At 56.3% G+C, this 67,894-nt stretch overlaps 3 protein-coding genes across 4 annotated transcripts; all 3 read left to right on the forward strand.

Moving 5' to 3' along the window:
• The first annotated feature begins 11,059 nt into the window (after window positions 1-11,059).
• On the forward strand, window positions 11,060-28,807 carry VEZF1 (vascular endothelial zinc finger 1). Its single transcript, XM_058037447.1, has 7 exons — window positions 11,060-11,132; window positions 16,428-17,125; window positions 17,837-17,900; window positions 18,881-19,064; window positions 20,482-20,703; window positions 22,786-22,830; window positions 23,182-28,807. The coding sequence occupies exons 1-7, from the start codon at window positions 11,100-11,102 to the stop codon at window positions 23,607-23,609; spliced, it is 1,674 nt and encodes a 557-aa protein (XP_057893430.1). The 5' UTR covers window positions 11,060-11,099; the 3' UTR covers window positions 23,610-28,807.
• Window positions 28,808-42,208: 13,401 nt separating this feature from the next.
• On the forward strand, window positions 42,209-48,442 carry CUEDC1 (CUE domain containing 1). Its single transcript, XM_058037514.1, has 10 exons — window positions 42,209-42,522; window positions 43,023-43,150; window positions 44,096-44,219; window positions 45,239-45,407; window positions 45,939-46,022; window positions 46,880-46,969; window positions 47,394-47,487; window positions 47,623-47,681; window positions 47,960-48,030; window positions 48,219-48,442. The coding sequence occupies exons 1-9, from the start codon at window positions 42,232-42,234 to the stop codon at window positions 48,025-48,027; spliced, it is 1,107 nt and encodes a 368-aa protein (XP_057893497.1). The 5' UTR covers window positions 42,209-42,231; the 3' UTR covers window positions 48,028-48,030; window positions 48,219-48,442.
• Window positions 48,443-53,522: 5,080 nt separating this feature from the next.
• Window positions 53,523-55,792, forward strand: MRPS23 (mitochondrial ribosomal protein S23). Of its 2 annotated transcripts, XM_058037661.1 has the most exons (5): window positions 53,524-53,632; window positions 53,718-53,882; window positions 54,637-54,714; window positions 54,821-54,944; window positions 55,439-55,792. In XM_058037661.1, the coding sequence occupies exons 1-5, from the start codon at window positions 53,580-53,582 to the stop codon at window positions 55,553-55,555; spliced, it is 537 nt and encodes a 178-aa protein (XP_057893644.1). In that variant the 5' UTR covers window positions 53,524-53,579; the 3' UTR covers window positions 55,556-55,792. The 2 variants fall into 2 exon arrangements, with proteins under 2 accessions (XP_057893645.1, XP_057893644.1); XM_058037662.1 differs by lacking the exon at window positions 54,637-54,714 and having other exon boundaries at window positions 53,523-53,632; window positions 54,770-54,944.
• Window positions 55,793-67,894: the final 12,102 nt, after the last annotated feature.

A 67,894-nucleotide genomic window follows, 5' to 3' on the forward strand; every position in this document is an offset into this window, starting at 1 on the left:
AAAGATGACGTAGGTTTCAATTGGCCATTGCTTTTTTTCTTTGACAAATAAAATTTTTACAAAAACACGCCCCGTGTCATCGTTGGTCGCAGCGTCGCCCTCGCGTTGGGACCCGGACAAAAGCCTTTTGTGTGGAACAGAGCTGGAGTGTTGCACAGGAAACATCCATGTTTGAGCTTCTCCTCAATAAAGGATCAGTTCCCTGGGAAATGGGTGGAATCCAGCGCTGGGGAGGGGAAAAGAATGAATTAGCCCTGTTTAAAGGAGGGAGTGTTGATAGGAGATCTCAGGGGGAAAATGGGAGATTTATGGGCTTGTCCTGGGGCTGAATGGGGCAGAACTGGTCTGTGTGACCATTCCTGCTGTGGGTGGAGGGAGGGAGCAGGAGTTGGGCAGGGCCCATTGCACCCCTGGGGCCAGGCCGGCCCTTCCTTCCCCCTGCGGCTCCCTGGGATGCCCAGCGCAGGCTGTGTCCCCGGGAAGGGGGGCTGTGGCTGCCAGAGCACTGTGTGAGGGTGTGGGAGCAGGGCAGGGGGGGCTCCATGGCAGCAAAGGTGCAGTTCAGCCCAAAAACCCCAAACTCCGCTGGCAATGGGTCCGTTCCTGCTGGTGAAGGAAAGTGAAAGTGTTTTATAGGGTACTGGTGTGCTCAGGGTGCTTCACAAAGCAAAACCTGACGAGTTTGGTGTGCCAGGACTGGAGCTTGGAGAGGATCCCTCTCTAAGGACCCACGGGCAGGAGGATTGAAGGGCCCTGGCCCTGCTGAGGGATCACTTTGGGATACAGCTGTTAGCTCTGAGCCAGGGAGTGCAGGCAGAGCTGCTGCCTCTAGGCAGGGTCACCAGGAACTCATCAATGTGTGGAGCACTGATTTCAGGGCAATTCAGCCAACTGGGACACTGAATTCACTGTGCAAAGTGTGTGCAGGAGCTGCAGGAAGGCTGGAACTCGGAATTCCCTGTGCAAGGTGTATGCTGGAGCTGCAGGGAGGCTGTAATTTGTCAAGCCTGCTTCTGGTGGCTGCAGGATGTGCCCCAAGTCTCACCTGTGTGTGGATCAACTACTGGAGCAGGAGCTACGTGAGGATTTTTTGCTCCTGGGATTATCTCGGTGGTTTGGATCACCCCGTGGATGCTCCAGGAGGGCACTGACACCCAGGAGGAGGAGATGCCTGCACAGTGTTCTCCACTTTGGGATCTGTGGAGTGTCACTTTCCCAGAAAGCTGCTGCCTGGAGTCTCTCAGCTGGTGGGGACCACACCTCTGCCAGAAGGCTGCAATCCTCCCGTGGAGAGGAGAGGATCCTTTCCATCTCACCTGGAGAAGGGGAGGGAACAGAGCCCTCCTGGGCTGTCCCTCGTTCTGGCTTTCCCCCTCCAAAGGGGAGCTGGGGTCGCTGCAGGAGGAGCTGCTGGTCTGTTCCTGCCCCAGCATCACCCACTCGCTTTGTTGTGTGTCCCAGCTGTGGTGTCTGTGAGATCCTGTAATGAACCTGCTCCCAGTGTGGAGCTCTCATGTATTCCCTTTTTTCCCCATAAATTGTTTCCATCACCGTGCTGGAGCAGGGAAACCACAGGGTGAGGCAAGGCTTTCCCCAAGTGCCCTGTGTTTTAATTTCAGATTCTGATCCAGCGTGTTCCACCGTCCTCGGGGGGAGCATCATGTTCTCTGATTGACATAAAATACAGGAATTAAATTAATATCTCAGAAATGTGCTATGAACCAGGTTTGACAGCAGCAGGAGAAGTTAACTGGAGGAGGCTGTGCCTCCTGACACACTCTCAGTTTTTAATTATGCCACGTTATGAGTTCATTAACATTGTGACAGGCATGATGAGGAGTCGGTGAGTTTTGGGAGCAACACTCGTGCCTGGCACTACCCGGGGAGCCTGGTGCCATCTCCTTTGCCCTTCAGCTCCTCCAAGGGTGAAAGTGAACCTGGTAAGTGCCCGTTTGGCTTCCCCCGTGGGGAACCTGCTTCCTGGGAGCCGTGCACCGGCCTGGCTGGGGGACAAAGCTGGTTTTAATATCCTTGTGCATTATTGGGAGGAACAGGCTGTTCCACCAGCACCTCTTCCAGGAAGGTGTTTGCTTGGATTTCAACAGATGCCAACCAAGGCAAGGTGTCTTCTTTCATCAGTGTGTTCTTCCTGAAACTAAATATTTTGAGAGGCCATTCTCTCTGAGGAAGGTAGAAATGGGTAGGGAGATGGAATTGGAGGGGACAGCCAAGCGCGGCCCCTCTCCTGAGCCAGAGCAGGCGAGTTCCCAGCGAGCAGGGAGCGTTCCCTGCCCCGTCAGCCTGGCTGAGCTGCGGGAATCTGTCCCGACGCTCCCGCTCGGTCCCGATAGTGCCGCTTTGTTGGTACAACTGAGGCCGATTGTGCCCCGGGCCGGCGGCCCCTCCGTGCCCCGCAGCTGCCGGCGCCCGGCCCCGTCGGTTCCGATACTGCCTCCTTTGTGCGGGCTGCGATATCCCTCCCGGAGATGCTGTGCTCCTCCCCGAGACCGAGGGAATCTCCGCTCCTCATCGCACAGCGTCCCGAGAGCCCCGTGCTTAAACAGCCGGCGCTGCCTCCGAAATAGAAACGCTTAGAAAACTTGTGGTTGCTCCCAGAAACCACAGCTTGGGGTTTTTTTTTTCTGTTGTTTGTTTGGGGTTTTTTTCTAACAGAAACTTCTGCTTTAGAACAGGAGATCCTTTCATTGATCTGTGTGTGTTGGTTGTGCCGTGAGGTTTCTTGCTCCTGATAACAGCAGAGGTTTTAGCTGTGCAGCAAAATTAGAGTGATTTCTAGACTGGCTTAGAGCAGCCCCGGCTTTGGTGGGTCCCCCATGCCGAGTGCAGAGCAATCCTGGCTGCACCTGCTCGGGAGGAGCCGTTTCAAACAGAGAGCTGAATTATTGGGAAAACTGAAGATTCCAGGCAGTTCCCTGTGTAATAAGCGTTCCCTGAAATCCCTCTCTGAAGGTGAGGCAGTGATGTACCCACCTGCACTGCCTGGTGTCTGCAGTGCTTTGTGCTGCCCTGGCAGAGCTGTGGGATGGGATGGGATGGGATGGGATGGGCACAAAGCCTGGCAAAGCTTCAGGATGAAATGGGCATGGAGCAGAGCAGAGCTGCAGGATGGGATGGGCACAGAGCCTGGCAGGGCTGCAGGATAGGACGGGCACGGAGCCTGGAGGAGCTGCAGGATAGGACGGGCACAGAGCCTGGCAGAGCTGCAGGATGGGATGGGCACAGATCCTTGCAGAGCTGCAGGATGGGATGGGCACAGATCCTTGCAGAGCTGCAGGATGGGATGGGCACAGAGCCTGGCAGAGTCATGGGACAGCACGGGCACGGAGCCCAGCAGAGCTGCAGGATGGGATGGGCATGGAGCAAGGCAGAGCTGCGGGATGGGCACAGAGCCTGGCAGAGCTGTGGGACACGATGGGATGGGTACAGAGCCTGGCAGAGCTGCGGGAGGGTCCGGGAGCCTGGGAGAGCCGCAGGACAGGCACAGAGCCCAGCAGTGCCGTGGGACGGGCACGGAGCCTGGCAGAGCTGCGGGACAGGACGGGCACGGAGCCTGGCAGTGCCGTGGGATGGGCACGGAGCGGGGCAGAGCCGCAGGATCAGGGGCTGCCGCCTCTCCCGGCGCTCCCTCGCCCTGCCCTGGGGGCTCAGGGGGTCCCTCACCTCTGCGGCCCCTCCCGGCTGCCTGCATGTGCCGCTCGCAGAGCCATTAACATAATTTTATACCCTAATTTGTGTAATCATTACAGAGCGGAGCAGGGCATTGTTCACACGAGTAATTACCTCTATATTCTAATAGCTCTAATTCATCCCTTCAGTGAGTTTCGTGTTTCAGTGACTCAGCCGCGATTCACGCTCCGGGTCCCGTGTTTTCTGAAGAAATGCCCGTTTCTCGCGTGGCTCGGTGCCCTCTGCGCCGCTGCTGACGGGACAGATCCCGAGGAGCTCGGGATGCCGACCCGGGCGGGTGTGCCAGCCTGGACCCGGGGCTCTGGGCTCCTGCATCCCGCGGGGCGTTCCGCTGGCCGGGATGCTGCGGGGAGCGGCTGCCAGCGGAAATTTCAACACGGAAAACTTGGCAGTTTGCTGAGCTCCGGGTGTTTTCCCTCTGACAAAAGGCAGGGCTGTATTTTTGTCGTGATTTTTGGTACGAGATGAGGCGCGGGGATAGAATCCCGCCGCGCAGGCTCTGGCTGCATCGATTCTCCATCCTCACACGTGCGTGTCTGTACAGTACACAGGCAGGAGGGAAGGCATGGGGAGCGTCATTTTCTGCCTGATTTGCAGGATGACACAGGATATTTTCCCGAAGGCACCGAAATTAATTTGAGGCAGAGCTGCCTGCTACCACCAAAGGTTTTGTTTCCCCCTGGAAACACGGAGCAAAGTTGGTTCCTTGGCCAGCGAGAGCAGGGATGCTCTGCCCGAGGCTCCCGCCAGCGCCGCATGCTCGTCCCTGTGGGATCAGCTGAGCGATGCAGATGAATGCACAGACATTGATTGTTTTGGAGACAATCCATAACTGCCAAATGAGATTAAACACCACCCAGGTCCCAGCAAAAAATAAAAGTAAATAGCAAAGAATAAAGAAAATGGGGCACGGCATTGGCAAATGGTCCTGGGGGAGCATCTAGGCGAGCATTAATCCCTGCCATCCCCGTCCCCGGAGGATTTGGGGGCTCTCTGCCGCTGTTAATCGCAGCAGCCCTGCAGGGAAGGTAATGCAGCATTATCCGTGCGCTCCAGCTGTGGCCGGGGAGGAGGCAGCAGCCGGCTCGGCCGAGCTTTGCCGTGTGCCAGTGAAAGATCAGGGATTAGCGTTAGGATTTCCTCGCTGCCCGCCCGGGCTGCTCTAATTCAGGGCTGGTGTTTTTCCCTAAATCACTGACCTCGTGTGCCTGCTGTGTGCCCGGGAGGAGCCGGGGCAGATGGTGGCCAGGGGAGCGGGGCAGGAGCGGATGTTTCCCTGCAGTCCCTGGCCCCGCAGGAATTATTACTAAAAATGGTCACTGGTGATTAACCGGAGCAGTGCGCTGCTGCTGAGGGATTGGTGCGGGCTCTGGCTCGGCGAGTTTTCAAATCAAACTGGGAGCAGCTTTCCTGGAGAGCGGCGGAGTTCAGCAGGTTCAAAGGCAGAGCGCTGAGGGCAGCCCGGGCAGGGGTGACCGGGGGTCGCTGGCACCTGCCAGGGGGCTCTGAAATGTCCCATGTGAGACAGAAAGAGCTGCGATCTCCTCGTGTCTGTGCACGCCCTGTAAACCACAAGGACACACGGGAGCTGTGGCTGCCCCATCCACCCCTGGAAGCGTTCAAGGACGGGGCTTGGAGCAGCCTGGTCTAGTGGAAGGTGTCCCATGGTTTTCAATATCCCTTCCAGCCCAAACCATTCCACGATCCTGGGCTTTCACATCAAGTGTGGGCAATCCCAGCATGTGACACCAGTGCCCAGCGCCGTGTGCGGCTGTCCCGGGGTGTCCCCAGAGTGGCAGCGGTGCCAGGGATGGGCACGGGCAGCGCCAGGGATGGGCCACCCCAGCAGCATCCCCGGGGCCCGTGTGACAGCCGAGGGGCGGCTCTGCCCTCCGCGGGGCGCACATGACAGCGCCGGTTTTATGGCCAAAAAAAGAAAGTTGTGACGGAGATGACCAAAATAACAACAAAAAGCCGCTGGGCGCGGGGCAGCCGCGGCGCTCAAGGTGCCGAGCGGAGATTAGCGCGGGCACGGCTGAGCACAAGGAGGTGGCGAGAGATAAGGGGATAAGGGCACTTCCCGGCGGGGCCGAGCGCAGCCCGGGGTCGCTGTCCCTGCTCCGGGCGCGGCGTGTGCGGGGCGCGGGGAGCCCGCAGAGCCCGCAGAGCCCGCAGAGCCCGCAGAGCCCGCAGAGCCCGCGGAGCCCCGCAGAGCCCGCAGAGCCCGCAGAGCCCGCAGAGCCCGCAGAGCCCCGCACGCTGCCGTGGGCGGATTCCCGGGTGGCAGCGATCCCCGGGAGGCAGGAAGGGTTCCCCGTGGCAGCCGGGCTGAGGGGACGGGGCTGCAGGAGGGGCGGCAGGGAAGGCAGAGCTGGGGAGAGCCGCGAGGAAGGGAGGGATCAGCGCGGGGCAGCGTGCCGTGGGAATGCTTCCACCAGGGAATGCCTGAGGCGTGGGGTAACCGCGGGGCTTTTCCTGCCTGGCGCTGGGCAGCCCTGGCATGGGGACAGCGGTGGGAGCTCTGGCATGGGGAGCCGGGGGTGTCTCCCTGCTGCCACAGCAGCGTGCGGCCCTGGCGCCACAAACCTGGCACCACACACCCCCGGGCATCGCCCGGCCTCCCTCCTCCTCCTCCTCCTCCTCGCACATCCCCGCAGCAGCGCGCCTCGGGGCCGGGGGCTGCAGCCAGGAAAGCGGAGCAGAGAGCAGGGACCGGGCCGTCCATCCCTGCCGAGCCCCGGGACAGCGCTCCTTCCCCCGGAGCAGCTCCTCGCTGCCTCCCCGCCGATCGCCGCGCTGCCCTCGGTGTTCCGGCCGAGCTGGCCGCTGATTCCCCGCATCCTCTTTCCCTCTTTTGGAAACTGAAGCGATCTCTCACAGGCGCTAATTACGAGCGGGCTCCGGCAGCGGCAGCGCTCCCGCCGAGCCCGGGGCCGGCTGGGGATGGGCCTGGCACGGCCCGGGCAGGACAGGGCATCGCTGCCACCCTGCAGGGCGGGATGGGCACCGGCTGTGGGCAGCCATCCGCCCGGAACTTCCCCTTTTCCTTTTACTTTTCTTTTTCCATTCATTTTCCCATTCCCTTTCTGTTCCCATTTCCATTTTCCTCTGCCTAGGGAATGGCTTGTTGTCCCTGCAGCACCTTCCACCCTGGTTTTGCTGCGGGTCAGGGATGCTGGTCCAGCAGGAGCAGTGGGAGACCGTGGGATGCTCTCCTGAGGATGCTGGACCAGCAGGAGCAGTGGGGGGCCGTGGGATGCTCTGGGTCAGGGATGCTGGACCAGCAGGAGCAGTGGGAGACCGTGGGACGCTCTCCTGAGGATGCTGGACCACCCCACGGTTCCTCCCGGCAGGCACACTCTGCTTCCAGCCCTGATTCCCAGAGATGTGTTTCACTGTCTCTGTTTAGCGTCCCCGATCACTTTGAGAGGGAAGGCTGCGAAGAGAGAAGCCAGAGAAGACAGAGCTCGGGAAGCAGCTGAAGGGAAATCGCCTGCGGGGAGCACATTCTCAGCACCATCAGCGCAGCTTATTTACACTCTCGAGGGCTCTCCAGCCCCACAGAGCTGCGAAATTCAAAGCCCGCTGTGGCACTGAGAGCACGAACAGAGAGGGGTTCCCGCAAAGCTGAAATATTTGGCCACAGTTTCCATTGCAAGTGGTGCAAGCACACGCTGGCCCAGCAGAACCGGAGCAGGGCTGTCAGCAGGAGGTGACAGAGGGACTCGTGGGGCTGGCACTGGGCACAGTGACAGAGGATCCGTGGGGCTGGCACCGGGCACAGTGACAGGGGATCTGTGGGGCTGGCACCGGGCACAGTGACAGAGGGACCCGTGGGGCTGGCACTGGGCACAGTGACGGGGGATCCGTGGGGCTGGCACTGGGCACAGTGACAGAGGGACTCGTGGGGCTGGCACTGGGCACAGTGACAGAGGGACTCGTGGGGCTGGCACTGGGCACAGTGACGGATCCGTGGGGCTGGCACTGGGCACAGTGACGGATCCGTGGGGCTGGCACTGGGCACAGTGACAGGGGATCCGTGGGGCTGGCACTGGGCACAGTGACAGAGGGATCCGTGGGGCTGGCACTGGGCACAGTGACGGATCCGTGGGGCTGGCACTGGGCACAGTGACAGGGGATCCGTGGTGCTGGCACCGGGCACAGTGACAGGGGATCCGTGGGGCTGGCACTGGGCACAGTGACAGGGGATCCGTGGGGCTGGCACTGGGCACAGTGACGGATCTGTGGGGCTGGCACTGGGCACAGTGACAGGGGACCCGTGGGGCTGGCACTGGGCACAGTGACAGGGGATCCGTGGGGCTGGAGGCAGGAGACATTCCCATCCTTCCCAACAGTGCGGGAAGCGCCGAGGGAGCAGGAGGGAAGGTCTGGGTTTGAAAGGCAGAGAAGCACAGCCTCGGGAGGGTGGTAAATGGGCCACGGGCTCCCGGTGCCCTAGAAATTCCCCGTGCCTGCACAGCGGGGTGGCTGCTGATGCTATCGCTGTCCCAGCTCCATGACTAAGGGAGCTGCAAGGTATAAATTAAATAACACAACGCTTCACGCCGCCTGTTATGTGGGTTTGTCCCGAGCAGCGCCGCTTTAATTAAGATGGAGAGTTTACAAATCTAACCTTTGTTTATTCTGCTTTGGGGCATATATAATGTAAATATGTGTTTTCAAACACTGTGGCTTTTGAGACTTCCAGTTATAATTCTGGGTAAAGGAAAGTTCGTCAGGTTTGGCACGGGCTTGCCCTTCCTAAACGGAGCTGCTGCGAGTGCATCCCCCGGGGGCTCTCCCAGCTCGCAGCCCCGAGAGGCAGAGCAGGCAGAGGAGGAAAAGGAGGGCGCTGCCCGCAGGGAAGTGGGCTCAGCTCCGCTTCCCTCTCGTCTGACTTCGCTGCGAGTCCCGCAGGTTTTGTTCCCGTGTCCCCTCTCGGCGCCCGAGCTGTGCAAACAAGAGCAGAGTTTAGGCGGCTACGTGCTGGTCGGGATTTCTCCGATGAGTCAGTGATACGCTTGGGTAGTTTTCTTAGCCTTTAATTGAAGTGAGTGTGAGCCCTTAACAAAGAGCTCTCCCAAGTCTTCCTTAATAAGCGTTAACAAAAATAACCGAGCGGCCAGGAGGAAAACAGCCAGGGGCGGCAGCGGTGTCCCCTGCCCCGAACGAGGGATCCTGGGGAAATGCTGGGGCAGCACTGGGCTCACGGCAGGGCAGGACAGGGCACGGGATGTACTGAGGGTGATCCAGCTGATCCCGCATCACAGCTGGGAAAAACATCTGGGATGAGCACAGCCAGCCGGGCTGGTGGGGTGCTGCACTGGCAAACACCTTTGGCTCCTTTTTTTCTCCAAAAAAAACCACCAAAACACTCAAAAAAACTGTGCAGGGCTGCGCAGTTAGGATCTTCTGCAGAGCAAGGGCAATATTTTACAATTTCCAGTGATGTGCATCAGCACAGAACTCTACTGTGGAGCAGACAGGGGATCAAACCCGAGCAGGCTCCAGGCTCCCTGAGGCAGACCGACCCTTGGAGCTGCAGGTGCTCCCAGGCAGGCTGGGCCGCTCCGGGCAGCCGAGCCCACACGTAGTCACAAACTTCCCTCTGGGCTCACACGGCTGAGAAACTCCTTTTTGTTTCAAATGCAAACACATTTTGACATAACCACTTGACTCTGGCGCTGGAGTTTCAAGGAAAAAAAAGCCGGAGAGGCGTGAAAGAACCACAGGCATCTCTCGGAACAGAACAAGGACTGTTTTGCAATGCCCTGGGAAGGTGCAGAACCGTGCTGCAGGAGCCAGGTGCCCTGCCCAGCACTGAGCCAACACAGCCAGGGCTGAGCCAGGGACCCTGATGTGTGTGTCCCTGCTCTGTCCCCATTGTCCCTCCTCCCTGCTGCACCGAGCTGCTGCTTCAGGACCGGCCTCTGCATTATCCGCAACAGGAGACAAGGGAAACCGCCCGGGTGTCCCACACGGGAGGAAGTCCCAGGGGCCAAATTTAGCCCTGCGCGCTGCAGCCAGGGCGCCTCGGCCGCTCCTTCGCGCCGAGGCCTCGGATGCTCAGCAGGGATCCAGGCCTGAGCAAAGAGGATTGACCAGAGCTGCGGGAAAATAAATAATAAAGTGCTGTAAGCCTGCCCTCATCTCCCCAGCGGCAGGGAAGGCGAAGGGAGGTCAGGATTAAAACCCCCCTCCTGTGACAGTGTTAAACCTGCCACACTCAGGTGTGGGAGAAATGCTGGGTGTCCCTCAGGTGGCACCTGAGGCAGGGCACAGATGGGCCCCGCATCCTTCCCTGTCCTGGCAGCGCCAGGGAGGTGCAGGGAGCCGTCCCTGGGCCCCGTCCTGCCGCCTGTCAGGGACGTGCTTGGTGTATGTAAACGCGTAATTAACGGTACGTATGTATTTAATTGCTCGTGGCTACGATTTGCATGCATGTGCTGCGCCGACGATGCCTCAGGTACGGGCGCATCCACTCCGCTGGCCCGGGGGAGGCGGCGGGGCTGCGCAGGGTCACGGCAGCGCCCGGGCCCCTCACGGCCCGCCCGGCCCGGGGGAACGGCCGGGGCCGCGGAAAGGGCCCGGCCCGGCCCTCCTGGAGCCCGGCCAGGCGGGGTGCGAGGCAGGGCCGGCCGGGGAGGCGGCGGCAGCCCCGGAGGGCTGAGGGCCAGCCCGGGTGGGCTGAGGACGATCCCGGCTGTGCCGAGGTGGCGGCGGCGCCGGGCGACCCCCGGGGCGGCCCCGAGTTCACACCCCCCCTCCGCCCCCGGCGCTGCCGCCCGCCCGCACCCGCGGGCGAAGCCGCCCCCCGCCGCCCCCGCGGCTCCCTCCCTCCCTGCCGGCGCGGCGGGCGGGGGCGGCGGGCGGGCGGGCGGGGAGGGGAGAAGGGGCGGGCGGGCGGCTCGGCGGCCCCGGGGCCGAGCCGGGGCGGGCGGCGGCGGCGGCCCCGGACACCTCGGCCGCTCCTCCATCTTCTCTCGCCACAGCTCGGCTTCCCCAGCCCGGGACCGGCCCATTGCCAGCCCCGCGGGGGGGGCGGCCGGCCCGCCGCGCCGCCCCGGCCCCGCCGCCCGCGCCGCCGCCTCGCCGCGCCGCCCCGGGCCCGCCGCCCGCCCCGCGGCGAGGGGAGCGGCGGGGGCGGCGCCGCGGCCGCCCGGGCCATCGCCGCCCCGCCGGGACGCCGCGCCGCCGCCTCCCCCCTCTGGGCCGCAGTGGTGCAGCCCGAGGTTAGCGGAAGCGGCCGCTCGGCGCTGCCATGTTGAGCCGCCGCCGCCGCCGCCGCTTTGTTGTCGGCTCCATGTAGCTGCGGCCCGGGGGAGGGAGCGACGGGGGGACCGCCCGCCGCAGCCGCCGCCGCCGCCGCCCGGGGCCGCGCCGCCCCCGCCATGGAGGCCAACTGGACCGCGTTCCTCTTTCAGGTGAGGCCCCGCGGCGGCGGCGCTGCCCGCGCCCCCCCTCTCTCCCTCCCTCCCTCACGGCCGCGGCCCCGCCGGTCCCCGCCGGGCCGGGCTGTCACTCAGCGCGGCCGCCCGGCCCCCGCCCGCCCCCGGCCCGGCCCGGCCCGGCCCGACCCGGCCCGCCGGGCAGCGCCTCACCGGCCCCGCGGCTCCGCTTCTCCCTCCTTCCCTCCTGCACTTTCTCCCTCCGCCGCCGCCCCGCAGCGCGCTCCCTTCCCGCTTTCATTACAAACCACCGATATTCGTATTTGTATTTTATTTTTATTTTTTCCTCCGCAAAACATGAGATCGCGCTTTATTTTTTTTTTTTTTTTGGTGTTTGCTTGTTTTTCTCTCCCCCCTCGTCTAAAGAGACAAACAACAACAGAAAAAAAAAAAAAGCCACGAACAAAAAAAAAAAAACAACCCCAAGCTTCCACCGGGCTCCAACAAAACCCCGATGGAACAAACGCCGTGTCTGGGAGAATAAATTAATCCCTCTTTAAACAGCCTGACTCAGGGCCGGCTGACGAGGGAGCTTGTTTTCTTTTAAAATAGGACGCGAGCGGGCCGGATTTCTGTAAAAACTGGCGAAATCTAACGGGAATGGGGAGGAATAGGGACGGTGGAGCGTGCAACCCCTCCCTTTGCCAACTGAGTCACAATTTTCCCCCTTTCTGTCGGTGAAAGACTGACTTAAAAACACCGCTGTTTATGTAATTCCGGAGAAAATCCAATGTACCAGAAAAAAAAAATTCTGAAAAAAAGAAATCTTTGCCTGGCTTTTGTGAGCCTCGCGAGCCCTTTCTCACCAGATTGTTTTTTCTCCCGGATTTTTTTTTTTTTTTTTTTTTTTTTTTTGCGCTGGAAAACATAAAATGTGTGATTGCAGCAGCAGCAGCGGAGGGAAAAAAAAAAAAAAAAAAAGCGCCCAGCACATCACCTTTCTCAAGGTAAAATAATCCTCTTTGCACGTTCCCGGTGGCGGCCGCTCGCTTCCTCACTGTCCTCCTCGGAATTAAACCCAGACCCAACCCGTGACACGAGTTTGAAAACCTGAGTTGAATGAATAAATCCGCCAAGAGCGAGCACCATTCCTTTAGGGAGGAAAAATTCGTCCCTTGCAAGTAGCGAGGGATGAGTCACTCGCCCGGGTTCTGTGCCTCGGAAAACACGCCGGGAATGTTCCGGGGAGCCGGTACCGGGAGCCGGGCGCTGCGTTTGCCGCCTTTTCCTGGGGGATGCGGGCGATGCCATCGGCTTTGGCTGAGGTCTGGTGAATTATTTCTCACTCTAGTGGGCAGTTGTGATTCGCACGTAGGAAACTTCACGCTAAGAAGTTAATCTCCTTAGTTTAGGGCCATCTCCCTCCGAGCCGGGGCTGCTTTAGTGCCTTGCTGCCTCCCCAGCTGAGCGTTTTCCAGGGGAAATTTTTCCTGGGCTGGCAGGACTGTATTGCAGCAGGCTGAGAAATGCCAAGTAATGCTTCAAGTACGTGTCCAGCTCCTCGCTGCTCGTCCGTGCTTTTCTGAAGGTGCTGAGTTTTGAAGCAGTGATGTCACACGCTGATTTAGGAGTCAGCTTTGCTGCTTTTAATTAAGGAGTCAGCAGTTCGCTTTCCGAACGTGCGGCTCGGAAGCATCTTCATAAAACTGTGACGTGGAAATTTTCCTCCGATTTTTTTTTTTCTCTCTAAATAATAAAGCTTTCAGAGCTCCTAACAAATGCTGGATATTGTTTCTTGAGTGGTTTTGTTAGAATCGATGATTTGGGGTGCGAGCGTGCCGATGCACCCAGCAGAAAGCAGCACTGAGGTAGTCCTGATGTGACTTTCATTTTTCTTCTTCCCATTCTCACAGCAGCACGTCAGCCCCGATCCAGCTGATTAGTTAAAACTAGTTAAAAAGCGTGGATTTAAAAGCCTGTCCCCAGTGTCAGTTAAATAACAAATGGAAGTGACTGAATATTCACACTTGTTCTTCCTGGGGGGAGTGTTAAACCAAGTGTGCGTTCCAGCTGGGACAGGATTCCTAAGGGACAGCTTAGTACGTGGAATATAAAGTTGTAATTTTTAGCCAAATGTTTTCAGAGGAGGTTTCAATGTCTTAATTTTAGTCCTGTGGCAGTGGGCTGTGGGACTGTAAACCGTTCCTTCCAAATAAAGTTGTTTGATTGTTTTTAGGTGGCATGTTGATGAATTGTATCCCTTTCTAAAGAAACAATCGTGCTACTGAATAAGCAGTTCTTGTTTGGATCTTCTTAGTCCCAAAATGCATAGTTGGAAAGCCGCTTTTAGGATGTGCTCGGGAAGTGAAAGTTGTATCTGTTAATGTGAGGAGGACTCATCCATCAGATGGAGTGTTCAAGATATGACTCATGCTAATTTGTTGCTCTCACATTAAGGCTGAAGCACAAAAATATTTTAGCCTCTGGCATTGGAAGTTCACAATGCCACATCCTACACTCTGGGTCACGAATTGCAGGGTTTTTTTGTTTACTGCCCCCCCAGGAGAGAAGGAATTAGTGACAGAACAAGGGGATTTTGCAGGAGAGCCTGTCCCAGGCCATCAAAATATCTCCAAAATGTTGACTTGACGTTAATGCTGGGTGAAGTAAAGCCGTGGTCGGAGCCTGCATAACTGCGCCTGCCAGAGGCGTGCAGCAGGTGCTGGCTTCCCTTCTCCAACAGGGAGTTAAAAAAAAATGCTGCCTGATCCTTTTTTAAAAGGCTTTAACAGCCCTTGGAAGTGAGGAGCACAGCTCGGGGCAGAGGGGCTGTGAGGAGCACGCTGCTGCAAATAATGCTGGCTCCCTCAGAACCAAGATAAGCACACTTATATAAGCAGCAGCTCCACAGCCTGTCGCTCGATGAATATACATTGTTTTATGTCCACTGTCTCCATCAGATCTGTAGGAATAAGTGCATCATTACCTTGAAGTGCTGACGATTCTTTGAGGCTTAAAAATATCCATAAACTGCCTAAGTTTGAACCTTGTCCAAAGGATTTGGGCTCTCCATTATCCGATCTGCTAGCTCTGCCTTTGAAATTGTATCTCTGGAGCTGTCATTGGGTGCTCTGCAGTGTCTTCTGGTGCAGTTTAACAACATTGTTTAATGCCGATTTCAAGTTGTAAAACATTTCAGAATTTTTTAAAGTTAAAATTGTGTTGAAGTGCACAACTTGCTCCGTATTGTGCTGTCTGTGTGTATCGTGCAAACTCTTATTTTTGTGCAATGTAGAAGTGTCAAAACCTTTTTAAAAACATGGAAAATAAAAGGTTGAAAATGCACATTGTCACTGAAGTCAGGGAAAAGTTTAATGGAGCTGCTGGGGCTTGTGCCGTGCCCTGATTTAGCAGCGTCGCCTCCAGGAGAGTTCTGGCTGCAGCTCTTCAGCAGTCGCTCCCTGGAATAAACCAGCCCCTGGGGCTGTTGTTTGGGGTGGCTGCTGCGGCCAGGCAGGTGTGCTGATATCCAGCCTACCTGTTGCATCCTGAGCTTTGGCACAGAGGGATCTAAAAAGCAGATACAGACGGACAGCCTGGCCAGCTCCTCATGCTTCCCACAGGTTTTGTCTCCTGTCAGCGTCCTGTCAGGAGTCCAGGCTTTCTCCTGTGAACTGTTATCCTGTCAGATAGGCTTGGAGTGTTTGGGAGCTTGTATTCCTTCCCATGTGGGTTAGTGTTGGTATCCACCCATGGCTTTTATCCAAAGATCAGCAGCATCACACTCCCAAAAAGTGAGACTGGAGTGATGCAGGAGCTGCCCACAGCAAGGGAGAGATGCTCTGGGGGGGCTGCAGTCCCTGCTGCGATCCAGGCAGGCAAAGCACCCAGGATACAACTAGGAAAACAGCCCAAAGTGAGCTTCTAGAAATACTGGCTTGTCCAGAGGACGTGTTGAAATGGATTCCCATGGGAAGAGCATTAGCCTGAGAGTGCTTCCCAGCACCGTCCACCCCAACAGATGTAAAAGTAGACAGGTCAGGGTCGTGCACTGGCACAGTGTTTCATTCAGCTCTCACAGCTTTGAGTCATGTTACTCTGTGAGGAAAGCCGTAGGAAAGGATCCTAGAGGGCTGCAGTACTGATCTGATGGGAAGGCAAGTTTCCCCAAACTCAGCTTCAGGCCTGGCACGCTGCGTTACTAACGAGCCTGATTTAAAACTGGTCTGATGAGACCGAGGCACATCTTGAATACAGATGCACTTAAACTGGCTTAAGGTGCTGGAGTGATTTATTTTAATGCTCCATTAGGCTGAATTGGTCTGTGTGGTTTCTAAACCACATTAAAATTGTATCTGCCAGGGTTTTGTCCCAGTCTGACTGGATGAGTTTTAATAATAGTGTTTCTGCCTTAGAATAACCACGCGTGGTGCAGCGCAGCCCGTGGCAGGCAGGCTGCAGCTCAGCTGAGCGCTGCTGCCTGCGGGCCCCCCTTCCCTGCCCTGGAGCTGCTGCCACACATTCTGTGGTTCAAAGTTAGTTGGTATTGGCTGCTTTCAGACAGCTTTCAGAGTTTATTCCCAACACCCCGAACCGTGTTCTCCAGCATCTCTAGATGTCTCCCAGTGTGTATCGATCCGCTTCTCTTCCCAGCACAAAGTAGCTGCTGACGAAGAGAAAAAGGCCCTGCCGCTATTCTTGTTAGTTCCAGACGCAGAGAACACAGTGGTCAGTGGACAAATGCATCAGGAACCTGCTAAATATAGAGATGTGGCTTTAGACAGCTCCCGATTCCAGTTGCTTTGGTTTCAGTGCTGGCACAGGGGCATGAACACTGTTTAAATAAGACGCCTTATCGCATCCTGGCTCTCTGTGCCTGCGGTTCAGTTCTCAGTGTGCACTAAGCTCGGCTTAAAGGTGGGGCCTTATTTTGCAACTCCTGTCAGTACCTTCATCCTCTCCAGAGATAGTCCTGATGTGCCATCTGATACGATCATTAGCAAAATGAGTTATCTGTTATGTAAAGATGAAATGCTGTTATTAAAAGATCTGACAAGCACCTAGTTGTCTTCTGTAAAAAGTTGCCCTCCAGAAACTGAATAATTCCTTGATTGTTGTACTGTGTCCTACACCTACCACAGGGTCTGCACAGCCAGGGCGTTTACAGCGTGAGCGGTTTATCTTGTCCAAAACCAGCATTATGTAACCTTCCCCTGTTGTTCCTTCCGTGGCTTTTGGTCCAGAATGTGCTTCCCTGTCGTTTGTAAATGTTCTCACCGTGCCAGAGCGAGCACCCGTCCAGAGAATTTAAGTGTGAATGTTTGGTTTTAGGCACACGAAGCCTCCCATCACCAACAGCAGGCAGCACAGAACAGTTTGTTGCCTCTCCTGAGCTCTGCTGTTGAGCCGCCCGATCAGAAGCCGATTCTGCCCTTACCAATAACGCAGAAACCTCAGCCTGCACCAGAAACATTAAAGGATGCTATTGTTGGGATTAAAAAGGAAAAACCTAAAACCTCCTTTGTGTGCACTTACTGCAGCAAAGCTTTCAGGGACAGCTACCATTTGAGGCGTCACGAGTCCTGCCACACAGGGATAAAGTTAGTGTCACGGCCAAAGAAAACTCCCACCACAATGGTGCCCCTTATCTCGACCATCGCCGGTGACAACAGCCGGAGTTCGCTGGTTTCGACTATCGCAGGCATCCTGTCCACTGTCACTACGTCTTCCTCTGCCACCAACCCCAGCAGCAGCGCCGGCGCCACGGCCATGGCGGTGACGCAGACGGTGAAGAAGCCCAGCAAGCCCGTGAAGAAGAACCACGCCTGTGAGATGTGTGGGAAGGCCTTCAGGGACGTCTACCACCTCAACCGGCACAAGCTGTCCCACTCGGACGAGAAACCCTTCGAATGTCCCATTTGCAATCAGCGCTTCAAGAGAAAGGATCGCATGACCTACCACGTGAGGTCTCACGAAGGTGGCATCACGAAACCCTACACCTGCGGGGTGTGTGGAAAAGGCTTCTCAAGGTACCACCTGGCAAACCCCAGGCGTGCTCCGCTGTTGGCTTTTTGTGAGCGAGAAGGGTTAAGCTGTGGTAGTGAGGAGCTGGGAGAGGCAAACTTCTGAGGAGATTGGTGAGGGGCTAAAGAGCCTTGTCTGCAGTTAGGGTGGGGGAGTCTCCATCTGAGCAAGGTTGGAGTGGCCAGAAGTGGGCACTTTTTTAGGAGAGTGGTTTGAAATGGTTTCTTGACCTCATCCAGGGCCCATAAGATGTGTGTCTGTGTCACTGGGGGTGGGCACAGAGCCCCTTCAGCAGCCTTTGCCATGGTCTGTGAATGGGGCAGGGCAGAGGAGCTGTCACCTGCTCTTACAGCAGCGTGGAGGGACAGCACAGGGGGAGCTTGCCCTGCTGCCAGCCCTGTTTGTACCTGTGCTTGCAACAGAGAAAACTTCAACCTTTAGAGCTGTTGTGCTCTCACCTTTACACAAGGTGTGACCAATCGTGCCTTTGCCAGGTGTGTGAGGAGAACAGGGTTAAGCTTTAAACCACAGGCTGGTTTCGAGCTGTGAGGTGTTGCAGTGGAGCCCCTGGTAGGTGAGGGAAGGGATTTCTCCTGGCTGTCAGAGGGATGGGGCTGCAGGGAGTGAGCAGCTCGGTGTCAGCTCTGCTAGCCAAGCTGTCCTGGCTCTGTGTGTGTAACACTGTGCACTTTTCTCCTGTTCTCTCTTTCTTGCAGGCCTGATCATTTAAGCTGTCACGTTAAACATGTTCACTCAACAGAGAGACCCTTCAAATGCCAAGTAAGGGCTGAAATGGTTTATTAAGAGCAATACCTTATTGTGTCAGTGGTACTCAGGTGAATCTTTCCAGAGCTGTATTTACTCACGGACTTTTGAAAAGGAAGTTTAGGAGTAAAGCCACATTTGCCACCACACCACAGTGCTGGAGTTCTGGTGGAACTTTAAGAAGATACCATGGTTGCTTTTTTAGGAAGATTAGAGGCTTTTTGCTTTCTTGGAGAACAGCATAGTTGCTCTGTTTTACCATATGCTTAACTTAGTAGTGGGATTGTAGCAGCATCCTCAGCTTAGTGCTCATTTCTGGGGTAATGTGTGCAGTGTGTTTCTCAGCGTGTTCAAATGAAATGTCTTTCTCAGCACTTCTATTTAAAATGGGTGGGAATGGTTCATTCTGGATCTGTCATTTTGCTGGAAGGGGAAAGCAAGTTGTCCTAAGTTGATGACTGAGACTAGGTGAAATAATTTGATTGCCCTTGAACAATTAACTGTTTTGCTTGGAATATCCATGCTTATTCCAACCTTTTTCAGGGACTCATCTTATTAAATAAAATCCTTGGATAAAAAGAATAGTGTTAGGAAAAGGTTTTCTTTCCTTGTTCTGGGTGGGAACAGAAGTAATTGAGCAGTGTAAGGTACCAAGTTCATATTTGTACAGTAAAATTACATTAGAAACCAACTTTGCCTATTGTAGCTGTTTTTTACAAGCTCCCTCTTGCATTGGTGGTGGGTAAGGCAACCCACTCTTTTCAGAAAGCTCAAGCAGTGTAGAATATGATTTTTGTCCTGATTGTCTCAGAAGCAAATTCCATTCTCAGTCTCTGCTGAGTAGTTTGATTTTTGTTTCTCTATGAATGCAGGTAAAAGTTAAAGTTGTCAATGCACTTAGGATACTGTTAGGAGCTGCCAGGCTCCCAGAGGGCCTGTGGGTGATGCTGTGCTGCTCTGTGTGCCCCTCAAGTGTAACTTTGTCCTCCCTCTAGACGTGCACTGCTGCCTTTGCCACCAAAGACAGACTGCGGACACACATGGTGCGCCATGAAGGAAAGGTATCGTGTAATATCTGTGGTAAACTTCTGAGTGCAGCATATATCACCAGCCACTTAAAGACACACGGGCAGAGCCAAAGTATCAACTGTAATACCTGTAAACAAGGCATCAATAAAAGTAGGTGAACGTTTTACAAACATTTCTAATAACAGTGTGTGTGCGAAGGGAATTGCCTTTGATGACGTTAAACTCGGCTACGTGTCTGTCAGTCTGGGTGGGCACACCTCCTAAAAGTAGATCTGTAGTAACACAATGTGCTTCAGCTCAAGAATTGGCACGTGTAGAGTTGGTTTGCTGCACGACTGTGCTCTCATCCCTTGGGAATGCCCTGCAGTTCATGACAGTGACCCATCTCTTGAAAAGAGTTCCCAGATTTTCAGTGCTGCTTCCTGAAATGTGCAGGTCTGAAAGCCCAACAGATAGTCTGGAGATTTTAGACTATTTAAGAACTGCTAAGCTTTGCCAGGTTTCAGGTCTGAAGCCTCATCCAAAGCTCATCAAAATAAGGAGAAAGATTTCTCTGCTTTCTCTGAGCTTTGACCCTGGGGCTCAGTGTTTCCTCCCTCAGGCAATAGCTGACAAGAAAAGGATTTAAATCCAGCCCTGATAGGTTTTGGGCATTAATGGCATCTGACTGGTGTTGTGCAGGAGGTCAGATGAGATGTTTGTAATAGCTCCTTCTAGACTTAAACTCTGGACCTCGGAATGTCTAGCAAGCAAATGAAGACTTGACGTTCAAATTTTCCCTATTAAAATACCTGTAACTTAAGTTAACCCTGCATGGTTAGTAATATAAAACGGGTTTTCAGAGGAATAAAGAGGCAGAAGTAAGGAATGTCTTTGGAAACTTTGTCCTTAAAGCCTTTAAACTGTATTAATTTACAACATCTTTGCAGTTCCTGTTACTCCTGGGTAATTTGAAGGTACTGGGAATGTCTGAAATGCCTGATTGTTGAGCTTAGTAGGAAATTTGGATGTGAAATATTTTTCAAGGGTAGGGTTACAACTCTGGCTTCCCAGTCCAGTTTGGTGGTGCTAAGCCAGTTCACATGAGGCATTTTGAGCAGTTGTTAGAGGTGGAAATGATGAGCTGTACTGGGGCCAGAGAGTAGTGACAGGCTGATGTAAACTGAAATTTTTAAGTTATACTTGCAATAAAATGTAAAAAGGCTTTTTTTTATTTTTCATTCTTAAGCTGGAACTAAAGTTTAGCAAAAGTGGATTCAGTTTGAGTTCTAGAGACTAATTGGAGTCTTTAATTTCATTCTTCCTTAATACAAAGTAAATAATGACAAGAGAAGTCTGGTTTTGGCACTTAAAGTAGATGTTCTTGACTTACGTTTTTGTTTTTAGCTCTTGGAAAAGTAGTTTTATGGAGCACAGAATTAATGATACTGTTTTAAACACCTCCGTGATTTTGTTCTTGGAATCCTGTGAGATTCCACATGCTCTTTGTAGAAGTTGCCTTTGTGATCTCAGCAAAAAGCAGAGTAACTTTTCAAGGTGAATTTGTGTTCTTACTTGATTGGCATAGCATGCATGAGTGAAGAGACCAGCAACCAGAAACAGCAACAGCAGCAGCAACAGCAGCAGCAACAACAACAGCAGCAGCAGCAGCAGCAGCAACAACAACAGCAGCAACAGCAGCAGCAGCAGCAGCAACAGCAGCAGCAGCAGCAGCACGTAACAAGTTGGCCTGGAAAGCAGGTAGAGACCCTGAGATTGTGGGAAGAGGCCGTCAAAGCCAGGAAGAAAGGTAAACCAAACCAATATGGACGTGGCTGGCTTGTGAGATGGGGTTCACAGTCATACAGGGAGTTTGAGGTGTCAGGAAGGATGTCTTACGTGACAGTTTCATTCTTAGAAGTCGTAGCTAAGAGAGAACAGGAGGAAACAGGCCCAGAGAAGGGTGTGTTAAATGACCTGCTCATGATTTACTCCTTGGTGTCTGTGCTTGCCTGCATCCCTAGAGCCATCAGTTACAGAGGGAGCTTTCTCTGCTCCAGCAGGAGTGGGGGCTTGGACTTGCATGTGGCTTTTGGCTGTGCTTGTGCTAATTTACCCTGTTCTCCTGTCTGTGCACACACACACACACACACACATAACATACACACACCCACAGACACCCCTGCATCAGCACCAGGGTGCCTGTGGTGCTTTCTGTGTCCTGTTCATCTTGTCTCACCAATTAATTCCATCTGCTGTATCATCATGTAGCTGTCTTTGCATGAAGTTTTCTAGACCTCAGAGAGCTCTCTCTCTCTTTCTCTCTCTCTCTCTCTCTGTCTGTTGCTTTGTTTCATTACAAAGTGAGGTAATCACTGATCCTGTTTCTCATCAGTGCTGGCTCACAGCTTACCTCTACCTGTGCTGCTGTAGTTGCAGTGGGATTGCTGTTGTTGGTCATTGTGGCAGTTTGGAGGGAACAGATTGTTTCAGTTTAGTGGGTTTAGGATACAGTAGTTTAAATTCTCCCCTTACTGCTGCTTATTTGTTTCACAACAGTTTGATTATTAATGCCCATCATGTGACTTCTGGATTACATGTTTTAGAAGTTCTTAATGACCACTGCTTACTGCTTCTTACTGCTTTTTCACTGGCTGTTTTTAGGAATGTTTTTGACTCACCTTATTGTTTCCTTTTCTCTCAACCTTCCTTTCAGTTCTTCAGTCTGTTTTTGTTTTCTAGGTTCTTGTTTGTGTTTTAGGCTGCTTGTTTCCTTTCCCCTTGTTATGTCAGTAATTGAATTCTGTGATCAGACAGTGCAGAAACAGCTTATTCATGTTAAAATGCAGTGATAACAGAAACATTACATATCATTAGGCCACTAAATAGATAAAGCAAATTATGTTTGATTTAGAAAATCACTGAGAATTATTTTCTGCTTGTTCTTTCCTATGTCTTGTTTCCTTTTCCTTTCTTATGAAGAATGTTGAACATGCTTTAACAGAACAGTGGTTTGGGGCAGGAGGGGGTGAGGGAGGTGGGTGGGTGACAGTGGTGTCACACTGGTGCTTTTAGCTTAACTGGGGAAGGGGCATGGGTGGGCTGTGTCTTTGGGTGTGACTGTGCTTGGAGGTGAAGTTAGACCAGTCAGTGCCATGCTTGAGCTGCTCTTTCCATGCTGGTTCTCCTGTGCTAGTTCCACTTGTGGTGGCTTTACAGCACTAGATGGGATTTTTTTTTTTTGTCTAGTACAATTTATTTTCACAATTTTTTTTTTTTTTTTTACTCTTTCCCTTCCTCTCCACCCCTCCTAGCTATGGACTTTGAAGAACCAACAGTAACCCTTGAATAGGGCTAATGTTGCTTTCAAAGTTAATTTGTATTGCCCCAGAGGCAAAGTGGGCTCTTTGCTCCTGGCTTACCTCTGACACGTGGGTGTAACTGAGCTTGGGGTCCTGCCCTACAAATGTGGAAGCAGACACGGCTTAGTGACGTTGGTGCAGAGTGCATTTTCCCTGTTTCTGTGGCAGCCAGCCCTTCCCCTCCCTCCCTCCCTCCCGGTGTGGGTAGCCGGCAGGTGGTGCTGATGGATGTGCAGTGATTCCCGTCCCCCCTGCTCCCCAGCCCGGCCTCCTGGGTCTCCCTTGCTCTGCACTTCAGTCCTGCTTGCTGCAAACCCCCCCAGACCCCCCAAACCAACGTGGTGTGGAGCTGGAGCTTGTGTGAAAGCTGAGGAGCTGATGGGGCTTGAGGGATGTGCTGCTGGGGTAGCCTTGAAGTAGAGGTACTGTGAGCAGTTTAGTAGCAATAATTAAGACTGAAATAAGCAGGTAAATATTGAAACGAGCTTTGCTTATCAGTCCCTAATAATGACTTTTTAAAACCTTCACAGAATGTCAGTTCACCTTTGAGAAGGCTATAGAGTACGTACCATTCGGTATGTACACTCTCTCTATTTCTACTGTTCCTCTTGGGAGGATGTTTTTGATTGTACAATACTGTTTTTATGAACATGGAAAAACCCTCTTGCTAAGACAACCTCACTTGACTTCTCAGGGAAAAAAAAACCTCAATTGAAATGATGTGCATGAGAGTTTGTGTTTCCTGTAGGCTATAGAATGTTAACAGTTTTAACTTACTAATAATACCTAAAGAAAATGATTCCAGAATTTGTACCCGTTCTTGTTCGGTTTTTGGGTTTTTTGTTTTGTTTTGTTTTGTTTAAATCTCGTCCATGGTTTTTTTTATGTGTTAAAAACTTTTTGTCTTTTTTATGTCTCATTTTTAGAAGCTGCTAACTTGTGCCAAACCTCCACTGCTGCTACTACGCCTGTGACTCTTACTACTCCATTCAATATAACGTCCTCTGTGGCTTCTGGGACTATCACAAACCCAGTCACAGTGGCAGCTGCAATGAGCATGAGAAGTCCAGTAAATGTATCAAGTGCAGTTAATATTTCCAGTCCGATGAACTTAGGGCATCCTGTAACCATAACCAGTCCTCTGTCCATGACCTCTCCATTAACGCTCACCACCCCGGTGAACCTGCCCACCCCGGTGACCGCTCCAGTGAACATAGCGCACCCCGTCACCATCACGTCCCCCATGAACCTGCCCACCCCCATGACGCTGGCTGGCCCCCTCAACATAGCCATGAGACCAGTGGAGAGCATGCCTTTCCTGCCCCAGGCCTTGCCCACCTCTCCTCCCTGGTAAACAAGTTCTAAACAGTATTAAAAAGGATTAAAATGGAATCCTTACCAGCAGTTCTTTTTTGGGTTTTGTTTGGTTGGGTTTTTTTTTTGTTTTGTTTTGTTTTGTTTTTGTTTTTGTTCTATTGGGGTTTTTTTGTTTTGTTTTGTTTTAGTTAATAATAAATTCAGATTAAGACACTGGGGCAACACCATCAGAGACCACAGCAGCATCTTCCCCTTGATTTGGCTCACATGGTTCAGGCTTGAGTTTCACTGGAGCACTTCATTTAAGTAAGTTTTACATTGTAGCTGACTGATGCTGAATTAGAGCAGATACTTATTTGCCAGAGTTTAAAAAAAAAAAGGAAAAAATACCAAAAAAAGGTAATTAAAAATCCAGTTTTATGTTTTATCCCCTCAAATTATAACTTAGAAAATTATTTTAATCTAAACACTAGCGAAGACCCCTCTGTATCTGTGACAGGGTGGATGGCTCATTTTAACCTGCCAGGCAAGTCCACTGTTTCTGAGCTAGTGTAGAACCTTTGTCTGTGTTGATGTTTTTTTTTTTTTTTTTTTTTTTTTTTTTTTAATGAGTAAATGCATTACAATGTTGTCATTTAAAAAAAAAATGCATTTTTGGAGAAAATATGCATTTTACCTTTGGGAATATGGTAATTTCAGGCAGCATTCCCTATGGGAAAGGTGATACCAGCTCTGATATGCAAAGCATATGATAACTTATCATTCTAACTTCAACATATAATAGGGATTGTGACCTGATATTTGGAGATGTAAATATTACCCAACATATTACCCTAAGGGAATAGAGCATTGTAGTCAACATTTTTTTAAAAAAAACCTGTTATTGTTTGGTGAGAAACAGCCATGGCTGACAGAAGAGGAGTCGAAATGTAAACATGGTCTCTGAACAGTCAGACCCCCATGGGACTCTTATCTAGGAGCAAAAGGAGTGCTTGGAAACTTAAGGAAAATTGCTTTAAGCTGGAAGATTCTGGAGGCCCTGGGTGTGATTTTTATGCCCTCTGCCTCCCAGTCAGAGCCTGCTGATGTTTCAGCAGGGGACAGACGTGTTAGTTGTTCACTAGAAGTTTTGTCTTATATTAAATTGTATACAGTTTTTATTCTAACCACTAACTAGGTAGGATGCCCCTCCAGGACAAGCAGAGAGCGTCTTTTAATTTCTCCCCTATTTCTTAATCAAGTGTTGTGCAAATCTGTTCAACTTTGTAAATATTTGCAAACATCATCATTTTTACGTTATTCTTCTATTGTGTTAACACATTTCTATCAATTTGTGGGAGTTCTGGGGTGCTGAGCTGTCCAGCCCAGAACTGCTCATAAATGGTCACACATGTTTAAGCTACATGTGCTTTTTTTTCTTAACCTGTTTATCTGTACATAAAGTAGAAAGCAAAGTCTAGGGAAACAGATATACTTTTTAGACTATCATGTCAAATATTCACATTTTTAAAACTTTGTTTAAAAAAAAAAAACAAACCACCCTAAACCCAACCTCTACATTAAATAATAAAAAAAAAAAAAGAGGAAAAAAAAAAAAAGAAATGACAGTTGAGATGTTTTTATCTTAATGAAGTTGAGAGCTCTGGAGATTAGCGTGTGCATTTTCACAGAGTGCTAGCAGGACTGCCCAGTCACACTGGACTGCTTCCGTTCCTCCCCGGCCGTGTCCGTGCGAGCAGTGATTGCCAGGCTGCTGGCTCAGGTGACAGGTATCTGTATCCTTATGTGGAACTGTTCTAGGGGCTTGGACTACATAGTAAAACAAAAACAAACAAAAAAAAATAATAGAGCTTAGTGTAAAATAATTTTATAAATGATCTTTTGTACTTTAGGACATCAAATTGTACAACTTTTGTATATATAAAAGCTTAGGAACTTTCTGTTTAGCAGAAAGGAAACACATTCCTACACTTTTAATGTATATGTTTGTTATAATGTCCATGTAAACATATGCCCTATGTTTGTGCCTTTTAATTAGTTTGTCTCAATAAACAAAAATGTAGAGAAGAATATGTAGCTATGACTTTGTTACCACTGTTCTTCCTCCAGGTGTGTAGAGGTCTTTGTTTTGGCCCTGTGTAGAGCCCGGCGTGCACGGCCAGCATGTCCCCAGCCCCGCTGCCCCGGCCCCGCTGCCACCTCCACACCGTCCTGCATGTTGGGACCTGTAGTTCCCCAGCCATCTCTGCCATCCCTGGCCACCACACCACCTTGCACCAGTCTCCCAAAGTAGGTAGAGCCTTCTGGGTCTGGGTAAACACAGCGATGACCCTTAGGTGAAATTTGGGTATCCCTGAGCTTAAAAAAAACAAAAAGAGAACAACAGCATTAAAAGCCAATATGAAATTGTGTACCAGAAGTGGTTATCTATGAATTACTTACAATAAACAGGTGTGAGACTTAATTGTATGTTGTCAATTACTGCAGTATTGACAGTGGGTCCCTTGTACAGCCAGCTGTTATTTTTATCCCAGCAGTGTAGCAGTAGAATAAACACATTAAACACCGGCAAGGAAATTTTTCACCGTGACAGAGGCTTCCCAAACCACTAACCACGGTGCTCTTAGTGTGGCGTAGGAAAAGGGCTGTTTCCTTTTTATTTTATGTTGGTTCTGCTCGACTGTACCTGGTTTATGTCCACAAAGCTGCATTAGCTAATTGTCGACCTGTTTCATTTGTACTTGGGTAAACATTTGCTTTGTACCGTGTATTAATGGGTCCGAGGTGTGCTCCTCTGCTGTCTCAGTGCGGACGTTGCCTTCGCTCTGTAATGCCATCCTTGCAAATACATTAAGCTGTTTTTCTGACAAACAAAGGCTACCTGGTGCAGTAGTTTGTACGACGTGCATGCTCCCTGCTGAGCCGTGTCCGTGCTGGCCGGGGATCCGCCGGCACCTCGCAGCGCCGCCGAGTTCAGGCTCTGAGAAAATGGTGGACGTGAAGAACAGATGCTCCTGTTACACTGAGTTAGTTCCTATGCAGCTGATGCGCTTAGCCTAGTTTATTTCATGGAAACTTTTAAGCTGGATGGAATCCAACATCCAGGGAAGCCTATTGCCGCCGCTGGTTCGAGTGGGGTTTATATCGAGCCCATTCAGGTCTCCGATTGCAAGGAGTTCAATAGGGGGTTTATTTTTCTCCTTCTGAAGTTTCCGTAAGCATTCAGCGTGAGGTGAATGGCTTAGGCCGGCGGCAGCTTGGGAGCTGGATTTTGCCTTGGAAGGATGTGTGCTGTGCAAAGTCAGAGCAGGCAGATGGAGGGCACGGGAAGGCATCCTCGGGGCAAGGAGAGCGCGGGGAGGTGGCCACAGGGACGTAAGTATTGCAGCACAGCCAGCCATGCTGCCAGAAATGGGGTGCAGGCTATACAGGGGCTGCTTTTCTCTTTATTGGAACACCCCAACACCTCCAGAGTGTGTTCAGGGTGAAGAGAAATTTGGGATTCAACCTTTTTTTCAAGCATTACAACTCAGTATTGAAATTTGGGAAAGTTCCGTTCAGTCATGATGGATCAGAGAGAAACACGTTTTAGTCTCAGCATACAAGTTTAATTCTATTAGCCATTGATACAAATAAAACACTTTTTTCCCTCTTACAACAATTTTTTCCTTAGAGAGGCAAAAAGAAAGAAATATTTAATGTGTTTGCATTTGTCCACAAGAGGTTTAAAGAAAACCACCCAGACCCCAGTAAGCTGCTGAGCTGCAGCAATCCCAGGTTACATAAAGGGGTCGGGGCTGCCGAGGATTAGCCGGGGCATTCCGGGTGCTGATAAGCCTCCAAGTTCTGCCTGCTCTTCCCTCGCTTTTATTTTAGAAACAGCCACTCTGAGCCCTATCCTGAAAACTGCCTGGGGTTCATTTTCAAGGCTGTCGGGGTTAGATTCCCACCAAAGAGAGAAAATTGGAATTTAAAGAACGCTCAGGTTGTTCAAGCATCGAGCACTGTGGTAGTTTTTATCTCAGGGTCCCTGTACAGGAGCTGACTTGTTGAGAAATGAATGACAGTTTCTCACTGCTGGGCCCTTCCAAAAACTCCTGCCCTGCTTCATTGGTAGCTTAGTTTATCCATCTCAAAAATAGATTTAACAGTAATTTCAAAAGGCAGCTATTAAAAGCTCCTCAAGTTTTTTAATGCCATTGGGGTTTCAGTGCTTAAGTGGACCTTTTAACCAGTGCTTTTTAGGAGAAAAAGTGTAAGAATAAGTCTTGTCTCCTAACTGTCAGAGAATAAAACAAATGAAACCTGATCCCCTTCTACGTATTTGTGTAATTCAGCATGTTTATACTTCTTGCTTATCTTTGGATTGTTCACTCACAGCTCCCAGCGCAGCAGCCGAGGGATGACAGAGGAACTACGTGCTAATTTTTATGTCAAAAATAGCTTTCACCTTTAAAGGCACACGCCTCAGTGGCTGTTTTCTAATTACAAAAGGAATGCCAAAGCTTCTCCCGCGAATCCATTTTACAGCTGTGCTCAGATTGGACTGTCAGCCCCTGGTTAAAATTGAGTGCTGAGGTCCTGACCTAGAAACAAACCTTTTTTGGTATTGCTTTGGAAAGAGTGTTTCAGTGCTGAGGAGCTGAGCCAGGCTGTCCAGCCAGCTCCCTCCACACGCCTGGCGACAGCCACAGCCTCCCGTCCTTCCTTCCATCGCACTCTGCATCGCCTGGAGCCCAGAGCAGGGCCACTGGGCAAGCCAGGCTGATGAGTCTGAGAATAATACACATTTTCTTGTTTTCTTCAGCTTTCTGGGCTAGTCTAGTGGAATGTGTCCCTGCTCTGGTGGGGTTTTAGAGTGAGATGAGCTTTGAGTTTCCCTTCCAGCCCAAACTGTTCCAGGTTTCTGTGATTTTTAGAAGTCCCAGCTTTTCCTTTAGGGAAGCATCAGTGCTTTCTGAAAACCAGACATTTGGTATCTGCAGTTCAGAGCATTTACAATCACTGCCTCACAAACCGACCCATTTAGTAAAAAATAGGGCATTTTCAGGATGTGTGAAACCTTGTGTTTTCCAGAGAAGTCAGAAATATTCCATTCACCTTTTCACCCAGTTGTTTTCACCAGCTGTCAAGATGAAACCATTTCTGTTCTGTGTTTTCTGTGCAAGGTTTGTTTTTCAGGGAATTACCAATTTTGTTGGAATTGGCTGAATTAAATTCACTATTTTAACTCTTCATAGTTGTGTATTTCTATGCCCATTTCTCTTTACTTCCTAGCGTCAGCAGCAGCTAAGATCCATATCAAAGGGATATAAAATTGCCTGTTTTCCCTGAAACAAGCCTGGATTAGGAGGAGATTGCAACCACCAAAGCTCACTGCAAGGCGCTGTGCCTTGAAGAGTCTGATCTGTGCTAACTTGGGGAAGAGAGTGATGAGGCACATGTTCAGTGGGCGCTGAAAACCGAAGGTTTGCCTCCAGTATTTCCACTCCTACTCTGTGTTCCCTGTCAGAGCCTTCCACATCTTTACCCGGGACTGCTCATCTCCCAGACACAGATGAAATGATGGATCAGGACAACTCCCAGCACAAAGAGCTGTCCTGTGAGAGCTCTGGCCCATCCCACAGCTGTGCTCGGGCTCCCGCAGCCACAGCCGAGCACCCGAGCAGGCTGTGGCAGGGTGCTGTGGAAGACTGTGGTGCTCAGCAGTGTGGAGTTCTTCCCGCAGCATGTCTGGAAGGTTTGGAGAGCCGGGAGGGAAGTGGAGGCTCTGAGCTGCTGCTGTTCACAGTCTCGCTCTGGTCTCTGTGGAACGGGAAGTGTCTGCCCTGTGTAAACGGGCTCCTGTAATTTGTAAGAGGAGATCGCTTCCCGTCCCGAGCTGTCAGCCAGCGCGTGCGATACAGGGACGGCTGTTTTCTGTCTGCTCCCAGTGATGCTGGCTTGTAACCCGGCTGGGATCTGGGATGCTCAGCTGTGGGGTAGCAGGGCTGTCTCCCGTTCCTTACCAAGAGACCAGAGCTCCAGGCTCCAGAAGCCTGGGACACTCCAAAGGTGTGGAAGAGGCTGAGAGCCAGCCTAGAAATCTGGGATGGATCCATCCATCCATCCATCCATCCATCCATCCATCCATCCATCCATCCATCCATCCATCCATCCCTCCATCCTCGGGATGCTGTTCCCCGCACATACTGGCCCCCAGGCCACTCAGGGCCGGAGATGCTGACCCCATGGCTGGAGGCGCTGGGGAGCCCTGGGGACAACCCCAAGATCCCCAGGACCCCGTCAGGGCTCTCTCACCTCGGGGAGCGGCGGGGCCCGGGCGGTGCCGCCCCTCGCTGTCCCCGGCCCGGCCGAATCGAGCTCCGCGCTGCCCCCGGGGACACCCCGACCCCCAGGGACACCCCGGTCCCGCGGGCCCCGCACGCCCCCCGCCCCCGCCGCCTCTCGGCGCGGCCCCGCTCCCCGCGCCCCCCCGGCCCGGCCCGGCCCGGCCCCGGCCCCGGCCCCGGCCCCGCCGCGCCGCCCCCCGCTGCCGGGCACGGCCGCCCCCGCCCGCCCGCCACGTACGTCTCCCGTCCCGGCTCCTTTCCATGGTTCCCGGCGTGACTGGAGCCGCCCGCCGCCGCCCCCGCAGCGCGGCGCCGACCGCCGGTAAGGGGGGGCGGGCCGGGGCTCTTTGTGCGCGGGCCGGGCCGGGCCGGGCCGGGCCGGGCTGGGGCCGGGCTGGGGCGGGCGGTGCCGCTCGGCCTGCGCGGGTCGGGCCCGGAGCCGCGCGGGCCCCGCCGGGGCTGGGGGAGCGGGGGCGCCGCCGGCTCGGCCTCTACCGGGGCCCGGGCGGAGCGGCGGGGCCGGGGCCGGGGCCGGGGCCGGGGCCGGGGCCGGGGCCGGGGCCGGGGCCGGGGCCGGGGCCGGGGCCGGGGCCGGGGCCGCGCCTGTTGCGGCCGCCTGGCCGCCGCTCCCGAGCCGAGCGCTGGGGGCCGCAGCCCCGGCACGGCCCCGCCGCTGCTCCGGCTGCTCGGCTCCGCCGCGGGCCTGGCGGGGCCCCGCGCCCGCCGCGCTCCGGAGCGTCCCGCGAGCGGAGCCCACCGGGCGGCCGAGCCCACGGACGGTGTGGGGACAAGGGGGCCGACCCGAGTGGGGCCAGGGATGGGCCAAGGGCCATCCCGGGTGGGCCAGGGGCCAGCCCCGTATGTGCCCAAGAGCCGTCCTGCGTGGGGCCGGGCGCGGGCAGGTCGGCTCGGCCTGGGGCAGGACCCGCGTTCCGCTCAGCCCCGGAGCATCGCCGGTCCCCGAGCGCGACCCCTCCGTGCCACTGGGGCTTTGGATTTGGTGGCCTCCTGCTGCTGGGCATCGTCCCTGCGCCCCTGAGCGGCAGCACGCCTCACACCCGCCCTCTCCGCCCGGTGGGCATCGCTTGGTGCAGGAATTGGCCGGGCCCTGGTGTGCCACAGCCCTGGTGGTCACCTCCTGGTGACCAGGGATATTTGTGAGCCCCCGACCGGGTGCCCATCTCAGCCAGTCCTGTCATCCTCCGTAAGGATGGAGGGCACCATCCCGCCAGGCTGATCCTCACCTGGGGGTCCTGTCCAGCGCTGAAATTGCTGCCAGGGCGCTGTGGGCTGACAGCGATGGAGAAGGAGTCAAGTGCAAGTCACGGCTCAAAGCAGTGCTCTCCTGCTCCGTCTGTCTCCCAGGCGGGTTGGAAAGGCTCTTTTTTATTATTTTCTTAAAAAGCAGTGGAGTCGCACCTCCTCCTCACACCTCCTCCTGCTGCTGCCACTGACAACAAACACGGGGGCTGGAGCCGTAAGGATTTCCAGGGGAGAACCACCATCCCGGGCTGACCCCCGAGGCTGCCGCTGGGGCTGCCCTGCGGCTGGGGAAGCTGTGGCTTTCCTCACATCCTCCTCCTCCTCCTCCATCGCTAAGAACACAGGCTGCAGCGGCATCTGCTGCACTGAGAAGCTTTTTGTGGTTTTCACAGAGGTTTTCCTGTGGAAGTGCTCGGCGGGAGTGCAGCAGCGGGGCAATGAGACCCCGGGGAGCCCTGTGGGAGCGCAGATTGCCTGGGGCTGGGGTGGTGGGAAGGTTTTGGTGCTCATCGTGTCAGAGGAGCCCCTGCCATCAGCTCCTGTGGTGATGCACCTGTGGCCTTTCCCCCCGTGTTATCCAGCCACGCCGTGGTGAGGCTGTGCCTGATGCTGGCACAGCTTTGTGCACCAACCCCTGGCTGTCCACAGCCCTGGTGTCAGAGCCTCTGACAGCCAAAATTATTTCTGTCAAAGGTGCCCGTCCTCTTCCCAGCCACAGGGTTCCTGGGAAAGTTTGAACTTTTCCAGAATTTTATTTAAAATGAAATGAACAAAACCTGCTGACACCTGATGGCGTTGGTGGCGTGGCTGAGGGGCTTTGCTGTGGCACCAGAGCTGAGGTGCCCTGAATCCCGGGGAGCAGCACAGCCTGACAGGGATGCTGGGGCTTATCAGCCTGCAGGGCACAGGTGCTGGCAGTGGGAGTGGGAGAGCCAGGAGGGGATCAGAGGGTCATTCATGGTCAGGCTCTGGGCCCTGAGGGTGAAATCCCAGCTGGGATGTGTGGGAAGGGAGCTCGCCTGTGGGGTGCTTGTGGTCACAGCTGGGAGGCTTTGGGCAGCACAAGGTGATGGTGATGATAATTGATAACTATAAAATAAGAAAAAAACTTGAAATAATAGCCCAGAGATAGGTCCCTCTGTTGTTGTGGCGGCAGCATCTCTGTCACCGTGGCCAGGGTGGTGGAGGGACATTGCCTGGAGCCTCTGCCCTGCTCGGTGGCGCTGGGTTTGCAGCCCCGGTGTGTGGACCGGGTTTTTCCGGGTCTGTTTTGGATGTTCTGCCCGTTCCCGGGGCCAGCACGGGAGCTGCACGGGCACAGCAGCGACCCTGAATGGGGTGGGAAGCTGGAAGGAGAAAGCGGCCCACCGAGCTGGGTGGAAAGCTGGCTGCAAACAACAGGAAATGGGAGCAGGGGGAACATCTGGCTCCAGCTCTCGCACCACTTCCGACGAGCAGCTGCTGCCTGCGGGCCACCGCGGCTCCCTCCGCTCCTGCGGGCCGGCCGCGGCTGTCCCAGCCCGGGGCACCGCCGCCCTGTCCCCACGGCCCGGGGCTCCGGGGCTCCGGGGGTCCGGGGCTCCGGGGGTGCGGGGGCACAGGCCGCCGTGCCCGGCCCGCCCCGCCGGCCGCCTTTGATGCGGCTGAGTGGCAGCGCCATTGTGGCCTCTTTGTGCCTCCCTCGGTGCTCCGGGTCCGCACAAAACCTGCCATGGAAACCGCGGCCCGCGCTGCCCCAGGAAACCCGCAGGCGCAATTAGGAAATGCAAATAGCGATGCAAATCCCCGCCTCTCCTCCCAGGGCTCCCAAAGCCGCCCCTGGGCCACCGGTGTGCCACCGATGTGCCACCGATGTGCCCGGGCCATTGATGTCCCCGCCTGTGGGGATGGGGAAGGTGTCAGCAGGGCCGGGCAGGCAGAGAGAGCTGCAGCGAGCCGCTCTCGGGCTGCCTCGGGCCCTTTTCCTGTCTCTCCGCTCGTGGTGGCAGGACCGGGGCATCTCGGCCGTGCTGAGCGGTGACTCATAGGTGACAATATGACATTGACATTTTTTCCATCCTCTCTGTTGCCCGGCGACAAGCAAACAAACAAGTGTGTCTTCAAAGCCGCAGCGGCTGCCTTGCAGGGACCATCCCCTGGCTGGGCCCAGTCCCTGGGGTCTGCCTGGGTCTCTGGGGGTTGTTTGGGGAGGTAGAAGGTTTTTGGGGAGGTAGAGCTGTCCCACACCCCTGCTAGGACAGTGTGAGCCTGGCAGAGGCAAGGCAGGCTGCTCACTCAGCAGTGAGGACCCTACACAAAAGCACACTGAGAATAGATGGGAAAGGAGATAAAATCCACCCACAAAGAACTCCAGGAAGCACAAACTCTCCAGGTCTTCCTTTCTGGGTGGCATTTGTGAGCACTGGAGACCTGGCTCTGCCTTGGTCCCCAGAGCAGGGTGTGTGGGTGGAGTGGGGAGAATGGGGCTGGGGAGGATGGACAGTGGAGCAGTTAAGGGTGATGCTGATCTGAGCCATTCCCCTCCCTGGAAGGAAGCAGTGAGGTTTTCTTTCCCATCTGCTGGAGGAGCCATAACTCAGAGCCGAGATTGGCATGTGGAGGGCATCATCCACAGCAATAATCCATGTGGGGAATGGCAGATCCTTTATGCCCTGGTCTGGGCCTAATCTACAGCTGTGCCACTTGAAACCAGGCCTTGCTGATGGCTTTTATTTTTCCAAGCTACAGCCCCTGGGTGCTTTCCTATCGGCGGCTGGAGTGGTGTGGGATGTGCATCCCCATTAGTGGTACGTTTTTCCAGCCCCAGCCTGCTTTTATTGCAGGGAAATGAGCTCTGACTCCTGGAAGTGGTATTTCTTCCTTCTGCCTGACAGCTGGTCGATCCCTGGCCTCGCTCTCCGTTCCCCAGGGAGGCACAGCCGATGGGCACACAGACACTGCAGAGGGGCCTGGCCCTGTCCTCGGCTCTGAAAGCAGGGCTGAGCAGGGGAAAACAGGGAGATCATCTCCAGAAAATGGAGATTATGGTCCTGGAGCTCTGCTGGTGGGGATGGGGACAGGCTTTGGGGAGGATTCCCAGCTCCTGGAGCCCAAACTGTTCCTTCTAAAATCCTTGTGCCTTTTACTCTCCCTGGCTGGTGATCGCCACAATCAGTGCAAATCAACTGGGTTGGGGTACCTGAATAGTACCTGAATTGGTCATGCAAACTTAAAAATAATGAAAGAGAAGCAAGATGGGTTTTTAAGAATGTGACCTGTTGTGGTGGCTGGACACAGCACGTGGCTGTTGGCAAAAAGAGAAATAAGCAGAGCCATTGCTGGGGGTCTGGGTGCCTTTGCCCCCCAGAACTGTGCTGGCACAGGAATGACTCTGCTGCTGAGGATACCGAGAGTTTCTCTGAGCTTTGGCCTGGCCTCAAATCCAGGTTGGTGTCCCATGTAATTGCTGTGATGTGCTGTGATGGAGCAAACCCAGCCTTCCTCCTCCTGCCAGGGCTTTTCCCTGTGCCGGGATGGAGCAGCCCGTGCTGGCTGGCAGGAGGGGGCTGACGTGGGGCCTTAATGAAATCCCTGTCCCTGGTGAGGCGTAGCCTTTCCAGCAGGTTCTCCTGTGCCCAGCAATGTCACCCAGCAGGAGGGAGGACAGAAGCCCGGTGCAGTGACAGTGTGACACTGTGTCCCAGGACAGCGAGGGGATGCAGTGCTGCGTTGTTGGCTCGGCACTTTCCCGGGATAGCTTGCATCCACCATATGGCTCAGTGACTCACAAAAAACCCTCTGTGTTTGTGTTTCATTAGTCCCCCTCTCCCCTGGCTCTTGTGAGCGTGCTGCTGAGAGGCTCTGTGGCTGAGCTGGGCTGTGGCTGGTCTGCCCTCAGGCTCATCCTGGGTGTCAGGGGTGGATGGGTGACCACGGGGTGGCCGCTGCATGGCAGGTGGACATCAGGCAGTGACACTTTGTGCCCTCTGTTACTGCTGCGGTGCAAGGGATGAGGGAAGTGAGGGGGGAATCTCTCCTCCTCCTCTCGCTGGGGACCCCTGAGGCTGTGGATGTGGTGAGGGAGGTGCAGGACCTTCCCACCACACACACGGCGTGGAAACCCAGCGCCTTTCGTCCTCCCTGGCTGTGGCTTGGTCCCCGAGGGAAGGGGGATCACAGCAGCCACTCTGTGATCACCTTTAAATCTTCTCAGCAGCCCCTCTGGCCAGGGGCCTGTCCTGGTGAATAATTCACCGTGTGCTGGCAGGGAGAGTTTTACTCCACTAATTTTGTTTCCATAGAAACTCGTGCGGTCTGTGCTCCGGAGCTCCGGGTGAATCAATACGGGATTTTTCCTCTGCGTGCTGAGCGACGGCCCTTAAACCCTGATGGCAGGAGAGCAGCCCCAGAGAGGCTGGGCCTGCTCTGCACAGGCTGTCCCTGCCCATCCCTGCCCGTCCCTGCCTGTCCCTGCCCGTCCCTGCCCGTCCCTGCCCATCCCTGCCCGTCCCTGCCCGTCCCTGCCCGTCCCTGCCCATCCCTGCCTGTCCCTGCCCGTCCCTGCCCATCCCTGCTGGTCCCTGCCCATCCCTGCTGGTCCCTGTCCATCCCTGCCTGTCCCTGCCCATCCCTGCCCATCCCTGCCCATCCCTGCCCGTCCCTGCCCGTCCCTGCCCATCCCTGCCCGTCCCTGCCCATCCCTGCCCATCCCTGCCCATCCCTGTCCATCCCTGCCTGTCCCTGCCCATCCCTGTCCATCCCTGCCCATCCCTGCCCATCCCTGACTTTCCCTGCCCGTCCCTGCCCATCCCTCCCCATCCCTGCCCGTCTCTGCCCGTCTCTGCCCGTCCCTGCCCGTCCGTGCCTCTGTGGGATGCCCAGGGCCCCATCCTGCAGAGATGCTCTGCACCAGCCTGGGGCAGGCTCAGCCCAGTCCTTCCCAGTCCATTCCAGTATGTTCCTGCCATGCAGAGGGATGGAGGGGAAGGTCTGCCTTCCGTGACCCTTGACCTATAATGGCAAATTAGCAATTGGAATCAGCCACACTAATTATCCCGGGAGTGGGGTTGGCCCTGCCCCCAGCCTGGTTCGTGTTCCCCCCTCCCCTTTATTGCTCACTGCCCAAACCTAACCCAGAAATTGCCCTGCAGCAAATCCTCCCCAGGCCCTGAGTCCCGTCCCCAGTCCCCAGGGAATGCCACACACCTTTGTGTCCGCAGGAATTTTTATTTTCTTTCACTCCCAGCTGCTTCCCAGCTTTTGTGCCGAGCTGGGAGCACAAAGGGAGGAGAGGGATCAGCAGTTCCAGACGGGTTTGTGTGACATACGGCGCGAGGGCTTTGTGCAGGGGCTGTGGGGGGACAGCCATAGGCACGGGGTGCCTGAGCCTCCCTCCTGCCAGCCTTGGCATGGGGAAACTGAGGCAGGGAGCTGGGCATGGGGCTGTCCCGGGGGATGGAGGCAGTGCTGGATCCTGGCTCTGTGTGCCGTTCCAGAGCTCTGGGCTGATGCTTCAGCTGGGCCCTGCGTGTTTGATGTCGGCGGTGAAAGCCAGGGGAGGAAAGGTCACTGACACCAGCCACCTCCTGCAATAATCTTATATCAGCCTCTCTGCTTTGGGCAGCCTCGTGGATCTAATTTATGGCACGGTGATGCAAGGTGGAGCTGAGGAGAGTCGCAGTTAAACCGTACATAGGGATGCCGGGTCACTTTAATCGCTCGCACTTGCTTGACCTATTTTTTTTTAATCCCTTCCTGGAAACCTTATTTCATGTTTGAATTCCCTCAACTATTTTAGGAATGTCGTCCTGCCAAGATCAAATTACCTTCAATGAAACCAGTGCAGGGCGGCCTCCTGGCAAGGCAGGCGACTTTTGGGCGAGGATGCAGCGCTGCCTCTTTAACGTGGGCTTAGTTTGGGGCGGGGGCTGCGGCCCTGCTCCCTGCAGGAAAGGTGTGAGAGCCGAGCGGGGATTAGCGCTGCACAATGCCCAGGGGCAGGGGGTGGCTCTGCCTGCCCTGGCACCGGGGGCTGGGGGCACGGGATCCCCTGGCAGCCTGGCACTGGCGGGGAAGGTGGGTGCAGGGGTGCAGCCCTGCCTGGCTCTCGGCTCAGAGGGTTTAGCGGGGTGTGGGTGCTTTAGGAGCCAGCTGGGTGCTGTGCAGGGCCACACCACAAAGGGCTCCCATAAATCTGTCCTGAGGGAGGGCACGCGGGAGGGCAGTGGGTGCCCCGAGCTGCATCCCTTACAGGTGCATCCTGAGGGCTCAGGGTGCTGCAGTGTCCAGGGCTCCCAGGAAAGCAGGAGAGCACCTGGGCAGGGGTTGGCATCACTCCGTGGCTCTCCTGGTTCCTCTGCACTTGCCCTGGGAGCCAAAGAGGAATTTCCTGCCGCAGAGAGGTTCGTGCTGCGCAGGTTCCCAAGCAGGGCTTACTTGTGCTGCCTCCCTGATTGCTTTGGCTTTTGAAAAGGGCTTAAACCCGGCCATTTTAATACTCGGTAGAACAAGTATTCAAGGAGATCCTCAGGTGCTTATTTGTTTCCATGAAAAAGGATTTGCTCTGAGCAGTTTTCCCAGGCTGTGGGCCCAGGAGGGGTGCACAGCATCCCCTGAGGCAGAGGCAGAGAGGGAGGTGACAAGGGGATTTAGGAGAGACTGGTAGGGGCCCATCCTGCACATCCTTGGCACGTTTGCTGGTAGAGAAAAGCGTAATTTCTGTTCCTGATCATACACTTTTCATCCCAATTTCAGTCCTGTTACAGTAGCACCTGCAGCTGCTGAGCAGTCACGTTCCCAGACTTCTCGTTCCCACGTTGAGCAATCCCCTTGCAGGGGCCTGGCTGCAGCAGAACTCAGCACATCTGCTCTGGACACAGCCACTACTTCTGCTTTAACATCCTTGAGTTTTGAGACTTCTTCCAAGAGTCTTCCCTACAGGAACGAGGGGAGCTGTCAGCCCTTTTCTCCAGATAATCCTGTGATGGAAATGCTTCTGCACGTGTGCTCTGCGTCCCCAGCTGAGGCACCACGGGCCTGGGCTTGCAACCACCACGGGATGAGTGCGCTGAGGCTGGGGAGTGTGGGCTGGGGGTCCCTGCCCTCGCTGGTGTCCCCCGTCCTGGCTGCAGAGGGGCTCCTGTGTATTTTCAGGGGGATCCATGAGCACAGCGTGGCAAGAGCAGGGGAGAAGGAGCTGGGCAGTGTCTGAGCAGTCCCATCTGCTGTCTGAGCCGCAGCAGACTCTGGGGAAGGGAATATTCTGGTCTGCACTCGGTGCCAAGGCTGTTCCCTGAGCAGGGAGGGCTGGGAGCCATCAGCCCCGGTGCTTTCCCAGCTGCTGGCTCTCCGGTGGGGCTGTGCTGAGCCGAGCAGCTGCTGCTGCCAGCCCCACATTCCCGTCTGACCCAGCCCCGGGATTATCCAGCTGCTCTTCCCGGGCAGCTGAGGCCAGCAGCCTCTCCAGAGCTTCCCCTGGGGCTGCCCCTCCGTGGAAAAGCCATTTTTGGGAGGTACAGAGTGCCTGCTGCAGGATGCCGGGGGCACAGAAGGGTGTCCCTGCCAGGCTGTGGGCATTACCCCTGCCCAGGAGCCTGAGTGAGGCCCTCTCCTGGCTCTGCTCTCGTCCTTGGCTCTGCTCTGGATTGTGCAAGGCACTGGCAGCCTGGGTGGCAGAGGGTGAGCCCCTGGGCTGGCAGGGGGAGCTGCCCGCCAAGGCCAGCTCCTGTTTGGTTGTATTTGATGGCTTTGAGTGGTGAGCTAAAGGCAGGGGCTGCAGCCAGAGGTGTGCCAGTGCCTGAGCACAGTGTGCACTGAGGCAGCAGTCGTGTGGAACAGTGTCCTGTGCTGTCCTGGCTGTGCAGTGACACAAAACAGCATTTTCAGTGCCAGCCCTGTCCCAGCATGTGGAGGCACCGGATAAAAGCTGGTGTGGATGTGGCATTGTGGCAGCCCTTCCTATGCCAGTGCTGGCCCTGTGACCTGTGGGATGGGGACACGCAGGCCAGGAGCCTGCAAAGCCTTTAAGCTCCTCCTGTGATGGGCACAGCAGAAGGGCGGGGGATTATGCCTGGGTTTGGAGGATGAATAACAGCATCAGGCTCCTGGTGCAGGCAGCAGGGCAGGAGCTGTGGTCAGGCAGCAGCCAAGGAGTCATCCCAGGCTGGTTCTGCACGTGGGGCAGGAGGGCAGAGGGGCCCAGCTCATGCCCCAAGCCCCTGTGCCCTCGTGGGCTGAGGGCACAGCCAAATTCTTCTTTCCTTTTTGGGAAATCCAAGGGATTTTGCTTTTCCTGGCATCTCCCCAGCCGCTCACTGACATCACAGAAGGAAGGGCCAGGAACATGCTGAGCCCTTCCCCAGCTGCCCCGGGTCCTGCTGCCTCCCCACTGCCCACCCGAGCCCTGTGCAGCCAGCAGGGGCTGGGGGAGCTCAGGGTCCGGGTACCTGTTGGTGTTTGAAACCAGCTCCTGCCCACAGCCCACTGGCTTCTCCCTGATGCATGAGTGATTTGCATTTCTTTGGATTAGCAGCAGGACTTTGAAAAATGGGTTTAAAAGCCTCCAGGGCATGTGAATTGCCCTGGTCTGTGTGGCCCCTGCCAGCCCCGAACTCCTGGGGTGTATCTCAGGGCAGGGAAGGTGCCAGCACATTCCCCTGGGACTCTTTGAAGCCAGATGTGCAGCGGAGCCTTTCTTCTGTAAAATATCTTGTCCTCATCCCTAATTTTGTTCAGATTCTGACCAGAGGATTTCCATGGCTCAGCAGGTGTCTGTGCTCAGTGCCACTATCCAGCACTTCCAGGAGCTGTCCCAGACTCCCGTGCAGTGTTGAGGAACACCTCCCTGAGCTGGTGTTGGCAACAGGGGGACTGCCAGTGCCTGGCACGGCTCTCATGGTTACAGGGAAGCCTTTAAATGCACACTCAAAGGTCAGATGCTGGGAGACAAAGATTCCCCAGCCCACGTACTTGGGTTGCTTTATGGAGATCTGGAGAATTCCAGCCTGATTTTGGGGGGTTATTGTGCTGTTTGAGGTTTATGGGCTGGCACAGCACTGCTGAGGCAATGGTTCTTCACAGAAACTCCCATCTCCATCCCTGGATTGTGTCTGTGTGTGTATCCAGCATAAGCTGTGTTCCCGTGGGTGTCCAGGCTCGTGGAGTAGCCAAATCCTGTAAGGAGGTGTGTACCCTGTGAATGTGTTACAACTCAATTTAATACGTGACTAAACCAGCCATGCAATATTGCAATTAAAGTATAATTCCAGAGGTGTGAACAATGCTGGCTCTTGGCTGGAGTGAGTCAGGGGAGCGGAGGAGGAAGTGAGCAGCAGTGTTTTATTAATTGACTCCAGCGGATTTATTTGTCCTCAGTGAATAGAGCCGGGCAGAGCTGTCGGGAGTGTTCCTGCTCTGCTCCACGCCTGGCTCCTGGCAAGCTGATCCTGGGGACTGCATTACTGGGATGGAGACAGCTCCTGGCTGAGTGACCACTTAAATGGACATTATTAGTGAGCAGGAGCGAGCTGGGGGCTCCTGGTGCTGTTTGGAAATGGCCCCTTGTGCCCGACAGTGATTCTGCTGCTGCTTTTCCCTGGGTCCTGTCCTGCCTGGCAGCAAATGCCACAGGAGGTGGCACTGGATGGCCCCTGGCACCTGCTCAGCCCAGGGACCAAGGTGCATCCAAATGGAAATGCTTCCAGGATTACAGAAAAGCCAGGAAGGAGAGCAGGGTGTGCCTGGAGCAGGAATCATCCCTGTGATTCCTCTGGTACCAGAGAGCGCTGTCCCTGGGATGAAGGTGGAGGTAAATTAGCAATGGGGCAAAAGGTGGATTTCTCCCCAAGCTCCTGCTGAGTTCCCCATGTATTGCAAGTGTGTTTTGTTCTCAGCTGCCTCTGGAAGCCCCTTGGAGCAGCTCGGGGCTGTGGCTGTCACACATGGTCTTGCTGGGCAGGAGAGAGCCCAGGTGACCTTCAGAGGCGACTGCTCCTCTTAATGGCTTGGAATCTGATTATGCCATTTTGCTAAGAAATGTGCTTGGCACGTTCTTCTGCATTAAATACCATTTAGGGACAGTTATCCTGAACTCTCTGCCTGCCGCTTAGGAAAAAGCCTTTGAAAATGATATTATGGATCAAAAGTGTTCCTGGGGTAATTCTGTTTCAAACAGTGGAGTTAATCCAGAACTGAATTTGGCCCTGCATTTTCAAACGAGAAGCAGTGGCTGTATAATCTGTTTATGGTTTTAAAGTGAATGTTAATCTTGGATTTGGTAGCTTTTCCAAAAGGTCGATTTGCCGTGCTGCAGAGCATTTCAGCCCCCTGCCCTGAGACTCTCTGAGCCGACTCCATGTTTTATTTTAAAGAGTGATTTTACCGTGTTTATAAATACATGTCAAACCTGGAAACATTAACTCTGGGCAGTGGAAGTAATGCCATTTTTCTTGCCTTGCATTTTGCTGGTACAGCTCCTGGCACGGCACGTCCAGGCTCCGGCGTGCCGGGCCCGATGCAGGGATGGCTCAGTCCCACGAGGATGCAGTGGGATGGGTGGAACGGAGCAGAATGTGCCCTGCTGAGACAGGGGAGCCTCTGGGTGCTGTCCTTGGGTGACTGTGTCCCCTGGTGACTGTGTCCCTGGTGACCATGTCCCCTGGTGACTGTGTCCCCTGGGTGGCTCTGTCCCATGGTGACTGTGTCCCCTGGGTGGCTGTGTCCCTGGTGACCGTGTCCCCTGGTGTCCGTGTCCCCCGGTGACCGTGTCCGTGTCCCCTGGGTGGCTCTGTCCCATGGTGACTGTGTCCCCTGGTGACCGTGACCATGTCCCCCGGTGTCCGTGCCCCCCGGTGACCGTGTCCGTGTCCCCCGGTGTCCGTGTCCCCCGTGACCGTGTCCGTGTCCCCCCCGCAGGTGGCAGGATGCAGCCGTGCGCCGGGGGCTGACGCGGAGCCGCCGGCCGCAGGGAGCGGGAGCCCCGCCGCCCACCCATGGTCGCGGCTGGCAGCCGGGGCGGCCCCCGGTGAGCAGGGGCACAGCCGGGCACGCCGGGCACGCCGGGCACGCCGGGCACGCCGGGCCCGCGCCATGACGAGCCTGTTCCGCCGCAGCAGCAGCAACGGCGGCTCCCGCGGCGGCTCCTCCGCCCAGGAGCTCAACAACAGCCGCCCCGCCAGGCAGGTGCGGCGCCTGGAGTTCAACCAGGCCATGGAGGACTTCAAGACCATGTTCCCCAACATGGACTACGACATCATCGAGTGCGTCTTGAGGGCCAACAACGGCGCCGTGGACGCCACCATCGACCAGCTCCTGCAGATGAACCTGGACGGCAGCGGCTGCGAGGACAGCTCCGACTCGGAGGACAGCATCCCGCCCGAGGTACCGGCCCGGGCTCCCCTCTGGGGGCTCTGCCTTCCACACCTGGGGCACGTCAGTCTCATCCTGCCTCCTCCTGCCCAGCCCAGCACGGAGCTACTTGACTGCTGCGGGCAGGCAGAGGTTGGAGTGCCCGGATCCGCTGGGCTGCTGCACCAAGGGTTGGCTTGGGCAGTGCTTCAGGCTCAGGCCAAGAGCTCTCCTCCCTCTCACTCACCCCAAAACCCATCAGGAACCCTTCTGCTGCTGTCAGAGAGACTCCCTGGGGCTGTGTGCACCAAGGGTAGGCTCAGCCACCCTCTTCCCTTGAAAGCAGTACCTCCAAACCCCACCAAACTCCACCAAAACCCCCCTGGGTGCAGGAGGCCCAGTGCCAGCAGGTTGCCCCGTCCTTGCAGCAGCATTCAGCCTGTGCCATCCCTGTTTTGCTGCTGCACGTGGGGCTCTGGCTCACTGGGGAACATTTCCCTGTGCTGCCCTCACCCCGTCCTCTCACCCTGCAGATCTTGGAGCGGACCCTGGAGCCGGACAGCTCGGACGAGGAGCCCCCTCCCGTGTACTCCCCTCCTGCCTACGAGAGCCAGGCCTTGGGCAGCCGCTACCCCCGCGCCCCACCCACGCCCCCGCCCAGGTGAGACCCTGCCCCGCACAGCTCCTGCTCCTGGGGCACCTGTGCCAGCACCCGGGGTCAGGCTGAGCTCCTGGGGCACCTGTGCAGGTCAGGCTGAGCTCCTGGGGCACCTGTGCCAGCACCCGGGGTCAGGCTGAGCCCCTGGGGCACCTGTGCAGGTCAGGCTGTGTCAGCTGCCCCTGGCACGGCTGTCTGGCCCTGCTCCTTATAGGGTCCAGTGAGACAAAGCCAAGGGAGATGAATGAAGCTCACAGCTGGCTGAGAAATCCCTGTGAGGGTCTGAACCACCAACAGCTGAGGGGCCGGAAAGCCTCTCTGGCAGCCTGTGGAATGGCAAAAATCAGCTCGTGGGCGGGGAGCGCTCACTGCTGCTGCTGCTGGAAAACACCAGGTGCTGGGCCAGCCCCACCCTGGCTGGCTGCTCACCACACACCTCGGCTGGCTCGCTTGGCCCTGGCAGCACTGCTCGGGCTGTGGGACAGCAAGTGTGAGCCCTGGGCACCTCTGTGCCAGCCCTGCCCTCTGTGCAGGCTGGGTGTGACATTGGGTGAGGGACGTTTGTCAGTTTTGTGGGCAAATCCCTGCAGTGCTGGGGCTCCACCGGGCTGGTTTTGGGAGGAGAAGGAAAACCCAGCATGCAGAGTTGCAGGGCAGGGCTTGAAATACAGCCCCCAAATATTCCAAATGCTCTAGGAAAGCTTTCACCCTCCAGAGCTGATGGTAACACTGCAGGTTTGGGGATGTGTTGGGGTTCGTGGTTTCCAGGACGGCTGGTGGAGCCGGGCAGGCTCTGCTGTGCCAGGCTTTGCTGTGCCAGGCTCTGCTGTGCCAGGCCTTGTGCCACGCTGCCACAAGGTGTTGTGCTGGTGTTGGTGTTGTGCTGGTGCTGGTGCTGGTGTTGGTGGGTTTCTCCTCAGCAGAGGTGCTCCTGTGCTTGCCCCACAGGACGGACATGCCCTGTCCCAGCAGCACCGTGCACTACAGGAACTGGAACCCACCACTGCTGGGCAACCTCCCCGAGGACTTCCTGCGCATCCTGCCCCAGCAGACTGCCCCAGCTGGCACACAGGTGAGCTCGGGCACCCCTTCCAGCCTGCTCTTGGGGTGGCACGGACACCATCCCAGTGCTCAGCCTCCCTGAGCTTGCAGCATCAGCACACTGGGTACCAGATGTGCTCTAACCCAAAAGTTCTGGAGTGTGTCCTGTTCAAGAGACTGAAGTGGGCAAGGTGTGAAAGAGCTCTTAGGAAAGCTTTGATCTTTTTCCTGCATTATCCCAGTGATTAGTGCCAGAAATGCCACTTGCTATAAGCACCTAATATTTTCAATTATTTGAACATCTTGCCCTCTGCTCTGGTGAGGAGCAGCAGGACCAGTAATGCTCCTAAGGAGAGCAGCACTGCCAGGGCACTTGAGGGCTGCTGCAGTGGAATCTGGGTGGGAAACCTAGTGCAAGCCAGAGGATTTGCCCTTGGGAAATCAGAGTCCACATGTGCTCCATGGCTGTTTTACAAACAACATTTGGGTGCCAGCAGCAGGGCAGGCAATGGGCAGCATCCCGTGGGGAACAAGCAGCTCCAACACGTGCTGGGCATCATCCCTCAGCCCTTTGCTAACACAGGAACCCCTAAATGGCTCCAGCACCCTCCTGGCATGGGGGAGCTGCAGGCACCCTGCTCCTCACTCTCGTTTTGTCTCCAAAGGCAGCCTGCCACGTTTTCATGAATGATTGCCCTGCAAGTTGAGCTGCACGGGCTCTGTTACCTTTCTGGGAATAGGAGCGTGCCAATTCATTTGGGCTCAGGGGGAGGAGAGGAGCAGCTGCCCTTTTCTTTCCCCAGTAATTGTGTGCTTTTGCTTTTTATGGCTCTCTGGGAGCAGCTACAAATCAGATAAACATTGTAGGCAGGGATGAGGCTGTGCTGCTCCCCAGGTGTGAGGTGTGACGTGCCTGGTGCAGGGGTGTTTGTCAGCAGGACACTGCAGGCTCTGCTCTTTGGAGATGGAGACAAAGCAGGCCGAGCTCGGCCCCGGGGCTGCTGCAGGCACCCCGAGAGCAGCACCCAGCGTGTCCTGTTTGCCTGGCAGGGCTCCCCCCGCTGCCGGCAGCCCGTGCCCCGCGGCCAGGGCTCGCTGGAGCAGGAGCGCCGCTGGAAGCAGTACCTGGAGGACGAGCGCATCGCCCTCTTCCTGCAGAACGAGGAGTTCATGAAGGAGCTCCAGAGGAACCGGGACTTCCTGCTCGCCCTGGAGAGAGGTGAAAGGCCCTTCAGAAAGTTCTGCTTTTTGGGCGTGTGCCCTGCCGTGGCTCTGCCTGCTGGCAGCGGTGCCCTGCCCGTGGGATCAGGGCTTGTGCCAAAGCAGAGCCAGTACAAGATGTGGCCAGGCTGGGGCAGTGTCTGCCCACGCTGCCGGGCTGCTCCCTGGCTCCTGCTCTGCCCCCCTGCCCAGCCCTCTGCAGCATCTCTGGCAGAGCCCAGCAGAATCCGTGGCAAGGAGCTTTGGGAACGGCCTCTGAGCCCTGCCCAGCCCTGCCAGTGGTGCTCTGCAGGGTCCTGGCAGCACTGTCCCTGCAGGAAAGCCACGGGTGTGCTGCTGTGTGCTTGTGGTGGGTGGGCAGCTCCTCTGCTGCTGCGGGCTCCCACCCAAGGGTTGTGGTCACTGTGCTGAAGCAAAGCCCAGCTGCCTCCCTTGCCACAGCCACGGGCTGTGAGGGCAGCGGGGAGCAGAGCCATGTGCTCTGCCTCCAGGGCCTGATCGAGCGGGCGCTGCGCTTTTTGTGTTTCAGATCGATTGAAATATGAGTCAAAAAAATCCAAGTCGACTGGTGTTGCTGTCAGCAACGACTTTGGTTTCTCCTCAGTATTATCAGGTAACTTCCAAGACATATATGAGCATTGTCTCTCCACAGCAGGATCCCCCACAGCCCTGCATTCCCATCCCTCTGCCCAGCTGCCCCCAGAGTGGCTGTGGAGGAGGAATCTGCTGATGCCTCCCTGCTGCCCTCCCAGCACAGACAGGAGCTGGTGGGTCATGGGGGTGGGTGCTCCTGCCCTCCCCATGTGGAGGTGCTGCTGCATCCTGCCTCCCTCCCTCCATCCATCCATCCATCCATCCATCCATCCATCCATCCATCCATCCATCCATCCATCCATCCATCCATCCATCCATCCCTGCCCTCCCTGCCTGGGCTGGAGCAGAGGATTGTGCCTGCAGGCATAATGACTGTTCTGGGTAATCCTGATTAACCTCGGAGCACAGCAGCTGCCCAGAGTCAGAATTAGAGCTGGTGTCTGTCGATGGCCCCATGTGGGGATGGGCAGGCCTGGGCAGCCTGGCAGGGCTCCAGCTGGGCTCCCAGACCTGGGGAACAGGGACGTGGCTCTGGGGTCTCTGTTCCCTGACCCAGCTGGGCTTGCTCCTGATCCACTGGGCAGCATCATCCAACACCCAGAGCACACTCAGAGCCCGGGGGAATTTGGAGCTGCTGACCCTGGAGGGAGGTGCTGGTGCTGGGGCTGAGCCCCTGTGAGGGTGTGCTGCCAGCCCACGGCTCTGCACTCCTGGTCCCAGGGGTTGTGTCCCCAGATGTCCCCATCCACAGCCATCCCACCTGCTGTGCCCCTGTGCCCTCGGCTGCTGCTGGAACTGAAGCTTTGTCACAGCCCCCTCTCCAGGCAGGCAGGCAGGCACTGCCGGTGAGCCGTGTTTGGGCTGTTTGCCTTGCAGGTGAGGGAGCTCCCTCTGGAGCCGGCGAGGCCGGCGGGGCCGTGTCCGACGATGCCTTATTCCGAGACAAGCTCAAGCACATGGGCAAATGTGAGTGTGTGCGGGGCCCGGGCTGGCACCTGGCAGGGCTGGGGGGCAGCTGGGAGTGGGGTGGGCAGGGGGAATGGCAGCAGTACCTGGCACTCGCCCAGACTCAGGCACAGCCTGATTTTCCCACCACAGATCAGAGCAAGGTCCTTGGGTGGCCCCAGCTGGGCTGCAGGCACTGGGAGCACTGGGAGGGGTGGGTAAGGAAGGCCGTGAAAATCCCAGAAAAAGGGGAAAACATGGGCACCTACCACCAGGAACCAAAGCATCCCTGTCTCCCTCCCCGAGTCTGGGCCTCACCACAGGGCGTTGGGTGTGGGTGGCTCTCACTGCCCTGGCCCTGCCCCTCTCCTTTCCCCTGCCCGTGGCAGCTTTGGGAGGGGTTGTTGGGTTTGGGTGAGACCCTCAGGCAGCTGCTTCCTTCCAGCCACGCGCAAGAAGCTGTTCGAACTCGCCAGAGCCTTCTCCGAGAAGACAAAGATGAGGAAATCAAAAAGAAAACACTTGTTGAAGCACCAGGTGTATCCTGAAAGGGCTGTGGGGCAGGGGAGGCTCCCCAAGGGCTCCTGTGTGGCTGGAGCGTGGGCTGGGAAGGGTGGCTGTGGTCCCTGGCCACATCCTGGCCCCACAGTGGTTTTCCTTAGCGGAGGGAGCAGGATGGGGACAGCAGCCTCCACAGCAAATCTTCTGGATGACGTGGAAGGACATGCGTATGGTAAGGAGTGCTGTGCCAGGCTGTGCTGGGTGTGCTGGGCTTGGCAGGCTGGGTCCGTGGTGCCACATCAGCCCAGGGCTGGCTCAGGTGTGAACGCCTGGCAGAAATACCCCTGTGGGCCAGAATCTGTAAAGAAACTCCCCGAGTGCCGCTGGGAATTGTCTCTCTGAGCAAGGACACCCTGCCCTGGGGAGGCTGGGCTGCCTGCCCGGCTGGGGCCGTGGTGCAGGGGTGCCCTGGTGTGCAGGTGCTGCAGCCCCACCTGCTCTGCCTTGCAGATGAAGAGTTCCAGGCACGGCGGCAGCAGCTCCGTGAGGAGGAGGAGGCGCCGAAGGAGGGGCAGTAAATGGTGAGAGGCACCTGGGGATGGGTGGGTGATCACCTGGGTGTGCATGGCCCAGCCCGGCTGGAGGAAGAGCCTGGGCTCTAGGCTGGGTGCAGAGTGTGTCTGGGTGGGGACAAGCCCCACCAGTGGCCATGAGCGCTGTCACTGCGTGGCTGAGGCTGAGCTCGTGCTGTTCTCTTCCCTCCCTGCAGGTCCCAGCTCTGGGGTTCCTTGCTGGCACAGGACGTGCACGAGGCTTCATCAGGAGATGGCTGCAAAAGGAAAAACCCACCCAACAAACCACCCGGATTTTGGCTGTTCCCCCTCTGCTGCTGTACTCCTCTGAAGTACAAGTATCGAAGTGAGGCACAATGTTTTCTTACCAATGGTTTGAAAACGACTTTTCCTATCGAGAAAAAAAAAAAGGCAAAAAAAGCGCGGGCAGCTGCTGCGAGTGAGCGGCTGCGGCTGCGGAGGAGCCAGCGAGCTGGGGCTGGGGAGGGGCAGCCCCGCCTGCTCCCCGGCCGGCGGCACGGGAGGAACGACATGGAACGGAATCAGTGCTACTAACGAGGATCCAGCCCCACGCGGGGCCTGCCCGGCCGGAGCACTCCTGAACATATCTGTAGTGGTGTGATGTGACTGCACTCTGCGCACACCGGAACAAAAACCACGCCAGAAAGGGAAGCTAACAGCCGTTGTCTATTATTGCTAGGAGTAATGAGCAGAGATTCAGATCAGGTAATAGTCAAATAATATAAATTGTTTATAAAGGAAAGGCCTTCTTTTCCTAGGCATTTCACTTTGAATTAAACCTTTGCCTTGGCATTGCTACAACTGCCTTGAAGTTGGGGAGCTTTGTGGGGCAGCACCAAGGGCTGGATTCCTCACCGGTTTAACCCTCACTGATGCAGCAGGACACATCCCACGGGGTGTGGGGTGCTGGGGCTGCCTGCTCACCTCTCACTGTAGTTGAGAGGCAGAGCCCAAGCCAGGGGCTGGCAGGGCTGGTGGAGGTGTTTCCAGCACAGAGTTTGTACCAGGGCCTGGGGCACTGCTGGGCTTGGTGCGGGGCAGGAGCAGAGCCCCTTCCTCGTGCCCGCGGCGCCGGGATCCTGCAGCTCTCGGAGATGCTGTCAGGCTAAAAATAATTACATAAACAAATTCCTTCTCTGTGTAAGTAATGAGTGACGAGCGTAAAGTCAGAATCCGCTCCCGCCAGCACATTTTCTTCTCCTTTATCGGCACAACGCTCCCTGCCAAATGCAGGAGGTGGCTCTAGACGTGCCTGTTACACTGCCTGCCTCCTGCCAACCAGCACAAATGTTGCAGGATCGGAGCTGTGAAGGCGGCAGACGCGGGAGCCCCAGCCATCAAACACTCACGCAACTGTTTTCCCTGCCTCTCGGCAGGGTTTGGTAACAAAAGTCCCCCTTGCAGGCGCTGGCTCCCTCAGGCTCCTCTGCGCTCCCCACGGAGCCCGCGTGCCTTTGAAGTGGACGCCAAGATTTGCTGCCCCGGCGGCGCTGCAGCTGCTGCACCTGTTGGGCGCTGCTGCCGTCCCCTCCGGCCGTGCTGGGGATCAGGGCACCCCCTGAGCCTCACTCGCCCTGGTTCCTGGCCAGGGTAGGGCTGTTCCAGGTGTCTGGGGCTGTTCCAGGTGTCTGGGGCTGTTCCAGGTGTCTGGGGCTGCAGGGTCTCTGTGCTGTCTCTGTAGTACAAAACTCTCCCGCAGCGCCGGCGCTCAGACGAGTTCTGGGGCGCCGAGGGCCAGGGCAGGTGCCGTGGGCTGGGAGCACCCCGGGATGCCAGCAAGCCTTGGGTTCCTAAAATCAAAGCAGCAGAATTCCCACCCCACCCAGCCCATACCAGTTCTGGTATCCTCTCCTCTGCTTTTGAAGGATGGAGGAGCAGTCTTGGGTTGTGGCAGCACGGTGACAGGTTAGGCCACCTCAAGCCATGCCGGGGTCCCACACCGTGGGCAGCACCCCTGCTCCTGGTGGGGTGCACAACTGTCAGGAGTGGGCACAGAATGCCCCAGGCTGCCCTGCCCAGGGTAGGATGTGGGGCTGGAGGGGTGCAAGGCGCTACGGGGGAATCAGGGAACGGAAAATCCTTTAGCCCCTGGGTGGGATTTCCATTCTGAGAGAGCTGAGGAGAAGGAGGGGCTCCTTCCCTGCCCTTCTGGCCCTGGGGGCCCTGAGGCTGCCGTTACTCCCTCCCAGCCCAGAGCAGCTCTGCATATTTGGAAGAAAATCAAACTTGGAAGCGGATCAGGCTGTCACCATTCCACGGCGGGCGGCGGTGCCAGTACGGTTTCCATGAGCGCGGGAAGCACCATGGCCGGGAGGGAATTCTGGAATTGGTTTCCATGAGCGAAGGGAGCACCACGGCCGGGAGGGAATTCTGGAATTGGTTTCCATGAGTGCACCACGGCCGGGAGGGAATTCTGGAATTGGTTTCCATGAGCGTGGGAAGCACCACGGCCGGGAGGGAATTCTGGAATTGGTTTCCATGAGCGAAGGAAGCACCACGGCCGGGAGGGAATTCTGGAATTGGTTTCCATGAGTGCAGGGAGCACCACGGCCGGGAGGGAATTCTGGAGTTCTGCTCTCCCTGACCGGGAGGGGCTGCCCCAGGGCTGGGCTGGGTCCTGCCCTGGCTGCAGGGATGGGTGAGCTGCCCTGGGAGATGGCACAGGGCCACAGGCCGGTCCTGTGCACCGCTGGCAGCTGGGACTGAGGGGGACACTGTCCCTCATCTCAATCTGCTCGGTAAGGGACGCCTGGGTCAGCTCTGCCAGCCAGCCCAGGTGTGCTGGGAGCATCCCCGGGCCAGCAGCTGCCTCTGCTTTCTGCCTGAGCTTGTCCTCTCTGCTCCCACAGAGAGAGGGGCAGTGAGAAAGGGTGGCTGGGGCTGGGAGCAGGGGAGGGGACAGCACAGGGGGCTCAGTGCCCAGCCCTGCTGGCTCTGACCCTGCCCCAAAGCTCCATGGCCACCCAGGCCTGGCACAGGGCTCTGGGCACAGCCCTGCCACCACCACCCCCCAACAAGCTGCCCTGACACATCCCAGGCCAGGCACAGCCTCTGGGGGATGTCACTCTGTGGCCGTGTCAAAATATCCTGGAGGCACAAAGCATGGTTTTAACGGAGGTGGAGAGGGGTTTTTGTGTGCTGTGAAAAACAAAAATCTGGTTTATGGAGTGGAAAGGCCACAAATCCGGCTTGGGAGCCAAAATGCGTTTCTTACATAAAAATGTACAGTTCTCAGTGATGTTGGTATCATTTCTCTACAGAAAGGTTTTGAAAGAGCAAAACAAACTGATCTGTGACGTTTGTGAGTGTGGCTATTTTAGAATTTTATTTCCATCAGTGATTTTTTTCTTAAAGATGTTTAATAGTAATTCCTATAATAAAGTCCTGTTGTACTCTTAACACTGTATATATATATTTAACAGTCTTTATTTTTCTACTCTTTACAGGGGGGAAGAAGAAAGAAAGGGGTCTGGGAAGGGAAGGGGCAGGTCTAGCTCAGCTCCAGGAGAGCTGCGACCCAGCTCCAGGAGAGCAAACACCCAAAATCCGATGGGGCTCAACTGGCGTCCAGTGGTTTCCTCAATAACCCAGGAGCTATCCCTGGGGAAGCACAGGGAGCATCCCCCTGACCTGCAGGGACAGCACAGAGCCCCCCTGTCCCAGCAGGATCGGAGCTTTCCAGCTGGGGAACCTTCCCCGTGGAAGAAAAGCCTGGATAAAGTCAGGGCATTCTTGCCTTAAATGTCCAAAGCAGCGGAAGGCTGGAGGCAGCCCGGCTGCCCTGGGGAGCGCAGGGCCTGCCCGGGCAGCTCCCGCTGGAATTGCTGCTGCTCTCCCTGCAGGAAAGGGGGCTCTGCTCTGCATTGCTGCTCTCCCTGCAGGGAAGGGGCTCTGCTCTGCATTGCTGCTCTCCCTGCAGGGACAGGGGCTGTGCTCTGCATTGCTGCTCTCCCTGCAGGAAAGGGGGCTCTGCTCTGCATTGCTGCTCTCGGGCTCTGCTCTGCATTGCTGCTCTCCCTGCAGGGACAGGGGCTCTGCTCTGCATTGCTGCTCTCCATTGCTGCTCTCCCTGCAGGGAAGGGGCTCTGCTCTGCATTGCTGCTCTCCCTGCAGGGACAGGGCTCTGCTCTGCATTGCTGCTCTCCATTGCTGCTCTCCCTGCAGGGAAGGGGCTCTGCTCTGCATTGCTGCTCTCGGGCTCTGCTCTGCATTGCTGCTCTCCCTGCAGGGACAGGGCTCTGCTCTGCATTGCTGCTCTCCCTGCAGGACAGGGGCTCTGCTCTGCATTGCTGCTCTCCCTGCAGGACAGGGCTCTGCTCTGCATTGCTGCTCTCCCTGCAGGGACAGGGCTCTGCTCTGCATTGCTGCTCTCGGGCTCTGCTCTGCATTGCTGCTCTCCCTGCAGGGAAGGGGCTCTGCTCTGCATTGCTGCTCTCGGGCTCTGCTCTGCATTGCTGCTCTCCCTGCAGGGAAGGGGCTCTGCTCTGCATTGCTGCTCTCGGGCTCTGCTCTGCATTGCTGCTCTCCCTGCAGGGACAGGGCTCTGCTCTCCATTGCTGCTCTCCCTGCAGGGACAGGGGCTCTGCTCTGCATTGCTGCTCTGCATTGCTGCTCTCCCTGCAGGGACAGGGGCTCCGATCCCGGCCGGGGATCCTGCCGGCCCTCGGTGTGCCATGGAAGCGTGCTGCCCCCTTCCTTCGGCAGCCTGCGAGCGGGAGCGGGACGGGACGGGACGGGACGGGACGGGACGGGACGGGACGGGACGGGACGGGACGGGATGGGACGGGACGGGACGGGATGGGATGGGATGGGATGGGATGGGATGGGATGGGATGGGATGGGATGGGATGGGATGGGATGGGATGGGATGGGATGGGATGGGATGGGATGTGCTTTCCTTCCTTGCCCTCGGTTCCCGAGCTGCACCCGGAGCCCGGGAAGGGCCGCCTGCAGGGAGGATGGAGCTGCTGGGGCTGGGACACAGCCTGGGACGCTCTGGGGCCGCACTCTGCCTGCTGGGGCTGTCCGGGGCGGGGTGCGGCCATGGGCAGCCCCGGGCCGGGCTGGCGTGGGTCACACTGTCCCTTGACGTGGATCCCATGTCCCCTGTGCAGATGCCACCGTGAGGGTGGCACTGTGAGGGGTGTCTGAGGGATGGCACTGTGGAGGTGGCACTGTGGGGGACAGCAGTGCGACACGGCTGCGGGCCCAGCCATTCTGTGACACCGCACCAGCAAACAACAGGAGGCGAGGCTGCCCCGAGCCCCGGGACTGCTGGCGCTGCCCGGGCTGGGGCCGAGGCTGTCGGGGCACGCCGGGGCCGGTCGCGTCTGTCGCGACAGCGCCAAACGCACGGGGGCGAGCCGGCTCGGCCATCGGCTGGCGCTGCCTGGGCACCTTCCCCCGCCGTCGCTCGGCACTCGGCCGCGTGCCCTGGCGGGCGCTCCGGTTCCGGTTCCGTTCCCGTTCCGTTTCCGGTTCCGCTTCCGGGAGCGGGCAGCACCGGCCGGGCTCGGGGCCCGTGCGGCGGGGCCGCCATGGCCGCCACGGCCGGGAGCCGCACGCAGAAGATCGGGAGCGTCTTCAGCCGGTGCGGGGGGGTTCAGCCGGGCCGGTTGCCGGTTCTCCGTGAGCGCGGCCCGCCGAGCCCCCCCTGAGCCGCGTGTCGCCCGCAGGACGCGGAACCTGGTGCGCATCGGGCTGCTGCGGAAGCCGCTGTGGCTGGACGTGTACGCCGCGTTCCCGCCGCTGCGGGAGCCCGTGTACCGCGTGCCGCGGCCGCGCTACGGGAGCGGGGACCCCATCGCAGCCGTGCTCTACCGGGAGGACACCGTGCGGGCGTGCGTGCGGGAACCGGGGAACCGGGGGGTTGGGTACATCGGGGTTGTTTGTTTTGTTAATAAATCGGGGGGGGGGGGGGTTCAAGAATAAATAGGGGTGGGTTTGGGGATAAATCAGGGTGATTTTTTTAATAAATCGAGGTGGTTTTTGGCATAAATCAGGGGTGCTTTTTTAATAAATCGGGATGGGTTTTTTAAAATAAATTGGGGTGGTTTTTTAATAAATCAGGGTGGGGATTTTTTAAATAAATCAGTATGGTTTTTGGGACAAATTGGGGTGGGGTTTTTTTTAACAAATTAGGGTTTTTTAATAAATTTGGGTGGGATTTTTTTTAATAAATCAGGGTGGTTTTGGGGATAAATGGGGGTGGTTTTGGGGATAAATGGGGGTGATTTTTCTGCCCTGCCCTGTGTTTCTAATGGAGGTGGAGGCTCCTCTGGGCTCCAGAGCTGCTCTGAACCACGGCTGCTGTGATTAACCTGAATTTATTAACACAGTTTACAAGGAAGCTCTGTGGAATCCCAGACAGGTTTGGGCTGCCAGGGGCCCTGAAGGGCACCCAGTGCCACCCCTGCCATGGCAGGGACACCTCCCACTGTCCCTCCAAGCCTCAGTGTCCAGCCTGGGGCCCTGCCAGGTGCTCATAAAGGCTCCTGAGAGAAGGAGGAACAGTTCTGTGCATGCTCTGACTGTGCTCTGTCTGTTTACTCCTGATTTAGTTGCACAGTCTCAACAGTTTCCTTTTCTGAGCAGGAAGTTTTACAAAGTTTATGGCAGTGGCCCCAAACCTTTTGACCTGACTCAGCTAAACTTCAAATCCACCTGCCAGAGGTAAGGTGATAATCAAACCAGAAAGGTTCCTGAGGCTGCCCCTTCTCCCCTCCAGTCAGGGAGCCAGAGCACCTCCTGAGTGTAAAACAGCAACTTTGCTGCCCAGGTTTGTTGAGAAATACAATGAACTGAAGGAAGAGGGGAAGATTGAAGAGGAGAAATTGTTTGAAGAAACAGGAAAAGCCCTTTTGGCCAGTGGGATCCTGTTACAGAGAAGAGGAGTGGACAGAGTGAGTAAGAAATATCCAGAGTTCCTTGGCTGGGGGATTGACAAAACTCCCCTCCCAGGCCCTCAGTGCTGAGTGAATGAAACCCTCAGCACAGCAGGCACACGTCTGATGGTCCTGAAATGCCTTTGCTGTGCAGAGAACACTTTCCTCCAGGCCATGAACAGCTCTGGCCAAGGCTCAGGCACCTGGCGGGCCAGAAAAGATGTTTTTCTGGGGATTAAATTGAATAACCATTCAAATAATCCATGGTGTATCTGTATAGAGCATTTGGAGCTTTGTGCATTTGCTGTTGTATCTTGAATTTTCCCGTGTTTAGCTGGAGCTCAGCAGCCTCTCTGCAGGGTGGTGACATTTTTTTTTGTGCTGTGCCTCCACAGCAATCTCAGCGTGAATTAAACTCCTTTTGGGGCACCCAGAGGGCTGCTGCTCCCCTCAGTCACCCTTCAGAGGCTTTTTTCCCCTGTTTGATGGGATCTTTGCTGTCCTTCCTGCAGGGTGCTGCACCCAGGGATGCTGCCCCACAGCCCCAGCTCCAGGACAAGAGGAAGGACGGGCAGGAGCAGCCACCAGAGCTGGCAGGGACACAGAAGGACAGTCCCTGTCCCTCCTGACAGCCCTGTCACCCCAGGAGCCACCTGCAGCCCTCCCTGGGGACATTGCCCTGAGGAACAGGGTCCTGGTGCCCTCCAGGCTCCTCCGTGGCACACTGGCTCAGTTCTGTCCGGCTCCACATTGATAAACTCACAGATAATCTTATTTTGTTTAATGTTCACAACTGTTTTCTGAAATCGAGTTGGAAAACGCCGAGCGTAAAAGTGGAAAATTAAAACATTTCCTTTAAAATTGGAGTTGTGCCTGTTCAGGTGTCTGGCGTGCAGCAGTGAAGATGTTTCCTGCTGGGGGAATGCAGATCCTGTGTGATGTGTTCCAGCAGCTGTCTCAAGTGTCATCTTTTTATAGCTGATTGAGGAAAGCTGCTATTTATGGCAGTGCTGTAATGTGCTCTTCCCATCCCACCATTTCCTTGAATTCAGAGTGGGATGAGGGCTGCCACTACAGAAAGCTGGGAGCTGGCAGTTTTTAGTGGCCCCCTCGGCAGAGTGAACGTGGGATGTTGCAGCTGTTTGCTGAGGGAAGGGTGATGCTGCAGGGACAGAAATCACAGCCAGCCTTGCAGGGATTGGGAGGAGTTCTGTCTGGGCTGCACATCCGGGGCTGCCTGATTTCTCATTGAGCATTTGACTCGGGCTCTATGAAATGCACACTGGTTTGTGTCTCTTTCCTTGAGATTTTTGTTGTTTTTCTTTCGTTTGTGATTCTTTAACATCCCAGACTGGCACCGCCCCACCCCCAGGTGTGACTGATGTCCAGCCCCCCCCTCCCTCCCTCCCTGCCCAGGTTGGTGCTGCTGCTGCTGGGTGGCAGGCAGGAGAGCTGGGTGGCAGTGAAAAGTGGGTGTGAAATGCCCCTGGTTTGGTTTCTGTGCCTCCCTTCACTCCTGGCAGCAGTGTGAGTGCAGAACAGCTCAGTTACACCTTGGGAGGTCAAACTTCGCTCCCAGTTCTGCTCCTGGAGAAGAGCTAAACCCTCTCGGGGTTTGTTACAAAGGGTAAAGATCCCCGTGTTTTAGCACTGATCCATTTCCACATCCAGCAATAACATTGAGTTTGGAGCCCTCCAAAGCCCTGGGGTGTGCCCTGAACGAGCTGCTGTGCAGGGCACCTGAGGAGAAAGTTGGGATTGGTTTTATTTATTTTTGGTTTTATTTATTTTGCGTTGAAAAAGCCAATCCCCTTGGGTTTGCCCTCGGGGGCAGCTGCGAGCCGGGGCAGTGAACTGAGGAGTTTTCCTGCTCGCGCCCACCTGGGGCGGTGATGGGCCCCAGCTGCAGGTGGTTAATTACCAGGTGGTTAATGACCATGGCCGCAGGTGAGGGCGGTTGGGGCTGATTGCCCAGGAGCCAAAGCCGGGCAGGGAAGGGCAGGAGGCCGCGGTGTGAGGGGCGGCCGGGTGTGGGTGAGCTCCGTGCCCTGGCCCGTTCCTGGCCCGTTCCTGGCCCGTTCCTGGCCCAGTCCCGCTCCTGGCCCAGCGCTGCGCTGCCCTGCCCTGCCCTGCCCTGCCCAGAGCACCCCGGGCTTCCCGAACAGGTACGTGGCTAAAGGTGCGGGAGAACCTGGAGATCTGTGTGGGATGACGTGGAAATCTGTGTGGGAAATCTGTGCGGGATAACCTGGAGATATGTGCGGGAAATCTGTGCGGGATAACGTGGAAATCTGTGCGGGAAATCTGTGCGGGATAACGTGGCAATCTGTGCGGGAAATCTGTGCGGGATAACCTGGCAATCTGTGCGGGACCCTGTGTTTCAGTAGAGGGGAGAGAGGGAGGGAGGGGGACTCGTGCCACGGGGTGAATATGAGAATGCTCTGCTGGAAGCTGCCAGGGCAGGGCAGGCTGTGGGCGATGGAGAAGTGGTTGGAACGCGGAGAAGTGTTTCAGCGCCGTGGATTTGCTCTGTCTGGTGGTGCCGGGGATCCCCACGGGGTTGGGGATGCGAACTCTGGAGCATTTGGTGCAATTCGGATCAAACCCGTTAAACCAGCGAGTCTGAAGGGGCGCGTTTGCCGGGCCGGAGGGCGATGCCGGTGCTCGGGACCCGCTCTGACTGCGGGGATTTAACCGAGAGGCTGTGGGCGGCACCGGGGGTGGTTTATCGCTGTGTCGGGGCGCTTTCCCGGCAGCAGGAGCGGCCGGAGGGGCCCCGCAGCCCCGGTCCCCCGGCGCTCCCCGCTAGGTGGGAGCCGCGCTCCGCGCTCCCGGCACCGAGCGGCTCCCGAGCCCCGCAGGCGGGGGAATCCGGGCGGGAATCCCGGCTGCGAGTCACGGCTCCCACCGGGAAACATCCGAAAAGGGAGCGGGGGATGCAGCGGGGTGGGAGCTGCGGTGATGGAGAGCGCCGGGCTGCGGGATCGGTGCCCCGGGCAGGGTGCGGGATCGGTGCCCCGGGCAGGGCAGAGGCTGCCCCCGCAGCCCCAGGGCTGCCCCCCGTGCCCAGCCCAGCCCCTGCCGTGCCGCGCTGCCCCCGCAGTCCCAGGGCTGCCCCCGTGTCCCCACAGCCCCTGCCTGGCCGTGCCCAGCCCAGCCCAGTGACCTCTCCTGTGCCAGCTCCTGACCATCCTGCAGGGGCCAGCTCCTCTCTGCCTGCCGGGCTGTTTGCAGGGACAGTGAATGCCGAGCATCGCTTACACCGAGCCCTGACTCCCGAGGCTCCCAAGGCAGGAACGCTTTGCACAGCCAGGCTGGAGGTTCCCCAGGGCCAGGTCCCAAAAACGCGTGCTGGGAGTTTGGGGTGCAGAGCTGCCTTTGGAGGGGTCACTGAAGGGATTTCCAGGGATGCTGCGGCATTCCTTACACCAGTGTTTCCCCCGACAGTGCAGAGGTGTCCTGCTGGAACAAACACCTCCAGGGCTGCAGAGCCGGGCTCTGAGCTTGGGCTCTGTTTAACCCTCAGGCAGCAGCTCCCGGAGCCCTGCTCAGCCCCTTCACGTGTTCCTGGGCCGTGGATTATCCCCTGGTATGTGTTGAGGGCAGGGGAGCTAAGGATTTAATAGGATCAGGGCTAATGTTTGGAGCAGCCAAAATAATTCATCAGCTTTGCTGGAAAAACAGGTGATCTGACCTTGCCAATGCCAAGCTTCACGAGGCAGATAATGAAGGGTTTAGTGTTTAAGGAACACGGCTCCAAATAAGATATAAAATTGTTGGCATTGCCACTCTGTGGAATCCTCTGGGATTTGCCTCTGCCCAGCCCTGCTGAACACACACACTTGCTCTTCAAACCTGCCCCGTTCTGAGCTTTGGAATATTCCAGAAATCTGTATCTGTCAGGAAGATGGCTGTGGAATCAGAGCAGGGTGCTGGCTCTGCTGTGCTGTGTTTGCACACTGGGGATGGCACAGGACCTGGCCAGTGTCAGTTCTGCCACCCGCCTGGTTCTGGTTCTAAACTGGGACTTTTTAAATTTGGTTTGGTGTTTCTTGTAGGGTTTTGCTTCTGCAGCACCAGCAATGTCCATGGCACAGAAATTCCTGGTCCTAGAGTTGTGGGCTGTGTGGGGTGCAGGACAGGAGGGTCAGAGCAGCAGGCTGAGCTCAGCAGTGCCTGGCAGAGCTGCTGCTGCTGTTTCTCCAGTAAATGCTGAGTCCTGGCAGGCCCTGACCCCTCGCTGGTCAGTTCTGCCCCAGGGATGGCCAGGCCCCTTTGGCTGGGTCACCTGGTGGTCCTGAGGGACCCCGGCGTGGGGTGAGCTCCCTCTGGGCACAGCAGTGAGTTCAATGAATGCTTTGGCAACCATTCCAGGAGGGCCAGGCTCTCCCATGTGTGCGTCCCACGGCTCTCAGCCTGGCTGTCCTGCCAGGGGCTGCTTTGCTGGCAGAAAGGGATGAAGTGCTGCCCCAAGAAATCACTGTGGCCCCATGCCCGTGCTCTGGCCTCGGTGTCTGTGGCGGGGCTGCTCCCCTGGGGCCGGTGTCACTCCCCGAGCCCTGGTTTGCAATCTCCCCATCCCCAGCGCTGATCCGGGCTGTCCCTGCAGCAGCCCAGGGTTTGCAGTCTCCCCATCCCCAGCACTGATCCAGGCTGTCCCCATGCTCGGGGGTCCCACAGCAGCCCAGGGTTTGCAGTTTCCCCATCCTCAGCACTGATCCAGGCTGTCCCTGCAGCAGCCCGGGTTTGCAGTTTCCCCATCCCCAGCACTGATCCAGGCTGTCCCCATGCTCGGGGGTCCCACAGCAGCCCGGGTTTGCAGTTTCCCCATCCCCAGCAGTGATTCTGTCTGTCCCCATGCTCGGGGGTCCCACAGCAGCCCAGGGTTTGCAGTTTCCCCATCCCCAGCACTGATCCAGGCTGTCCCCATGCTCGGGGGTCCCACAGCAGCCCGGTGCCCCAGCTGCCCTTGGCTCTGTGTGTCCCCTGTGCTGCTGCTGCTGCCTCTCTGCATATTGCAGGCTCATTCTGATGTGCGCTAATACTATTATCCTCCAGAAATTGAAATCAAGTCTGAACCTATAATGTTTCACTGGGAGGGAATTGGGGTTATATATTCCTGTGTACAGCAGCATTCTATTTCAGTCATAGCATTTAATTATGATTGGTGTGTTAGTGCCCACCAGAGCATAACAAATTGTCATTATGTTATTCTGCTGAGTCTAATTTAATTGGCAAGTTGTCACAAAAGCAATTATCCATCATTTATTTTGTTGCCATAACCACATCTTGGAGAGCACCTGCTGTCTGAAGTGGAAAGGCTCTGCAGTCTCTTGGTCCTGGATTTCTTCCACTCGCCTGACACAAAGACACCATTTCCTCCTCTTGTTTAAAAACACGTTCCTGGTTTCCCAGCGTGGGCTGGGGATGCTGTGGGGATGCTCTGTGCAGGGGGAGCCCTGCTGGGGACATCCCGGGGCTGCTGTGACCCACGGAGACCTTAGGGACAGCCCAGGGTGTGCTCAGGTGTGGGAGCCTCTTGTTGCCTCTGCAGAGCTGGGATGAGCTAAGGAGAGAAAGGAAAATTTGAAATGAGACGTTCCCTGCCTGGAGTAAATACAACTCTTGGCTTCTTGCAAATAATTTTGGGTAAAAACAGGGACGGGGGGAAAGCCCCCGAGCTGCTGGTGGCTCATTTTGGTGTCTAAGCACACAGGGGTGTTTGGGGGAGCAGAAGGGCTGCGTGGGAGCCTGGCTCACTCTGGAGCTGCCCAGCACAGGAACAAGCACCAGGTTTGGGGCTGGGGCTGCCCGTGCCCACCCTGGGGCACCTCTGCTCCCCTGGCCGCCCTTGCCTGGCTCCGGGGCCGCTGGAATCCGTCCCAGAGCCTGCCAAGCTGGGCTGCTCCCCACGGAGCCAGTCCCAGATAAAGCATCTCGGGGAGATTAGGAGCTGGGAAGATTAGTGGCTCCTTATAATCCAGCAGGCAAAGCAATCTCAGACTTCCCAGAGCAACCCCAAAGTGCTGATTTTCTCCTTCCTGAGACGGCACGTGGTGGCTGTGACCTGTCACTTCTGAGATTTTGGAGATTGCATCCCAAAATCCAGCGAGGCTAATGCAGACTCATGAACTCAAAGCCTGTGACTCGCTGTGATAAATGGGTAAATAAATGAAAATCTGTTCTGATGTCTGTATTTCTGAGAGTTCCTCCCCTCTCCGCCCTGTCTGTAATCTCTTCCCCTCTGGTAGTTCTGATTAGCTGCTAATGAGGAAAGATGATTTTGTAGTTAAAGCACAGAGAGAGGGTTTTGTTCCTGGTTCTGCTTTTTTTAAAATTCTCCCTTCCATGCCTTGATTTTCCCAATCTGTGGGCCTGGGTAGCGTTGATTTAAGGTGGTGTGAAGTTAAATTAATCCACATTTGCAAACCAATTTGTTTCAAAGGGAGGGGTACAGTGACTTGGAAAGGAGGGACCATAAATTTTCCCTCCTGCTGAAGATGAGCACTGTCCTTGTCTCATCTCCCAGCAGCGACAACCTGGAGCTGCCCAAGCTCTGTGTCCCCAGGTGTCCCTGCTGTGCTCTCTGGTCACTCCCAGTGCTGGGGTTTGTCCCTTGTCCCTGTGCTGGCTGTCACCGAGCCCGTGGTGGCTCTCAGCAGAGCTGGGGGCCGTGGGTTAGACCTGCAGCCATGCCAGCAGGTGTTTGTGTGTCTGATTTATGGGTGAAATTCCCCGCCGTGGAGGAGGCCTGAGTGTGATAAATAACTCATTGTAATGTATTATTTAGCAAATTATAATGAAAAGGAGAAAATACACAGAGGGGAGCAGACAAACGCGTTCCCCAGCTGGCAACTTACTGATGGTTTAGAGCCAGAAAATGGATATTTAAGAGCGTTTGGGAATTTCCATGGCTTCCCCTGGAGGCAAATCACCTTTCTGCAGATGGATTTACTGGGTGCCCTGCTGCTGGGCTGGACCCTGGTGGAGGGGAGTGGACCCGAGCTCTGTGTCCTGCCGTGATCCAGAGCTGATCCCCAGGAGGGAAATCAGTCCCGTGGATTCCCTCGGTCCTGCAGCTGTGGCTGCTGCAGGAGGGACGGGCACGGTCCCGGAGCAGCGGGTTGGTGCTGGGAGCGGGGCAGGGGGACCGGGCTGGGTCTGGGGGAGAGCAGGGGGTGAACCCCAGGCAGGGTCCTCCTGGCTCTCTATCCTTTCCTGGGCAGTTTTCCCGGCTCTCCATCATTCCCGGGCAGTGATTCCCGGCTCTCCGGCCTTTTGGAGCCGAGTTTTTCCGGCTCTCCATCCTTTTTGGGCCGAGTTTTTCCGGCTCTCCATCCTTTTTGGGCCGAGTTCTCCCAGCTCTCCATCCCTCCCGGGCAGAGGTTTCCCGGCTCTCCCGGTTTCCCGTGTCCCGTTCTCCGTCCCCGCCGGTCCCGGTGCCGGTGCCGCGGTGGCACCAGGGGGTGCTGCCTGATCGCGCTCGGCGCTGCGGCCGCCAGAAGGTGACTCTGCTTTACCTGTTCGCTGTTTCATCCCGCTGCTATCCCGGTCTGAGCGCTCCCATCTCCTCCCCGGCCCGACAGCGCTGCCGGTTCCCGGGGCAGCATCCCGTGCGGTGCTCGGCGCTCCTCGCTGCTGGGATATTGAAAAATCTGTGATTTGGAGGGGGGAAAGCGCATCCCCGTGAGGCTGAGCTGTGCCCGCGGGCCCGGGAGCTCGGCACGGCTCTGGCACGGCCCGGCTCTGCCCGGCACGGCTCTGCCTGGCACGGCTCTGCCCGGCACGGGCGCTGTCCCGGGACCATCCCGGGTTTTCCCTGCCGGGAGCGGCTGCCCCGACCCCGCTGCCCCCAAGCTCCAGGCGCTTTTCCAGCCCAGCTGGAGCTGCCTTGGAGGGGCCAGAGCGGGGTTCAGCGCTGAATTTCCCGCTGGAGGCCGGCCCGGGGCTCCCGAGGTCCCTTTGGTCCGGGTTTATCCCGGGGCCGGATTTATCCCGGGGCTGGGTTTACGGAGGGGAGAAGATAAGAGACTCGGGGAGAACTTGACTGGGTGACTAAGATAAATTCACTGTGCTGCAGGAAATCGAAATGTGAAATAAAGATCTCAAGCGAGTGAAATATTTAAAGAGATACAGGAGCTGGGTGTGCGCGGGAGCCGCCGGGACCGGCCCTTATCAATCCATCACCGGCCTGGCTGGATTTTATAAAAGATAATAGGGTGGAGGGAGAATTGAAATAGAAACTATCCATTACCGGAGCCTGAATGACAGCCTCTCTGTGCAAAGTAAGATCATAATTAACAGCACAGAGACTCAAAGTTTTCTGCGTTCTGCCGCTGTTTGTTTCCCTTCCTGGCACTGTGGGGCATGGTGGGCACACGGAGGGGCCCAGGGGGAATTTCTGAGGTGCCACAGCCTCTTCTACAGGTACTTTCCACGTGCCTCTATTGAGGGGCTCTCCAAAACAGCAGCTTTTAAAAAAATGTTCTTGATTTTGCAATTCCTCGGGTTAAAAAGGTTATCTCAGCTCCACCTTTTGCTGCTGGTGGCTCTTCATTTTCTCCAGCCCCCAAAATACAGCCAAGATGACCAGCCCTGCTCTGTGGGACACAGAGAGGATTGGGAAAGCAGCCACATCCTCTTAACCCCTTTCTTTGCTCTGCTCCAAGTCCCGCTTGCCATTTCTGGTGATGAAATCCCCGTGAAGGCCCGCAGGAGCCAGGTTGTGTTCCCTGCCTTTAAAACGTCCTTCAGAGCACAAAGGCTCGCCTGAAAACGTCCCCGAGTGTTTTTCCTCCGGGCTCATTTAATCTGGGAGCAGCGGCAGGAGCGCTGCTGCCATTGCTCCCGGTATTCGGGAATGTGGAATTGCAGCGAGGAGAGGAATTAGCGGAGCACTCGGAGTTGCGATGAGCGAGGATTGGGTGGATTGGAGTGCCGGGGAGCTGTGGGCAGGCATGGCCAGCCTGGCAGGGAAATCAGCTATACAGGCGTTAATGGAAGAGCTGAGAGAAAGGGAATGGCAAACTCAGGCTCGTGGTGCTGGGAGGGAAATCATCCTCATTTGCTCGCGTTTAGTAACCCCAGACATAATTAATGGCACGAGAAGGGACGTTTGGGGAAATGTGTCTCTTGCCTGTTGTGCGGGGCTCCATCTCTGCAGACAGCGCCATGCTACAGCCGGGCTCCAGAGCTGCTGCAGGCTCGGTCAGCGCCCAGAGCAAACCAAACGGAATGTCCATCCTCCCTCGGGTGTCGCAGGGCTCAGGGGGGCCAGGTGTCGCTGAGAGGGAGCTGGGTCGGTCTGTGCCCTTGGTTTCTCCCCTCCAGGGTCAGTCCGTGCCCTTGGTTTCTCCCCTCCAGGGTCGGTCCGTGCCCTTGGTTTCTCCCCTCCAGGGTCAGTCCGTGCCCTTGGTTTCTCCCTTCCAGGGTCAGTCTGTGCCCTTGGTTTCTCCCCTCCAGGGTCAGTCCGTGCCCTTGGTTTCTCCCTTCCAGGGTCGGTCTGTGCCCTTGGTTCCAGGGAGGAATCCCGGCAGTTCCAGGGCTGGAAGTCGATGGTCCCCGCTGTCCCTTCCAGCCCGGGGCACTCCGTGGCTCTGTGACCCTGGAGGGAGCAGGGCTGGTCCCGGCCCACCCGGTGCTCCAGGGGTGATGTGTGAGTGCGGCCCCACCATCTGCCCGTGCCTGACAGGGCCCAGAGGGTTGTGGTGCAAAACGGGCTGGGCTGGGCTCATTTCTGAGACGAGACGGCTTAAAAATGCCCAAGGCAGAGGAAATGGGCACATCATCGTTGTTATCTTATCTCTGCCGGGGATCGGCGCAGATGTGCGGGGGGAGCTCCCGCTGCCCTTCGGGTTTGGAAATGGGGCAGGCAGAGCCGGTGCTGCTCCTGCCCGTTAATTGGGCCCGTTTATTGCGCAAAGGTAACCTTAGCACAGCCTTTAGGAACCCCTCGGCTGTGCCAACCCACAGCCCGGGGCACAGAGCGTCGCTGGGGTCAGGGGGCTGGGGCAGATGCGGGAGCCTGGCTCACCCAAAATCTTGTGTGACCCCAAACTGTGCTCCCCACGTCGGTCTGGGTCCCTCCTGCTCCCCTCGGGCACAGCCGGGGCTGGGCTGGAGTGGCAGGAGCCCCGTGTCCCCCTGTGCCCCCCGTGTGTCCCCCCGTGTCCCCCATGCCCCCCGTGTCCCCCCCGTGTCCCCGGTGTCCCCTCGGCAGCCCCTCCTGGCGCTGGAATCAATCCCGGCGCCGCCAGATTGCCCTGTCCGTTCCGATGATCCTTAACTCCGCTTTTCCCCGAGCAATCAGCGGCGCTTTCTCCCCGTCCAGGTGGTCCTTTCCCGTTCCGCTCTCCGCGCCCAGGGCAGTCACATCTCATCACGCCTTTTCTCGGGCCATTTGTAGCTGCAGCTTTTCCTGTTGCCATCGATTCATCCGCGGCCTCTCCCTCCCGCTCCGCTCCCCCCGTGCCCACCGCGGCTTCTGGGCATGAAAATCAACCCTGGGAGCCCCAGCAGGGGAATGCAAACCCTCTGCCCGCCGGCTTCACTGCTCCCCAATTTCCTATCCCTCGAAAATGCTTATTCCTAGGGGCACTGTTGGGAAGCGGAGGGAAATGTGGATTTTTAGGACTGGCCTAGTGGCTGCTGAGGAGGTAAAGACTGAGAACCTGCAGTGATACTGCTTTGCCAAAGGCTGAATAATAATAGAATAAGTGGATATGGGGAAGGGATTCTCCCTGGGAGGGTGGGCAGGCCCTGGCACAGGTGCCCAGAGCAGCTGGGGCTGCCCCTGCATCCCTGAAAGTGCCCAAGGCCGGGTTGGACAGGGCTGGGAGCAGCCTTGGGATAGTGGGAGGTGTCCCTGCATGGGCTTTGAGGTCCTTTCAACCCAAACCTTTCCATGATTCTATGGATATTATATTATATTATATTATATTATATTATATTATATTATATTATATTATATTATATTATATTATATTATATTATATTATATTATATTATATTATATTATATTATATTATATTATATTATATTATATTATATTATATTATATTATATTATATTATATTATATTATATTATATTATATTTCAAGCAGCATCCTTTGGCCACCTTTCCAACTCCTCGTGTTCTGCCCTGCCAGCTCCCTCCTGCTCCCCTCTAAGCAAGGTGTCCCTGCCCATCCCTGTGTGCTGAAGGTGATTTCTGCCCCCTCCCCATCCCAGGGCAGGAATCCCAGAGCCCCCTCTGCTCCCAGCCCCTTCTGAGGTCCATGCTCATTAAAACAACTCCGTGCTTATTTAAACAACAGCTTTTTTCTGGTCCTCAGCTCGCCCAGGCTTCGCCCTGGACTGAAAATCATTGAGCGGCAGATTGCAAGACACAGGATTGTCTGTGCTGGGTATCAATAAAAAAGACAAATTCCAGGATATGGGGATAAAAGATCACTTAATTGGGAGCGCATCCTGTGTGCCCCGCGCCGAGCATCAGCTCAGCGAAACGCTTTAAGTGCGTGATTAAACACCAAGCGTGTCCTCAGCCCCTGGCTGCTCGGCAGTGTGTGCTGAGGTGTTTGCTGAGCCGGGCTTTGCCGTCTCCTGCCTTTCCCGGGGCACAGGAATTAAACCCAGGCGCTATCACCTATTAATAAGGCGGCAAGTGGCCACGGCAGCCCTTGTGCCGAGCAATGGAGCTCATCATTTTTCTATATGGGAGCAATTAAGCTGCACCGGGAGGCCTGTGTCTTTATATCATCACCTAATGGCAGTGCAGAAGTGTTCCAGGGGAGGAGAGGGGGGGAAAACCACATCCATATTTAATTGGTAAAGTTATCACCTTCGCTTCAGAGCCCGGACTTTGGCCACGCTCCAAGGCAGATCCATTTCCCCCGGCTGGGAAGCGAGGAAAGTGCCCTTTCATTGTGCTTCTGCACCAAAACAGCGTTTGGGAGCTCCGGAGCGCGCTCCCGACTGCAGTAAATAACCCACGGGCTCCGCTCTCTGCGGCAAATGAAGATATCTTTGAGCTGTTAGGTTCCTTTCGGGTTTTTTTAAGGAAATTATTTGTCTTATTACGATTCTCCAGCCCCACACTTGCCTGTCAGATTGAATTCTTTATTGCGCTAAACCGCAGAGCCATCTGGAGCCCCTCGCATCCCAGAGCAGCCTGGCCCTTCCCTTCCCTCCCAGCCTCCTGGTTCCTCCCGAGTTCTCTGTTTTCATGGCACATCGTGCATCCCGTTGTTGTAGTTCTCTGTTTTCATGGCACATCGTGCATCCCGTTGTTGTAGTTCTCTGTTTTCATGGCACATCGTGCATCCCGTTGTTGTTGTTTCCATCCAGGTGTCCCTGGGAGATCCCTGGGCTGTGTTTGTCACACCCTGGTGGGGCAGGGGGCAGTTCCAGGCTCTGGCTCTCCTTGGCCATTTGAATCCCTCCTTTTGCAGCTCCTGCGTTCCCTGCCAGCCCCGAGGGCTCTGGGATGGGGAGGGGACAGAAATCATCTCCAGCACCGGGGATGGGCAGGGGAACCTTGGTTAGACTGAGCTGGCAGGGCAGAACACGAGGAGTGGGAAAGGTGGCCCAAGGATGCTGGGCAGAAATTGAATATATCATCATTATTGTTATCATGGAGTCGTGGAATTGTTTGGGTTGGAAGGGACCTCAAAGCCTACCCAGTGCCACCCCTGCCATGGCGGCCCCCAGGCTGAACTGAGATAATTTCACTTCTGTCCTTGTGCCCTTCTCTCCTCCTTCCCCAGTGGAGTTGGGGGTCCCTGGGTGTCACTGTGTCCTTCCCTGGGTGCCACCATGTCCTTCCCCACAATGTCCCTCCCCGGGTGTCACCATGTCCCTCCCAGGTGCCCCCGTGTCCTTGGTGGCTCCTGACCCACCCCAGTGCCAGCAGAGCCCGATGTTCCTGCCCAGCTGTCCCTGTCCCTGCTGGCACGGTGGCAGCAGTGAC

This window comes from Melospiza georgiana, chromosome 19 (assembly GCF_028018845.1).
Source record: "Melospiza georgiana isolate bMelGeo1 chromosome 19, bMelGeo1.pri, whole genome shotgun sequence".
NCBI classification, from domain to species: domain Eukaryota; kingdom Metazoa; phylum Chordata; class Aves; order Passeriformes; family Passerellidae; genus Melospiza; species Melospiza georgiana.

Bases quoted from the DNA above. Each gene is read 5' to 3' on its own strand.
- CUEDC1 (XM_058037514.1), top strand. From the start codon at position 42,232: ATGACGAGCCTGTTCCGCCGCAGCAGCAGCAACGGCGGCTCCCGCGGC. The intron at 43,151-44,095 runs GTGAGACCCTGC...CTTGCCCCACAG, and splicing joins CCACCCACGCCCCCGCCCAG to GACGGACATGCCCTGTCCCA. The intron at 46,970-47,393 runs GTGAGTGTGTGC...GCTTCCTTCCAG, and splicing joins GCTCAAGCACATGGGCAAAT to CCACGCGCAAGAAGCTGTTC.
- MRPS23 (XM_058037661.1), top strand. From the start codon at position 53,580: ATGGCCGCCACGGCCGGGAGCCGCACGCAGAAGATCGGGAGCGTCTTC. The intron at 53,883-54,636 runs GTGCGTGCGGGA...TTTTCTGAGCAG, and splicing joins CGGGAGGACACCGTGCGGGC to GAAGTTTTACAAAGTTTATG. The intron at 54,715-54,820 runs GTAAGGTGATAA...TTTGCTGCCCAG, and splicing joins TTCAAATCCACCTGCCAGAG to GTTTGTTGAGAAATACAATG.
- VEZF1 (XM_058037447.1), top strand. From the start codon at position 11,100: ATGGAGGCCAACTGGACCGCGTTCCTCTTTCAG. The intron at 11,133-16,427 runs GTGAGGCCCCGC...GTTTGGTTTTAG, and splicing joins GGACCGCGTTCCTCTTTCAG to GCACACGAAGCCTCCCATCA. The intron at 20,704-22,785 runs GTAAACCAAACC...AAACCTTCACAG, and splicing joins CGTCAAAGCCAGGAAGAAAG to AATGTCAGTTCACCTTTGAG.